The sequence below is a fragment of the Uloborus diversus genome, unplaced genomic scaffold (assembly GCF_026930045.1).
Source record: "Uloborus diversus isolate 005 unplaced genomic scaffold, Udiv.v.3.1 scaffold_801, whole genome shotgun sequence".
NCBI lineage: Eukaryota > Metazoa > Arthropoda > Arachnida > Araneae > Uloboridae > Uloborus > Uloborus diversus.
In genome coordinates, this window is record NW_026559013.1 from 27,442 (window position 1) to 93,726 (window position 66,285).

A 66,285-nucleotide genomic window follows, 5' to 3' on the forward strand; every position below is an offset into this window, starting at 1 on the left:
AATTCAATATGACATTACAAATTATTATCGAAAGAAGATGATACTTCTTTGCCTTGCTTGGCTAGCGCTTATTGTTTTGCATTTGTTGCTGAGTTATTTCTCTCGAATTCCCGAATCGGTTCATTTAAAATTTTTCTGTTTCGATTTTTCTAATTTCTGAGTTACGATATTTAATTATGTCAAGTTATGCAAATCATCTACAGAATTCTTACGGATATATGGTGGTAGTTTTCTTTTCAGTTGATTGACCACTATTTCTTTTTACTTATCGAATTCTGTAACCTTACTACCATTTTATTCCACTCATGATAAAAATTAAAAATAGTTTAACTAAAAACGCGAAATCTTGCCGAGGCTACTTTGCTCGCACAATACTAAAACTATAACCCTAAACAAATTTGGCGAAACCTTTCAACTGAGAATAAAAGGAATAAAGTAAATTCTTTCTCGGTGAAACATTTTTCATTTTGTTCTACGATAATATATTCAAGAAAATATTTTGCATACCGTCCATTCCAACTAAATGCTGCTGTAAAAGATGGTTAGTTAAATTAATTTAAGATTAAAAAAAACTCATATTCTTACAAATTCATACAAAACGATAAAAAATTTTACCTTGTATAACGTTATCCAAGTTTGTTAATCCAGTTTTCGCTTTCACCATTTTCAATCAACTCATATTTTAGAAGGAAATTCGCAACTCCAACGAACTATAGGGGGCACTGCAGTCACTGTCTAATGGCCGACTTAAAAACTAAAACAAACGCATGTGGTAACGAAGAAAATGCTAAAAGTGTTGTGATTTTTGTTCGTATGTATGATTTTTTTCGCTTTATTCATTTGAAAAGATTTTTCAAAGTCTTTTGGTTATTCTGACCCATATAGAAAGAGATTAGAAACCAAAAAGTATTACGAAAGTAAACAATTAATGCAGAACACACAGTAAGTTGTTCTGAAGCAGCCATTTTCACGATGTTGAATTCGGAATTCATAAATTTTTGGTTCGCTTCGAACGGCATTTTCATTTTGCACCGTTTTTTCTATACATTAGTACATATTAAGTTCAGTTTCGTGACATTTCCGGCATTTGTTGTCATTTTTGTCACATAGTGCACATACGTGGCAGACTGTCAAGAGTAACGTTTAACACTAGATAATTTATTTCTATGACTATATAATTGGATATCCAAAGAAATCATGCCTTTAATTCATTCGTCATGGAAATGATTTACCTGATATGCGAAATCTTGTCAAGATACATTATTCTTTCACACAATTTTAAAACCATAACACTATAAACAGATTTTTGGCGAACTTTTATTTTTTATTGTTCAAATTCTTAACGTTCTTTCTGGATTTTTCAATCTGTTCTGCGATAAATATTTTCAAGAAAATTTATTTGCATACTGTCTATTTCAGTAGGATGCTGTAGTAACAAAGGTTATTTAAATCATTATGTGGAATTAGGTTAAGGAAAAGTGTCCAGTCAATGTTGTTAAGTTCGTTTTTTTTTTCATCAAATTGAAAAACTGATATTTATTCAAATTCACTCAGAACAAAATAAATAAAATGTGTACTCACAATTTATATATGGTGGTAGTTTTCTTTTCAGTTGATTGACCATTATTTCTTTCTACTTATCGAATTCTGTAATCTTACTATCATTTTATTCCACTCATGATAAAAATTAAAAATGGTTTAACTAAAAACGCGAAATCTCGCCAAGGCTACTTTGCTCGCACAATACTAAAACTATAACCCTAAACAAATTTGGCGAAACCTTTCAGCTGAGAATAAAAGGAATAAAGTAAATTCTTTCTCGGTTAAACATTTTTCATTTTGTTCTACGATAATAAATTCATGAAAATATTTTGCATACTGTCCATTCCAACTAAATGCTGCTGTAAAATATGATTAGTTAAATTAATTTAAGATTTAAAAAAAACTCATATTCTTACAAATTCATACAAAACAATAAAAAAATTTACCTGGTATAACGTTATCCAATTTTGTTAATCCAGAGTTTTCTTGTTTACGCTTCCACCATTTAATACTTTTTTGAAAGAAATAAAGAAAACTAACATTATTTTGAGAAGCTCGAGAGTACTACTAAGGGACGAATTAATTTCTGTAGCTGAAAGCAAACTAAGACACATCGATTGCGTTAATAAATACTCAGAACAAACTGCCTGTGTTTACGTCAACAGACACACGTGGAACGCAACGTGGCAATGTTTTAGTTTCATTTGCAGTTTTGTAAATCACCGCAAGGTAGCGTATTCGAGCGCTGGAGTTCCGAATAAGGAAAATTATTTATGTTATTCTTTAAGATAAATTCATATGCTTTGCCCATGGGATATTTTCAATGCTGACATCCATTTGAAAATGTACTTTATTGTATTTACTTATTTATTATTTTGCTATCTTTACTCTTAAATGTGCTATAAAACCTTCCGCAATTATTCCTAACTAGGCATTTTATGTCTTTATAGTACAACCCAGAAGCAAAATATCTTGCCTCAGTATTGCATAAAGGTTGACGTGCAAGAAAAATCATCTTGCATTAATGCTGCCTCAATGTTGTTATGTTACTCCATTTATGCTGTCAGCAGGCTGCCACAATATTGACTGACAAGGTGTATGCAGCATAATATCAGGAAAATATCAAGGTATGCTGCTTTTGTAATGTTGCATACGTATTGATATGACATGATAATATCAAGATGTTGTCATGACAGCATGAAAGCAAGGTCTAGGCAAGATGATCTTGCTTTTGTAATCTTGCATACGTATTGATATGACAGGATAATATCAAGATGTTGTCATGACAGCATGAAATCAAGGTCTATGCAAGATGATCTTGCTTTTGTAACATTGCATACGTATTGATATGACAGGAAAATGTCAGGATACATTGTCATGACAGTATGAAATCAGCACGTTTGCAAGGTGTTTTATCTATTTATTTTATTTATTTATTTTATTTTATTTTTTGTATTATTTTCACTTTAAAGTCGGGAATTAAGTTTCATTCTTTAATTATTTCTGTTATTCTTTAATTTAGTTTTCTAGCCTAATATTATTTTCTTAAAGCTGACATCTGATCGGAAATTCATATAAATGTATTAATAGTACTCGCAATTTAATTTAAAAAATGAAAGTTTCTTCGTTTTGCGTAATAATTGACTTATTTTTTAAATTCATGCTTCTAATTGTATTATAAATACATAAAATGCCTAGTTAGGAATAATTGCGGAAGTTTTTATAACACATTTAGGAGTAAAGAAAGCAAAATAATAAATAAGTAAATAAATACAATAAAGTACATTTCCAAATGGATGTCAGCATTGAAAATATCCCATGGACAAAACACATGAATTTATCTTAAAGAATAACATAAATAACCATTGAATAAAATTAATCTTACTCATGAGATTGAAGTGATAATACGAAATTCTGGGCTTCATGTCCTTTGTTTCAAAGTCTAGGGACGAAAAAAGTTATTTTCGGCCATTTTTAACATTGATCGCACATCGTCTGCTATATGATTTGTTTAGTACTATATTAATAAACAAATGCAGTTATCAGTCATTCACAAGTTATTCCTAAAACAATACGATTCCACACTAATAACTAAGCAACCAACTTAACGAAGCCTAAAGAAATGCAATGCCACGTGCAGCTCCTCTGAACCGACTGAATCGATCGAATTAGAAAGATGTGCCAGCAAGCAATGCGAGGGACGCTGGGTAGAAAGAACTGTGCGCATGCGCAAGTATCAACGAAGGTCCACCTGTTCTATTGTGTAATAATTACCTTGACGGCGACAGCATGAAATCAATATCATCTTGACGGCGTTAACATGTATGCAATGTTGTTATTGTAAGGTAATATCAATATTGATATTTTAAGATGAATGCAATGTTGCATACGTGTTGTTATTTTAAGGTAATATCAATATTGATATTTTAAGATGAATGCAATGTTGCATACGTGTTATTATTGTAATATTGCTTTTTAATCTTTATGCAAGCTTTATGCAGTATGAAACATGTCAATATTGACGCCGTCAGTATAATATCAAGATCTGTCAAGGTTGATGCAAGAAATTTTGCTAGTAGGGAACTAGCATTTCCGTACGCGGCATTGCTCGGTAATGGAATTAGCAGGGGTTAACAGTGCTTGGTGCACCTAGTTTCAAAAATCCCCTATAGTAATTACTTATAACCTATAACTTTTTCTAATTTGGGGAGGAACCCGGGGACCCTGGACTCCTTATATATATATATATATGCCCTTGTCCTTAACCGATCTTTAACTGTTATTAACGATCCTTTTAAAGTATTGATTATCTCTGCAAACACAGGTCATCCACATTTTATTGTTATACCTATGTTTAAGCTAGAACTTCGTATACAACATTTTTAGTTTTTTTTCTGGTGCTAAAATTATTAAACTGCTTGTTGAACTGACTTTGGAGCAAGCTACATAACATTGGTCGTGTGAAAAAAAGTCTTCTCTTAAATCGATCCCTTCTACTTTTAATGTCTGTCCTTGTGACTTATTAATGGTTATTGCAAAGCAAACTTTAACAGGAAACTGCACTCTTCTAAATTCAAAAGGATAGTCCGCCTGTGATGATGTTCTTAAAAACTTCGTTTCTAGTTTTGAAAAAGTAAAAGCAAAAGACAGAAACATTATGATTTGACTTGAGAAAAGCCTCGATGAATCATGTGAGAAACATAAACATTATCAAATTTATAATTCGCTATCGACTAAAAGTTGAGATGAAGTACTGAATAATGATTTGAATGGAGGAAAGCCTTCGAAAATAAAGGATTTGAATTTCAATGACAAGTTTTTAATTTCGCAGAAATGAAGGGGTTTTAATAATTATCCCCTGAACTAATTGAGATTTCGAAAAATCCTTTCTTAGTGGTTACTTCCGTAATCATGCGGACATGCCTGCCAAATTTCAAGTCTGAAGCTTCAGCAGTATTGGCTGTGCGTTGATATATATATATATATATATATATATATATATATATATATATATATATATATATATATTATCATTACGCAAAACGAAGAAAGTTTCATTTTTTAAATTAAATTGCGAGTACTATTAATATCTTTATATGAAGCATTAATGCAAGATGATTTTTCTTGCATGTCAACCTTTATGCAATGCTGAGGCAAGATATTTTGCTTACTGGGTGGTTGATGAGCACGGAATTTTAATTCAGGACGATAATGATATTGCTAATGTTCTTAGAACTTTTTTTTTCGAGTGTTTTTAACGATAACTATCGCAACAGTTGACACCAACAAGACACAAGCTATAAAACTGCTTGAGGACTTTGTATTTTCCATGGATGAGGTTTTACTTCATTTGAAAAAAAATAAAGAGACTAAGGATCCGGAACCTGATAATATTTATCCAAAAATTTTAGTTGAATGTGCAAAGGAATTCGCAACTCCAACGAACTATAGGGGGCACTGCAGTCACTGTCTAATGGCGGACGAAAAAACTAAAACAAACGCATGTGGTAACGAAGAAAATGCTAAAAGTGTTGTGATTTTTGATCGTATGTATAATTTTTTCGCTTTATTCTTTTTAAATTAATTTTCAAAATCTTGTGGATATTCTGGCCCACGTAGAAAGAAATGAGAATTCAAGAAGCATTACTAAACGTCAAAGATTAATGCAAACTACGTAGTTCGTAGTTCTAAGCAGCTATTTCCACGATGTTGAATTCGATATTTATCAATTCTTGATAAAATTAAATAATAATTAAATTAAATTGTGGCCTGACAAGAATAACAATTAATGCTAGAAAATTCAATATGACATTACAAATTATTATCGAAAGAAGATGATACTTTTTTGCCTTGCTTGGCTAGCGCTTATTGTTTTGCATTTGTAGCTGAGTTATTTCTCTCGAATTCCCGAATCGGTTAATTTAAAAAATTTGTTTCGATTTTTTTAATTTCTGAGTTACGATTAAATTATGTCATGTTATGCAAATCATCAACAAAATTCTCACGAATATATGGTGATAGTTTTCTTTTCAGTTTGATTGATCATTATTTCTTTTTACTTATCAAATTCTGTATTCTTTCTACCATTTTATTCCACTCATGATAAAAATTAAAAATGGTTTAACTAAAAACGCGAAATCTCTCCAAGACTACTTTGCTCGCACAATACTAAAACTATAACCCTAAACAAATTTGGCGAAACCTTTCAGCTGAGAATAAAAGGAATAAAGTAAATTCTTTCTCGGTTAAACATTTTTCATTTTGTTCTACGATAATATATTCAAGAAAATATTTTGCATCCTGTCCATTCCAGCTAAATGCTCTTGTAAAATATGGTCAGTTTAATTAATTTAAGATTTAAAAAAAAACCCATATTCTTACAAATTCATACAAAACAATAAATTTTTTTACCTTGTATAACGTTATCCAAGTTTATTAATCCAGAATTTTCACTTTCACCATTTCTCAACAACTCATATTTTAGAAGGAAATAATGAAAACTAACATTATTTTGAGAAGCTCGAGAATACTACTAAAAGGGAGGAATTAATTTCCGTAGCTGAAAGCAAACTAAGACACATCGATTGCGTTAATAAATACTCAGAACAAATTGCCTGTGTTTACGTCAGCAGACATACGTGGAACGCAACGTGGCAATGTTTTAGTTTTCCCGGCAGTTTTATAAATCACCGCAAGGTAGCGTATTCGAGCGCTGGAGTTGCGAATTGGCAGATGTAGTTGTAAATATTTTCAATGCTTCTTATAACTCGGGGACAGTGCCAGAGAATTGGATGCTGGCTAACATTAGTGTCCCTATATAGGGACTATAGCTAACATTACACCGCTCTTCAAGAAAGGGTCTAAAGGGAATGCGAGAAATTATAGGCCTGTGAGTCTAAATTCGGTGGTTTGCAAAATTTTTGAAACATTGATAAAAATCAAGATAGTAAATTTTTTAGAGACTAATATGACTAGTTTTCAGTATGGTTTCAGGAAAGGTAAATCTGATGCAACTAATTTATTACATTTCCATGACAAAGTTACCATGGTTTTAGACAATAAAGAAGCCTGTAGATGTTGTTTACATTGATTTTCAAAAAGCTTTCGATAAGGTACCGCATGTTGCTCTACTTAGCAAATTATTAGCTGATATAGGAATAGGAGGGAAAACTTTCGTTTGAGTAAAAAACTGGCTGACCGGAAGGAAACAAAGGGTAGTTGTAAGGGGAAATTATTCTAATTCGAGTGAGGTTTTAAGTGGGGTTCCTCAAGGATCAGTGTTAGGGCCTGTTTTGTTCATTGTTTTTATGAACAATATTTATAAAAATAATAATAATAATTTATAAATGTTGGGAAATGTCAAGTGCTACATTAAGGGCATGGAAATAAGTGTACAAGTTATTATTTACAAGGTTCAGTCATTAGTCAGGCAGAAAAAGTTACTGATCTGGTCGTCTTAATAAGTCAGGATTTAAAGTTTAGCCAACAGTGCAGCATTGCTAGCAACAAAGCCAATAAGATGCTTGGGTTTATCAATAGATCTATTTCAAACAAATCTAAAGAAGTTCTTCTACCCTTACATAGAAGTTTGGTAAGACCTCATTTGGAGTATGCTGTTCAGTTTTGGTCTCCTTATCTTAAGAAAGATATTAATGTATTGGAAAGGGTTCAAAGGCGGGCTACAATGTTAATAAATGGACTCTCTCATTTAGACTATGATTCCAGGCTTAGAAGGCTAAAAATGTACAGTCTTGACAAAGAAGAGATCGAGGGTACATGATTCAGTTGTTTAAATTTATTAAAATGAAAGATGTTACGGGTCAGTGTTTTAAGCTATTTAAATCTCAGGCTAACGTGATATTAGGAAAAATTATTATTTTAGCAGGGTTGTGGAACCTTGGAACAGCTTACCAGAAGAGGTGGTAATGAGCAAGAGAGTATAGATAGTTTTAAGAGGGCCATTGATCTTCACTGGGGATTGTAAATTGACTAGGACCAGTCTAGCTAGGCCCAGAGCCTGTTGCTGGTCGTCACTTTTGTATTTGTATTTAATTTTCCCCAAAGAAAACACGTGGAATGGAATGTTTTACCCTTTTCTTTAGTATTGTTATACACCGCAAGGTAGCGTATTCGAGTCCTGGAGTTGCGAATTGGAGAAGTTTATAAGTTTGAACCATTTAAAAGAAGAAAGAGCATAGTCCAGTCAATGAACACATTGTAGCGTGCATGGAATGTGCGAAAATTTTTGACTTCAGAATATTGTTATAGGAGTAGTTAGTAAGTAAACATATTAAAAGTCCCAGACCCTAGGGGGTGAGCTAAAGGTAGAAGGGAGCCCAGCTAGCACACGAACATTGGTCCAACGTTATCATATTACATTGGACCAGCGTCGGAATCTTACGTCGGAACGTACCTTAAAACGGTACGTCGGAAAACGGTTATCCAACGGTTGGTTATTGGTTAGTTTCCAACGTTATTCTAATGTAAAATACAACTGTAAACTAACCATTTACAAACGTAATTTCGATGTAAAATACAACGTTCAACCAATGTTATTCCAATGTAAAATACAACAGTAAACTAACCATTTAAAAACGTAATTTCGATGTAAAAAGCAACACTTAACCAACATTTTCTAATGTTGTTCCAATGTAAAACACAACAGTAAACTAACACTTTCCAAACGTAATTTCGATGTAAAAAAAACAACGCTTAACCTACATTTTCTAACGTTATTCCACTATGAATTTCAACGCTAAACCAACTATATTCCAATGTTATCTACTTTAACTGTAGCATTTCATTAATAAAATAAGTATTACGAGGTGCTCTTAGAAGAACGAGTGTAAAGAATAATTTTCAGTCATATTAACATAAAATGGTAAAATGGCTGAATTTAATACAATTTATCATTTCCCTATCATTTACAAACGTTTCAATAAAATATGAACAAAAATTAAGATATTGATAATTCTTACCTTTTATTTTTCTGAATAATTACTCCAAAATTATATTCATAAGCATATAGTTTCTTTTTTTCTTTTTCAGGAAATATTAATTACCAGCAAGGTTATTCTTAAGACAGAATAAAATTTTTGACTTTAAAATTCTGCCATGAAAAATAACCTAGCTTGTTTGAAGGTTCAATTTTGCTTTGACCTGAAATAATAATAAAAATTAAAAAAAAAAAAAAACATACGCGTAAACATTTAGTTAGTAAATCTTCATAGCAATCAAACTGACGTGGGTGAAACTTGAATATTATGAAAAGTACTTATTTTATTGTTTTGCCGAACTATTATACTCTCCCATTTCATTCAAAAGTTCATGTTCACTGATTTTTTTATATATTTTTTTATTATTAGGGAAGGAATTTTAATGTATTTTATCCATCAACGAGAAAAGCTCATTCTAAGACACAATTTTATTTCTATGGTAAATTGCACATGTAATTTGTATGATGAGGAAACTATTTTTAAATATTATGCGTTTAAAATTACCGAAGCTAAACAAAGAACAACACGAAATTCTGAAACGAATTCAAAGCATTCACAAAATTCTCCAGAAAACTAGTTATAGCATCTACCAAAAAAAAAATAAAGTTTGAATATGCGCAAAAATTTTAAGAATTTTGATTCATCGGAGACCCCCCCCCCCCCCGAAAAAGAGAAAATACCCCTAGAAACAACCTCCCCCTAAAAACCCCAAACCCCTGCCAAAACGAATTTGTAGAAAAAATTCAAGTAGTTTAAAACGAAAAAATCTGGGCCTGCACAGCCACAATGATTTGTCGTGCTTGGAAAACAAAGAAATGTAGAATGCATTTAATAATCACACACACACACACACACACAAAAAAAAAAAGACAATGTTTTATCTTAGTTTTAAATTTATTGAAAGAAAGAAAAATAGTTGGAAAAATGAATTGATTTACTTTGAAAGACTTGAGTACTTGCGAGGATTCAACACTCGCCGTTAGCAAGTACGACACGTGTGATTGTGTATGAGACCCTGGAATGAAGAAGAAAATGGCTATGCTCCGGCGCACCCCTCCCTCACCCCTTTCAAGTCCTGGGGTCTTAACAAAACTGCAGAAGGGGGGGGGGGGGCTTATGGAACGCATTACGCACGCTTCGCCGAACGTGCAAATCAGCAACGAGCTTGCAATAAATGGGCGTAAATGTGAAACAGGTTTGAAGGTTAGAAATAAGTTGGGAATGCGTTTAGTCGGATATAGGTTGGTTTTAAACCATCCTCCGATGCTTCGAATGATCGGATGAGCGTATGAAAAAAACCAATATCTAACCGAAACATATTTCCAACCATTGCGATGCATTTTCAACCTTTCTCCAACGTAAATCCGATGGTTTGTGCTACCTGGGAGGGGAGAAGAAAATTTGTGGTTTTTCGAGAAATTGCCGGAAACGGTGGAAAAAATGCGTTTAAAATAAAAATTAAAACTAAATAAACTTACTATGAAACTGTTTCTACACATATTTGTTAAATTTCCAATAATTTTCCAGTTATATGTTATAAAAAATCAATGATTTTCGAAAAAATTCTCTTTTTGTCAAACATTTGCTCCCAGTGGCGTAGCTAGTGTTTGCCGCCCGGGGCGGTTCTTCAATTTGCCGCCCTTTCGTTGTAAAATAGCTAATACTTTAAACTGTCAAGAGTGTTGAAATTAAAGCTAGAAATTTAGTTAAAGAAAAAAAAGACGTAATTATTTTCTACATACTTACAGGAGAAAAAAAAAGAAGGAAGGGGGCCACTTGAAGAAAATTGCAAAATTTACGTAAAAAGTTCAAAATTTAGGCAGTTTTTGGTAAAGTGAAGAGAAAGAGCGGGTTGGGTTTGCTTCCGATTTTTTTCAAAACAGAAGTCTCTTTTAGTGTTTCTTTGTTGACGTTAGGGGATCGGTGGGCACAGCAGAGAAATGTTCCGAAATCAACGTTTTAAAATGCAGCTTAGGTTATTTTGTGGAGAGTTTAAGAAAATCGGATGGTTGGATACTCAATTCAAAAACTTTCAGCTCTGAAATATGCAATTTTAGGCTATCTTTGGCAACGCAGTTGCATGTGTATTCCAAGGCGGTTGTAAGCGTTAGGTGAGGAAGGGACGCTGTGGCTCCTTACTTAAATAATTTTTTAATTGAAATCAATTTTAAGGGCATCTTTGGTGATTTACTCGAATAGGGAAGGTTCGGCTTCTTTCCTTAAAATTTGTTCAGCACCAAAGTCTCAAAAACGAAATTCTACGCCATCTTTGGTGACGTTAAAGGGTTCCCTAACACCTAATAGCACCAAAAATGTTGTGAAGCCAGGCGGCTATCTAATGGAAACATTCCGTAATTGACGCCCAACTTTAGGCTTTGTTTGATATTGATAATGTTTGGAGCAAAAGGGGGCAGAGGTAGGTTTCCCTCCCAAAAATCTTTCTTAAAGCTGAAGTTCATTTTTGGTTATCTTTAAGAAAGAAGGATTAGCGAGTTCTCTCACCCACGCAAATTTCTATGAGCGAAATTTTGGGCTATCTTTGGGGACTTTAGGAAAAGGTCTGAGGAGTTCGGCTTTCCTTCCTAGGAAAGTTTTCAAAATCGAAGTTTTCAAAACGCAGTTTTAATCTTTGGTGACTTTAGACGAGGGGGGTGGGTGTAAGATATCTTTCTCGGAAAAATTCCGGAACTGAAGTTCTAAAAACGTATTTTAAGCTATTAGTGATCACGTTAGGAGATAAAGCATAGCCAAGGTTCAAATGCTGTTTTCAAAAATTGAGTAATAAAATTGAGTAATCGAAGTATCAAAGTTTAAAAACGTAATTTTAGGATATATGTTGAGACTTTAGAAGAGAGGGGAGAGTTTTTTCCAGGAAGGTTTTCAGAATTCAAGTCCTAAATATGTAATTTTTAACTGTGTTTGTTACGTTAGAGGAAAAGACAGGGTTCGGGGTTCTACATAGAAATTTTTAAACATTGAGGTCTAAAACTGTAAGTTATCTTTGGTGATATCAGGAATGAGATGAAAAATTCGAGAGCTCTCCCTCATAAAAACATTTTGAAGCTATCTTTCACGCTGTTAAGACTATATAGGGTGGAGTTTGGAGAAGTTCCCAACCGGAATTGTTTGAAACTGAATGCGCTAAAAAACAATTTTAGACTATGCTTGGCCAAGATGAGGGTCCAAACCAAATGTTGGAAAATGAAATTCGCTTTCTTTCCATAAGGAATAGTCTAACATATGATCCAAAGTTGTTGGATAGATTTTCTACGCTCAAAAGCGAGGAAACAGAATTCCTATTTACTTCTTTTGAAATAGAGAAATTTTGTAATAAATGAGAAATCAAAGTAAACCCTGCAACATATAAAGCCACCCCTGTCATAAGCTATATATTGTTCCGTGTGCCATTTTTCACTCCCCCCTCCCTTTCTTACTCATGTCACCATTTTCTTGAAGTTAAAAAAAAAAAAAAAGTTTTATTTCTCTGGGTTTTCAAGAAAGTCTCTTAAAATACAGTGTTAACTCTTTCTTATAACGAAAATGGGAAAACTTGAGTGTTTTCTTCCTCCTGGAGTAAACTTCTACAGTCTAAGAAGACATTGGTCCCATGAATGTCCACTACCGCTCCCTCAGAAATTAAACAAGGAATTGTACTGATATGCTATTAAGAAAGACTTTTGAAAGTTTTTTTAAAAAAATCAAAACAGTTTTGTACATACGTAAGTGATTTTGATCTGGTAGCGACACAAGAGTCTTACAAATCGAAGACTTTCTTTTTGCCTGCAGTAACAGATTTAAACCATAATTTTCTTATTTGAAAAATACGGGTTTTTTTCGCATCAAAAGGGTTAATTTGCCGCCCCTTGAAAAGTGCCGCCCGGGGCGGACCGCTCCTCCCTAGCTACGCCACTGTGCTCCTATAGTGCCTAAGATCAGTATTCATGAAAATTGTCAACGACAAAGTTGTTAGAGCGTTAAATTTCCTTCAATTTGGTATGCTATTTTGTAATATTTCATTCAACCTATCAAAAATTACAGAATTTCAAACATGCACTTTAATGGCAAAAAATACAACACTTTCCATTCACAAATTTCAAACTGACTCGAAAGGATCGCGCACTTCCTCTTTCTTCAATGAATTCGACAATACTAATGAACAATAAAGAAGTGTTCGTGGATTACTACAAAAATGATGTTTACGGGGGGAGGGGGGGAGGGTCTGTGAAATTATGTGACTTTGTGACAAGGGGGAAGGAAAGAGTAATAAGTGTGACATATCAAGCATTTTTTAAAATACGAATATGTTAATGAAAAAGTAGCTTGTAAAACGAACTGGGGGGGGGGGGTAAAAATGTTGAAAAAAGATGTGACATTATTTATGGACAGCCCTTTACCAAGCAATCGGACGAAGACCGAAGACTTGCAAAATTAAGTAAATGCAGTATGAATTGGTAGACTGAGAACGTGCAGAAATACACCTAGTCTTCAAAACTGTTAGGCAAAAAGGGACGACTGTATAAACCATATGGACATCAATGTCAGTTAGAAAATTGAAACAAAAGTCAAACAATAAGATTTTTGTCCAATTTTCATAATAACAGTCAACTGAAAAATCCACTAATGATGAAGCTGTTGAAAAACGAAACAAATACGGTCTGAGCTTTAGGTGATGTTGACGTTGATATTGCGACGACGGCTATCATCAGATGGAAAAATTCTTCGGTCTATCATTTGAGAGAAAGTCTTCCTGGTTGCCTTCTTGATAGCCAATTCCCCAACTAATAAAAAACATTCTGCTGTCAAAATATATCAGAAATCTAAAATCATACAACATTAATATATCTAAAGTATATATCAACAGTTCTTCCCATGAATCCATTGAGGCGGCTGGGGTCATATTATGGATGCCTCACTTGCCATATCGATTAACTCCGTAAAACAAAAAATAGAGAAAAATTATGAAGAAGGTGGTGTTATCCATTGAAGTAAATAGAACCCAGTGGTTGGAAAAACCTACATTTATTTTGTAGCGAACTACAACTACAACTACTTCGTTACAAATGTAGTTAACTACAACGACAACTACTTTCTTTAAAATGTAGCAACTACAAACTACTTTTGAAATGTAGCCGCTACTTTCGCTACTTTTTAAAAAATAAGTAAATAAAAAGCATACAGAATAGGACCCGCCTCACAAAAAATGAAAGTCGATTTTTCTAGTCGCATACCCTCTTATATTTTTCTTCTTAGGTCAAAAAAAATTGTTAAAAAAAATGTTTCATGCAATTTGAACCAACGGCAACCCGTGCCGACCTGCGTCTGAAAGGTTAAGACAACACTTGTAGGTACGATTATGCCAGGACAAATTGAAAAAAAAAAAATCTTTTTTTAGTAACTCGAATTTTTTGTTGATAAAACGTTGCCCCTATATGCCACATTCCACATGCACCATAAAATCAGTTATTCAAATTAAAATAATAATAATAATAATAATAATAATAAACTAGATATCTCACACTTGCCTGAAATTTTTAATTTTCTTCAAAAAACTGACTTTTTTTCTATTTATGTACATATTATTTGAAATAAAATATAAAGTTCAAAAATTATTAGCGAACTCATTTTCAAATCAACATTTGTAAATGAATAATAATATTTAAAAAAAAGAGAAATTTAAAAAGAAAATTTAATTTAAACCTTTAAAAAATCCATATCTTTGAGTACTATGTAGGAGACAAATATTGCAGGAGAGAAAAAAATTTATATTTACCGCTAATAACCTACTTTACTGCTCATATCTTTTAGCTTAATAATTTCGTTAAATTTACCTTGCTTTTTAAAAATTTGTATCAAAAATAAAGTTAAAGAAAATTATAAATTTTAGGCCAAGTGTAGGATGCCTAAGAGTTTTTAATTTGAATAAATATGTTTGTGGTACACATGAGGCTATTCGCAACTCCAACGAACTATAGGGGGCACTGCAGTCACTGTCTATTGGCGGACGAAAAAACTAAAACAAAACGCACGTGGTAACGAAGAAAATGCTAAAAGTGTTGTGATTGTTTGTTCATATGTATGGTTTTTTTTGCTTTATTCTTTTTAAATTAATTTTCAAAGTCTTGTGGATATTCTGGCCCACGTAGAAAGAAATGAGAATTCAAGAAGCATTACTAAACGTGAAAGATTAATGCAAACTAGGTAGTTCGTGGTTCTACGCAGTTATTTCCACGATGTTGAATTCGATATGTTTATCAATTCTTGATAAAACTAAATAATAATTGTGGCCTGACAAGAATAACAATTAATGCTAGAAAATTCAATATGACATTACAAATTATTATCGAAAGAAGATGATACTTTTTTGCCTTGCTTGGCTAGCGCTTATTGTTTTGGCATTTGTAGCTGAGTTATTTCTCTCGAATTCCCGAATCGGTTAATTTAAAATTTTTCTGTTTCGATTTTTCTAATTTCTGAGTTACGATTTAACTGTGTCATGTTATGCAAATCATCAACAAAAATTCTCACGGATATATGGTGGTAGTTTTCTTTTTCAGTTGATTGACCATTATTTCTTTTTACTTATCGAATTCTGTAATCTTACTACCATTTTATTCCACGCATGATAAAAATTAAAAATGGTTTAACTAAAAACGCGAAATCTCGCCAAGGCTACTTTGCTCGCACAATACTAAAACTATAACCCTAAACAAATTTGGCGAAACCTTTCAGCTGAGAATGACGGGAATAAAGTAAATTCTTTCTCGGTTAAACATTTTTCATTTTGTTCTACGATAATATATTCAAGAAAATATTTTGCATACTGTCCATTCCAACTAAATGCTGCTGTAAAATATGGTTAGTTTAATTAATTTAAGTTTAAAAAAAAAAACCATATTCTTACAAATTCATACAAAACAATAAAAATTTTTACCTTGTATAACGTTATCCAAGTTTGTTAATCCAGAATTTTCGCTTTCACCATTTCTCAATCAACTCATATTTTAGAAGAAAATAATGAAAACTAACATTATTTTGAGAAGCTCGATAATACTACTAAGGGACGAATTAATTTCTGTAGCTGAAAGCAAACTAAGACACCTCGATTGCGTTAATAAATACTCAGAACAAACTGCCTGTGTTTACGTAAGCAGACATACGTGGAACGCAACGTGGCAATGTCTTAGTTTTCCCGGCAGTTTTATAAATCACCGCAAGGTAGCGTATTCGAGCGCTGGAGTTGCGAATAGGGCCAACGTTTTCAACTTGAAGCTTCGAAACTCGAAAATATATATATATATATATATTTTATTCGGTCTAATACACAGAACAGTTCGGTCTCAGACAAAAGCCAGCACTGGTTTCCGTTGCTCAAATTATGCGAAACATTTTTTGCAATTGTTTTGATATCAAAAGAAAAACACAGAGGATGGCTACTTGAAAAATCAACTTTTGATTTTTCGGGGGCACCCGAATACACACGCACACCGTACGAAGATTGAATGGAAAAAGGTTTAGATTGATAAATTAGTTCAGCTGAACATGGAATATTACTAAGAATTATCTATTATTTCTTTTTTCTTTGTTTTCCCAAAAAAGGCCGTTATCATACTTTTAAATGGATGCCTCACTTGCCAAATCGATTGAATCCATAAAACAAAAAGTCGAGAAAAGTGATGAAGAAGATAGTGTTATCTATAGGAGTGAATGGGCTTTCCTGTTACATTTTCTGCCAATGTACTGAACCAAATGTTTAATATAAATTCACATTCTAAGCATTGATTAAGCCCTACTAAAGCAGAAATGAGGATTTTTTTCAAAAAGTGGAGTTAATCGATTTGGCAACTGAGCCATCCATAAACACTATAATGTTCGTATTTATTGTAAGCCGGTCAGGTCCAGTGGCGTACTGGCCCGCCGGGATACCGGGAAAATTCCCGGTGCGCCGGTGCCTTAGTGCGCCGATTTCCTTAGACTTTTTTTTTTTTTTTTTTTAGGATTTTGTAACGGACATTGAGGCGCCATGTACCATAAGATTTAATGTATTTAATACAAACAAATAAGACGACTTGACATCATAAAACTGAATAATATCTTTTTAAATCAATGTTACCTCTATTCATCGGTTAATTCGAAATCGTTTGTGCAAAATGCTTTTCTCATTCCCTTCCAAATCTACCCAAAAAACAAAATGGTGTGGAGTTTCTTTCTCCTTTTTCAAAATAAAAGTGACATCATAGAATTTTTTTTTTTAATTTTTAAAATTTGAAGTATAAATTCGCGAATCGTAAAATCAACAATAACTAACCATTCTGCGCTGACTTGAACTCAGTTGAAAAACTTAAACCTCTCCGTTAAAATTTTTGACTAATGCCGTGGTCCTCAGATTTTTTTTAAAACCGAGGCGCCTATTTTGGACATCTAACTTCCGTACGGCACCCATCTTTCTATAACTCAATTACAAGGCCAGTGTTTTAGTCCGATGGGAGGGGGGGGGGGGACGGGCGGGGCTGATGTTCAATTTTTTTTTATATCGTCTTCATGTCTTTTCCGACGAAGCAAAAGAAAAGCAAAAACTTTGGTTTCATTTAATGCGGGCGGGGAGTGAAGCTGCAGCACATACTACATACATACATACACACACACATAGCTCATTCCCAGATTCATCACTGATATGACTAATCATAACTAACAGAAAAAAATGAGTAAAACTGGTATACTTGCATTGTATAGCTATTTATTGTATTTCATGATTCAGGAGCGGTGTGGAATATTTCAACAGTTTCATAATTCTCTAATTAAAGTGTAGCAATTGAAAATTTCGTTGCGCCGACGCCCCGCCATGAAACTTCACAGCGGTCTGATTTATCCCCCCCCCCCCAACCGATTAGGAATTAAAATTATAGGTAGGAGCCACTAATGTTTAATGCGAGATTTATTTTTTGTTAAAAAAAAGTTTTTTTTTTTTTTTTTGAATCATTGTTAAATATGTAAAGCGCATGCTTACACAAAACGGTTGCATGTATTATACTTCTCATTTTCAACTTATCACACATAATAGCGTTAAATTTGAGCTTTTTCATTGGGTCAGATTGTCTTTATTTTTAGTAATTTTATTTGACACTTTTAACACTTCCAAATACCTTCCCCCTTTCAGGCGCTGCTACTTTTTTCCAAAGACGCCAAATATCACTACTACTCAACAAATTTTATTTTAAATTCAAAACTTGACCAGGGGCGTAACTATAGGAGGAGCAGGGAAGGCCCCTCCTCCCCGAGCACAACACCTTTTGGTCGTGAAATAGAAGATATGCTTCTAAATAGTTTTCCCAAACTTAATGAAAAAAGAAAACAAAATCAATCGAAAATCAGCTTTGTCGAATAAAATCAGCGGCAACCACTGTTTGGATACGAGAGACACAACTCGCCCCGTTACCCCAACATTATTAAAGATAGCCAAAATTTTCATTTAAAGTACTTCAATTCCAAAAATTTTCAGGGGATAGCACCTAGACGCCCCACATCATGAAAAATCGTTTAAAATTTAGCATGTTGGACTTCAATTTCGAAAACTTACTCGAAGAGCCCCCCCCCCCTAACTTCAGCACGCCCCCGAAATTATAAAACAAATTGTCTGCAATTTCGGTTTAGCACTTCAATTTTGAAAACTTTCCAGCAGAGTCCACGAGATTACCTCTTCCTCTAAAGTTATCAAAGATAGCATACAATTATGCCATTTAAGACTTCGACTAGGAAAAATTTCCATAGAACAGTTTCGAAACTCATCCCTTCCTCTAGAGTCAGCAAAAATGGCCTACAAATGCCTTCCTCTGAAGTCAAAAAAATGGCCTACAAATGTGATGTCAGAATTTTATATTTCGAAAGCTTTCCATGGACGAACCATCGAACGCCCTGTCTTCACTTTGTTAAAAATGATCTAGTGTTTTGTAAGGACCTCAATTTCGAAGGAGTGCTCAGGGCTGTTGCCAATATCCACCAGTTTTTCAGAAATGGAGCCGCCAATTTCTGAAAGTGTTAAAAAAAAGCAAAAGAAAAAAGAAGAAAACCTTCGCAGTCTTTTTAAGAATTGGAATAGTAACAATCAATGATTTAAAGGAATAAAAGTGGCAAAAAGTATTTTTTCTGCCCTATTTAAACAGATAATGAAATATTTGCATATTACGAGAAACATCCGAAATCCTGCATTATAATTTACCTAACTGAGATTCGCCGTAATGTCGGTTTCAAACATTTTTGAGGTGGGGGGAGGGGAGTACATCGTACAAACTGCAAACCCATTACAAGATTCAGTTTAATTAAAAAGATTTTTGATAAATAAACATGATAGCATTATATAGGCCGCCATAGTATGTTTTAAATAGAAAACACGTTAAAATACTGTAAGCGACATTTAAATAATGTAATGATTTAATAATAATAAGTTCTAAGTGTTTGAATTTTTAAAAGTGAAAGTAAACCGAAACTTTATCCTGAGATTCAGGAGGCATGCTGTTTAAATCAAAATAAAGTGAAAAAAACAAGTTCTAGATATCACATCACTACAAAATATTAAACTTTTTCCTCTTTGGGATCGCAAACTCTTCTATTTCAAATAAATAAAAATAGACTGGAAACTTTAAATTTCATTTTCAAAAAACCAAAGCACTGAAGTAGGTTTCGAAAAAAAAAAAAAAAAAAAACTGGGGAACGTTTTCCACAACATTTGTATTAATAATAAAAACAAATACGCAAAAAAGAGAAGAAAGCGGAAGGGAGGGAAGTCTCTGAACCTTATTTCTTCGGTTTTGGCCACCAAAGGTAATCTAGAAGCGTGTTTTTTTAATTTTGATTTTGAAAGAATTCAGAAGAAGAGTTCCATAACCTCATCTCATCGCCTACCGTCATCAAAGACGGCCTAAAATTACTTACTTAGGACTTCAATTTCGAAATGCTTCCAGGAGAGCAACCCCCCCCCCCCTCAAAAATTCGAGAAACGCCCCCACCCCTTCATTGAATGAAAATTTCGGTTTTAGGACTTCAATATCAAAAAAATCCACAGGTCCCTTAACCTCCCACCCTCCTATTACAGTAAAACCTGTCTACAACGATACTGGTGGGACTTAAAAAAGTATTGTTATAGACAGGTTATCGTTGTAGGCAGTTTGATTATTTATGCTGACATTTTGATGGAACCAAGGATAATATCGTTATAGACAGGCTTATTGTTATAGACAGTATTGTTATGAACAGGTTTCACTGTATCACCAAAAAGATTTCTAAGAGGTGCTACCGAATTGCGTAACACCGTCAAAGATAATCTACAATTCTTTCCTGGAATTACAATTTTGGAAAATTTTCGAAGGAAAGTCTCGAACCTCTCTGCCCACTAACATTGCCAATGATCATCTAAAAACTGCGTTTTAGGAGCTAACTTCGAAAATTTTCTTGGGAAACAATCCTGACATTCGCTCTAAAATTATTAAAGATCGTCTTAAATTTTGTTTTAAGGGTTTGAATTTCGAAAGATTTCGGGAGAGAGCTCCCGGAAACCCTAATATCATCGAAAGTCAACCAAAAATTACGTTTTTAGACCTTCAAATTCAGAAAAAATGCCCGTCCTCTTACGTTTCTAAAGATGGTCTATAATCGTGCTTTTAAGATTTCAATTTCGAAAAATTTCCGGTCCTTTCAGCGTTACCAAAGATAGCCTACATTCGCGTTTTTACGACAAAAAACGCATTACTTTCGAAAAATTTCCTAGAGTGGGCTCTCGAAACCTTCCTTCCCTAACGTCACCGCAAATAGTCGTCTAATTGTGTTTCTACCGCTACAATTTCGGGGGAGAGCCTCCCCCCACCGTTTCTAAAATTACCGGATATAATCCACAATTGCGTTTTTAAAGTTTCAATTTCGAAATAGGTCGGGGAGCATCAACGAACATCTTCAACCCCTAACATTATTAAAGATAATTTAGAATGCATTTTCAAGACTGCAAAATTTTTTCGGGGTGAGCTTTGGAATATCTCCCCCCTATAGTATCATCAAAGATCGTATAAAACTGCGTTTTAGGAGTTAAAATTTCGAAAAATTTCCCGGGGAGAGCCCCAGACCCCCTTTTATTAACATAATTATAGATAACAATTAAATTTTAACATTTTAATTCCAAAATATTGTCTAGGGAGTACCCCCTATCCTCTTCTCCTCTAAACATTATCAAAGATCGTTTAAAGACTGCGAATTCGAAAGAATTCCAGGTTAGAAGCCAGAAGCCCTCGCACCCCTACATCTATTTTTGAGTGAGTATTGTTCTTATGATTAGGTTCACATTGTCAATGCTTAGATCCAGTAATGACTCCCTCTTTAACCAGAGGCTGAAGACATTTTCTTTCTCTGTATTTTAAGATACGTTTGAAACAATACGGGGGCCACCAATTTCATACACCCCTAGTAGCGGATTTTTGGGGAGGCCCAAAGGAACACACACGCACACACAAAACTTAAAATTGTAGGAGCAGAGGGAGGATGCTTTTTACTGTCCATTGCTCCTCCAAAAACTGTCTCTGTATATCCACCCCTGTACTGTGCACTCCCTACTTTTTTGACTTCACGGCAGCCCTGTAGCACTCTCGACTGTAGCAACCCTCCCACCCACATCAATTGTAAACGTCTAAAACTGCGTTTCCAAAAGTCCATCAATTTTAAAAACTTTGTGGAAGAGTTTCTCCTTCCCCCGTCCACGAGAATCCTCTCACAAACTTAATTATTTATAAAAACTCTTCTAAAGTTTAATTTTTAGAAGTTCGAACTTCGAAACATCCCCTTCCAGAACACCCCTCTTTCTAACATCACTGAAGGAAGTACAAAAAGAAAAACTTTCTTTCACTTCAACAAACGGGAAGGGGCGCAACAGCTTCAGTTGTCCCAGAGCGTTAAAATTATCTACTCCTCTCATAGGAAGTCAGGCAAATCTAATTTAGTTCAGCTTGCTGGGGGGGGGGGGGGGAGGATTACGAAAATGGAACAAGGTGCCGGTCAAGTATTTTTCCCGGTTCACATTTTCGACCCAGTACGCCACTGGTCAGGTCAGTTTAGTATCATCTACAGTGGCTCCCAAAAGTCTTCGTACACCTACGACTTTCAACGAAATAGGTCCCAATCCTTTGGTTAGAATTAATATTTCGGAATAGGTATTTAATTATAAGATCCATGATCAATTTTCAACAAAACTACATGAAAAGTTTTTAAAAATTATTAAAACTTGATTTTTTAAAAATCAAAAACCAAAAAGTGCCGGAAATTTTACCTCACACAAGTCTTCGTACACTTTATAAAATGTCTATATATTATTGAATAATCTAACTTTTGATTAAGTTATTAATTAGTAGAATATCATACAGTATTTATAACACCTTTTAAACGTCTGGGAATAGATTTCATTCTTTTTTCTTTTATTTTTGTAAGTGTTCAACCACACTTCGAGTCTTACTTTTTCTAGTCTATTTTCGTTTCAAACCCGTATTTTCGTAATCTAGCCTAAAGATATCACTAAATATGTTACATTAAGTTCAAATCTGGAGATTGAAGGGATATTTTCTAAACTTTAGGACAATTTTCGAGGCACTATACGCAAGCGTTGAAAACAGTGTGCTTCTCACCGTTATCTTGATAAAAAACAAAGTTGTTTCTGATAACCAAATTTTTGGCTAAAAGTTTAAAATTGGTTTTTAAAATATTTAAAGGAACAGCATGATTCATTATTTCATCAAAAAATTACGTACTACCAAGTCCTGATGCTGATATGCACCCACACACTAGAACACCTCTACCGTCCTGATTAACTGATCCAAATAAGTTCTTAAGATTAAGTTCCTAATTTTTTCTTCTACTTAGAGTTACACTACAATTTAACCAAAAATGTTGAATTAATTTTTATCTGTAAGTAAGACGTGATTCTAAAACGTTTTAAGCTTGTTTATCATTGATTTTGCGAGGAAAAGCGTAAGCTTTCTGTTTTTCGCACTACCCAGAAAATTTCTGCGGGAAGAGATCCCATGTAATCCAGCTAATCAGAGAACTTGGCGAACAATTTTAGGTGAAAATTAAATGTAAAATGTTTCATTTATTTCTACAGAAACTTTTACAGCACTCAAATGTGTATTTTTCATAATTTTTTTAACTTAAAAAAAATATCCGATCACGTTTAGTCAACTTTGCCGGTTGACCTTTTCTTACCTTGTTTTTGGTCCGATTCCTTTCTTTAAAACATTTTATCAAGCACTTTACTATACAAACAAATAAATTAACTAATTTAGAGACATTTCAAACCAATTTGCGACAACTGTGGAAAAAAAATTCAAATTTTGAATGGTGTTTGCGGTTTTTTACGAATACTAACCATTTTACAGTAATAAACACAATATTAAGAAATAAATAAACAAAAAATTAAAACCAAATGACTTATAAGGGTCAACATAGTGCAAAAATATTAATAAAACGGCATATGATAATTTTAATCATGAATTTATTCGAAAATATTTGAGTGTACGATGACTTTTGTGGCGTGTTATTTCTCTGTTTCTTCGTTTTCTGACCCATTTCAAAAAGAAGACCCGTCAATATTTTGAAAAAACCAATGGGTTGTATTTAGAATGACATAGGAATGATGTGAAAAAATATTGGACTTCATATTCGAATTCAGTTTTGAGTTATTTTGGTTTTACTAAAAAATTTCAAAGTGTACGAACACTTTTGGGAGCCACTGTATATATATAAAAATGAATGTTTGTCTGTATGTCATCCATGAACTCAAAAACTACCCGGCAGATTTGGCTGAAACTTTCACCGTTTGTTATTTTTGGTACTGGGAATGTTTATAGACCAGTTCGAAAAAAATCCGATCGATAGTTCCTTTTTCATTCCAATTTAAGTCACAATCCATTGGATGAATACGAATAAAATTATCGGCTGCAGAAATCAATTCGCGTGAAAGATCTCATTGATAAGAAGTTAGCTGTTGCCATTTTTCTTGAGTTTGAACAAATAAATTCTTTCCTTATTGTTTTATGGCTTTTCATGCAACGGGGGGATTTAAAACTTTTTCTATTTGATATTTTTAGCGATTGATTGATCTTGCAAACTGCGTGAGTACAAAATTTGAGTATAGTCACGGCTTCACTTGATACCTGGACCGATTATTATGAAAATTGCTATATATATATGTATTTTTCCACGGAGAAGGTGCATAATATGCTCATTGAAGCCACTCGCCACCAGGTGGCACTGCAGAGTAGCAACTTCTGCCCCGTGCAACCGATTGTCATGAAAATCAGTATAATGAATGATGTATTTTTTTGTTGGCGTAGCAACGCGCGTCGGGTACAGCTAGTCTTCTATAACATTTACAGCTTCTTTATTTGGTGAACTCAATACAAGCACTATTTTCCCAAAATTGTAATATTCACGATTTTTCCGGGCCCGTCGTCATCACGAAAATTTAAGCCTCGCGAAATACTTTTGTTTTTCAACTTTCGGTCTGTTCATATAAAATTCACGAAATTTTCAACTCGCGAAATCACAGATATCTTAATTTTCGCGAAAATAAGTGCTTTTACAGTTTTTGAACAATAATTTCTTTGAAATCTAAAATGTTCATTAACGGGACATTCTCGGCAGTCATAAAAAACAAAGGAGTTACAAAATTGGCGGTTATTGCTAATTCATATACTTTCTTTCAAGCTCTTTTCAATATAAATATTGACGAAATATGAAAATACGATGACAAAAAAACTAATGGCGTCAAGCAAATATAACGCATGGCGTCAAAACGATATATCTGAGGTTAGCTCGTATTTTTATGAGCTTTATTTCTCATTGTATCCGCTGATGCATTTGCGTAAAACTTGCACTAGTCAAATTCGTTTGAACCTTGATTCTTTTTTTCTTTTTCTGGAAGTTTATTTAAAAGTAGTTTCCTGAAATCGCTACAAACTACTAATTTTTTGTATCGAACTACTCGCTACACAACTTTTTTTAAAAAGTAGTGCACTACACTACAAACTACTAAAAAATGTAGCTACTACAGTAGCGTCGCTACTTGTAGCGCGCTACTTCCAACCACTGATAGAACCTCGTGTTACGACACGGAATGGGAAGATTGGTCGCCGTCGATTGGGCTCCGGGAACTTAGGGCGCCGGGAACATTGGGTGCAGAGATCTTTAGATGCCGAAAAAATTTGTTTGCTTTCGCGGTATTCGAATCGACAGTGCCCAATTTTCCTAGACCTAGTATGAAGTTCATTACACAGTGGAATAATAGTTGAGGAATGTGGTTTGGACCAGGGTGATCTGGTGAAAAAAGGGGAAGAATTGCCAATTAGTGGTGTTTGGCTATGAAGAAATTGATAAGAATGTTTCTAGGACAAATGTTGAAAAAATCAGGAAATTTTAGAAAAATTTTGATCGTTTCAGCCGGTTCTCTTGCGTTTGGTAATCGTTACAAACTTTTGAAAATACATTAACGGCATAGGCTTTCAGTTGAGGCCATTTATCAGGCCGTAACGATTGAGGGATGGTTACATCCCGAACTCGCTATGAAGGGGGTTGACTACTAGGCTTTTATTGTAAATTTAGATCAGGATCAGTGGCTGTCAATCAGATCCCTCTATTAAAGACTGATTTTGAAGCTTTTATAGGGCGGTGTAAACGGTTTTGTTTAATGCTCTGACACTTTTATATAAACTGAAACCAAATCAGCACTTATTATTTCATTGGTTTAAAAAAAATTCCACGGTTGTAGTCCCATCTAATCCTTGCAAAAAAAAAAAAAAAAAAAAAAAAAAAAAAAAAAAAAAAAATCATTTTTCCTTGAAAATAAGTTTTAATTGTGTGTAAGAACCATTTAACAATATCATTGATCCTATGCATATTTTTTTCATAATAAATGTTTTTAACTTAAAAATATTTCTTATTTGTCTAACATTTAGCCGTATGAATACACACACTAACAAAAAGCTGTTAAAATATATGAATTGCGAATTTTGTGAACATGTATGTGTTCTCTTTTTCAAAAAAATTCTTAAAGAGAAAATGATATAATACTTGTATTTGAGCAACTATTTTTTCCCACAGAATAATGGAATATTCCTTGACTTCTTGTTAAGCATAAGTTACCTGTACTCTTCTGGGACAGATGCTTTTCTTTTGTTCAACATAGCAAATATATCAGTTTAGATCAGTGTGTTACATCTGATGCGGGGGAGGGGAGGAGGGATTGCCTCTCCCCCCTCCTCTGCATTAGATGTAACTATGTATCTCAAATTAAATTCTCAAGCTGCCTCCAAATATTGCTTCAACTTTGAATAAGCCAAATTTTTTAACTATATTTTTCAAAATTTTAATGTGCGTATGCATGTATGCCGCATAACTCAAGATTGGTATGTCCTAGAAAGTTGAAATTTGGTACGTAGACTCCAAGTGGGGTTTAGTTGTGATACTAAACAAATATTTTCCGATTTGGAAAGGAGGGGGGTGGCCATCCTCAACTAATGTTTCTGCTATCTAAGATCTGCAATAAAGATAAGCATAGGCCATCTCAACAAATAAATGGTTCAGATCTATTGTAATAATAAGAGCTAATAGAAGGGTACCTATGTAAGGGTGGGGTGAGTTAGGGCAAGGATTATAGTTTTAAAATTTTTAGAGAATTTCTTGAAAAATACTTTTAGTTAAATTTCTACAGTAGGGGGTCGCGTTTTTTGTTGCGAAGCAGACTAAAATCTGCAATAGAGAGCGACCATGGGATATTTTATCAATTAAATATTCCAGTAATTTCTTCTAAAAATAAAGGCTGAAGCAGGAGTTGCCGGTGGGGCGGGGATGCATGAAAAAGTCTACAATACTGACAGCTTTAGAGAAGGTATTTTAAAGGGATCTCAGTCTCACCACTGAAGGATTGTGTTTAGGGATATACCCAGTAAAATTTTGCCAGGGTGGGGGGCAATCGCACTTGAGGGATGGCACCCCTAGTTATTGCATTCTAAGCTCTGGAACTGGAATACAGACAGACATCGGCCATCGCGATAAATGAGCATTGCAGCAATTTATTTTAATATTTATCCAACCATAATAGCTAAAGTAGGACAAAAAATAATCAAACAGCGTCAAGCAAAAGCAGGCGAGAAAAGCCGAAATCCAATACCGCTGAAGCAAACAATTTTTTTCTACGTCCAAAGATCCCTGCACCAAATGTTCCCGGCGCACAAAATTTGCGATGCCCAAAATGCTCGGCGCCCAAAGTTCCCGGTGTCAAAAATGCTCGGCGTCCAAAGTTCGTGGCGACCAATCTTCCTGGATCGTGTTTTACATTTTCAGCAATCACATGGTCAGAAATGTACTGAACCAAAACTTTAATATAAATTAACATGCTAAGCATTGATTAAGCACTATTAAAGCAGAGATGATGATTTTTGTAAAAAGTGGAGTTAATCGATTTGGCAAGTGAGGCATCCATATGTATCTCTCATGGTATGGTGCTGTCAAAATGTACAAGAAATCTAAAATCATATAATATCTAAAAACATACACAGAAAACTCCCTCTCTGAGTTCCATTACAGATTATTTATCAAAGTAGATGTAAACATCCAGACTGATCTCTAACTCTGCCGTACCACCAGGTACACCTGTAGCAAGGAACTAATTGGTGAAGTACCGAATTGGGGGTAAATGGGGGAAAAGGAGGAATGACCAACTCGTGCTGAAATTCTCGGAATCGGATGTTGCTCCTGACGGACTCTTGAAGATGATTTTGACCGATTGCTTTTAAGGCCACTTGTAGAAAATCATCGTTAAACTACTCTGTTGCAAACTTGCATTGCAAGGACAGTTGCAACAACGGAATCAAACTATTTATCCAGGACAAAGGGGATGATGATGACTTCAATACATTACCAATTTCTTAGAACAACTTTTCCACACTAGTAAAAACATTAAAAATGTCTCTGCAATCAACATGAATTTGATGCCATATATGCTGCACACATGTGGAGAAGAGAAAATATATCAAACCAATAATTTACGCCACCATTCTATAAATTTTTTAAACTTTTTTTTCTTCTTCTGTTCAAAACAAAATATAGTAAAGTTATCCAATGCAAAACAACAAAAAATTCAATAAATTTATACTTCAAATAAAAATCACTTATGGCTGGCTGATTTCTAATACTTGAAAAAGCTTTCAAGTATTAGAAATCAGACATTATCAATGAAAACTTTTTCATTGATAATTGATTTAATTTCACCACAATGCTTACTCTTTTTTTTTCCAGAAAACTTTTCTTAAAAATTACTCTTTTGAAATTTAACTTAAAATCCTTAAGAGGTCTATAAATTGAATTTCAGATTGTTTTCAACTTTAAAATGATTTTCTGCTCAAGAAGACATAACAAAAATTTATCTAAAATATTTTATTAACATAAAAAAGTTAAAGGAAAACAGGACATTAAAGAATTCCTATTTTTTATATTTAGCGAGTGTCTGGATAATTTCCATGTGGCACAAATCTCTTTTTTTAACATCCTTGATTGTCAATAAACTATATGCGATAAAATTGCCAAAATGCATTTCGGCAACCTCTGCAGGGTCATCTTTTTTTTCGTTACTGAGCGTCTGTGGATATTTTGTGACAGTAGCGACTGCTTTATCACTAGTGTTTTTTCTCCTTTCTTCTGTCTCTGGCTGCTCAATGTAGCAATGTTCATGTGGTATGACTATTGCATTTGTAGCAGCTTCAACCTCTTCCCTTTCAGCAATCTCTTCCCTTTCAGCAATCTCTTCCCTTTCCGCAGTGGAAACCTCCAAGTTACTGCACTCAATATTATTTCCCGACACATCAGTAATTATCGGCACAGTGAAACTGTACAAAGTTGCTAAGTTTTGAGATCCCTGCAAAATAAACATACATTCAGTGATGTGCTACGTAAGTAAATTTAAAGAGGGAAACAAAAACTAAAATTGATGATCTACTAATCATGGCCCTCATATTTATGATGTGCCATCTGCTATTTTCGCCATGCCTCCAAAAAATACATAAAAAACATATTCGTGGCAGTCAATTTACCAAATATTTGCTAACAAAATTATAAATTCAAGATTAAAACTATTAATACTGCTAATACCAATATGGGCAAAATTATAAGATAAAACCAAACAAAAAGTTTACTTCACTTACTTGCTATACTCATAAATTAACATATTTCATAATATTAATGGGTCATTTTGGAAAAAAAATTACAAATCCTGTCCAACGTTTTGCTTTTATTCTAAAAATCAATTTTAATAATTATCACCAATTAATCAGATTGTTTTATTGATTTTCCATTTAATTACACACAACCAAGCATCACTTGCTTGTAAAGGGTGTCCCAACATTAACGCAAGATTTGAATTTGCCGCAATTTTTGCTGTGAATTGTTGGCAGCCACGGAAAAAGAACAATTTGACAGCTGGGAGTTTAGGGTTAGTAAAAATGGAGTGTTATGCTATTATACAGCCAGCGAAACAATTCAATCACTGCATGAGTAATTTCCTGTTTGTGTACTCTCTTGTTTCGGTGATATGAATTGCATCCTAGATCGTATGATTTTACATCATTAGACTTCTCCCTATGGGGTTATTTGAAGTCAAACGTCTATGTCAGCAATCCCACAACCACCTGCGCATTACCTAATTGTGATATCGAGCGCCAATAACAGTAAACTGCTTGACCCGCCCAAACTTTCATTATTTTTCAAATAATTGTTCAAAAATGAAAACGCATTATAGAATCGAAAACGCTCCATTTGTAATAACCCTAGACCCTCAGCTGCCAAATTGTTCTTTTTTCAAGATTGCCCACAATTTATTGCAAAAATGGCGGCAAATTCAAATCTTGCGTTAATTTTGGGACACCCTTTACATAACTAATTTAAGATGGGTTCAAAAACACTTTGCTTTGAAACAAGAAGGAGAATATTATGTCACTTCAAATCATTAGGAGGTAAAATATAATTTAAGATCGCAGAAATGAAACACCAATAGAAAATATCAGTTAAATTACATCTTTCACACGAACAGAAATTTTCCAATACAACTTGAGAAAAAGGAATTTCCATGAAGAAAAGATTTTTTACTTATGTCTAAACATTTTCGATGGTTCATGGTTCACGTTGTCCACTCTCTCAAAGCCATTTCAAAAACAAAACAAACATTGACACTGAATCTGATAACATTTTTAAGAAGACTAGGTAATTTTTACTTTTATGCATTTATATTAATATTAATGTATAATAAAAAAGTTTTTTCTCCTGAAATTGTCAATATAATGACAGCAGCAACAGAATAGATCTCATTTTATAGTGTTATAATTATTAAGTTTCAAAACAATTTTTTAAGTCCACTCTATACATTCAATATGTAAGAGTAGTTAAAATATTTTTAAATCCATTATAAATTTTCCACTGATGTTTGATTATACACTAATGAATGGAGATTCAATAAAAAAATAAAAAGATCAAATAGTGGTAATTATTAAAATTAATATTTACCACTAATTTTAATAATTATAAATTATTCAAATTAACTGAAAAAAATTCTAAAGTGTGCAACTTGATTTGCACTATTTTCATGAGAATAACCTAAATCTTAAAACTAAGTTCAAAAATCTTCATTAGAGCTCATATCTTTCATTTATGTTATGAATTTATCTTTCATTACGTTTCATTATCATTATTCATATTATCATTCATTATAACAAATATAAGATGGCAACAGTTAAACATTTTAAATCAGTGAGATAATATTTTTGATTATTTCTCATCAATTAAAATCATGCGAAATACGCAGACAACAGTCTATTACAATTTATCTTTCATGTTGTTGCATTTTAATAAAACTATTTTTATTTGCACAAAAAAAAAGCCCCCATTGGAGAGATTGGCGCCAAAATTGAACCATCGTAAGTTTACATTATAGGTTCACATTTATTCCAACTAGGGATTGCAATACCAAACCAAAAATTCAATACCGGTATTCGGCATTTTTAAAACGTGATACCAGAATACTGGTACTTGAAATTTCTTAAAACATGCTTGAAAACATATTGTTTTGTTGCCACATTTGATAATTTTGTACAACAATTGTAATATTTATGAAAACTATTGTGAACAAATATAAAATGAAGGAACAAATGTCATAATAAAAAATTAATACTACTAAAAAACATAATGCATCTATTGAATGGTCTTGTTTCTAAGCCTGGAACTCATTTAGTGCTTAACTTTCCTACAGTTGAAAATACTCTTTCTGAACTCACGCAGGTCAGTGGTATGGCTAAAAATGCGCGATACACCTTCTCTAATTGTCTAGAAAACCTTAATCTTCAAATAATTCGGTCTCTTGCGTGTTATTTTTGGAAAAATCAAATCTTTCTGTATGTGTGTGTTTCTTTTGTATTGTGCGTATTAATATTATATATATTTTAGATTTATAGCTAGTTGTAATTTCTTTCCGAGAGATGATACTTTTACGATATTAACATCATTTCCTCTTGAGCTGGAAAGGTTTGTGTTTGATTTTTATTATTAGCCTTTGGTTTGAAATGTACGATGACTAAATTGGATCTTGTTAGTTTCTCTTATTCGTTTTAACATTCTTTTCAAAATTCTTTACAGTTATAATTATGTAAATATCTGAAATATGATTTTGCTTAACTTCTATGCAAATTTTTAAGGCGCTATATGATTTCTAAATATTATTTTCCCTAGCATAAAGCAAGACATGACACCAAACGAATACCGGTGACAACATATTACCATTTTTTTTTACTAACAAGCAAAAGTTTTTTTTTTTTTTTTCAAAATTCAGTAATTAAGTACAGTTGAGAAAAATATTTAAAGAAAATAACAAAGTATTACTACAATTGACGGTTGGAATAAATTATTCTTAAAACAGATACATTTGAAATTACATTCAAAATTAACTATCTCAAAAAGGAAAGGAGGTGATCAGGGAAATAGAAAAAGTTAAAGCATGATGCACAACCACACACAAAACTGCTTTATCTCAGCATCTTGTAATGAAAAACTTATTCTGCAATCTTTCCACCACTTTTATTTTATGATATTATATTAGTTCCTGCTTTTGAAGCAAAATTTTTACATCGATTGATAGATGTTGGTTCTGTATCATGGGAAAGACATGTACATTTAGAATTCGATATTGAATATGTTAAATTGAAAATTTTTTAATTATTTTATTATTTTCAGCTAATACCGAAAATTCCGGTATTTTACCTCAGCAAATACTGGTATTACAAAATTGCTCCAAATATCGGAATTCGGTATACCGGTATTGCAATCCCTAATTCCAACTTTCTGTCAGAACGAAGCATTACTTTTGGAGATATAGCACTCACAAGGAAAACGAGAGAAGGTTCGATTGTACCTGCCCTTTTTCAGTTATTGACGTGAAAATAGAATCGGCTCTTGTACCCTCTAAAGGATACTTGTAGATAAATTTTTTTTTGATTCGGTTCATTATTTCTTGAGATATAGCAGTCACAAGTGACGACAAAAAACATTCTATAGTTCATCCCCCCTTTGAGTTTTTGACACCAACATTGAATCAGCACCTGTACATATTAGGGGCAAGATATGAACCAAATGTTGTGTTTCCCCCCAGTTACTTTCAGGGGAATAGCAGACACGCATAACTCAAGAAACGTCCCATTGCTCCACCAGCCTTGGAGGAATTTGCGCATAAAACCAATGAGCACAAGCTCACATAGTGGTACATATGTGTATCAAATTTCGTTCGATTTCATGCAGTAGCTTTTGCTGTAGAGCGGCCGCAAAAACCAGTCACACATATACACACAGACATTTTCCAAAAATGGTTAAATTGGACTCAGCACGCCTCAAAAATTTCGAATCCGTCAAAATTCGAAAATACTTTCCAATACTTTCTTATATATATTAGATATAGAAGAAAGTAAAAAGGATTAAATAAAATATGGCAGACAAGGATTAAATGAAAGAAGAGGTGCACACCAGTTTGATTTTTTCACCTTTAAAATGTGGACATTTTGTACTAAAATCAATAATAAAATATTCAAATGTTTCTTTAAAAATTCCAATTCTTTTTCAAAAACTTCGTTATGGGGGTAAGCAGAGCAAAAAGTGGAAATGTAAGTGAAATGTAGTTTTCAGGTTTTTCCTTATTTAAAGAGAAAAAGGGAACATGACATTTCAAATCAATAGTAGGGAACATGGGACTAAGTAAAATAGAAAGGCAAAACGAAATGTGATGCATTTACTCTGTTTTTATTGTCCCCTATCTATAATATTTTAAATATGTAGTAACACATATAGTCTATTCCATTCAAGAAAAAGTTACCCCTGAAGATGAAAGAATACAATAATACAAGCATTTTGCAAAAATTGGTATTCATATTGTAATATTTTATTGTTTCAAAATTATTTTTGTACTTATATAATATGATTAAGATCTTGTTATTAACATTTCAAATGGTAATCCACACCTATTTAAGAGCCCCAAATTTATGTAATAGAGCGTCATTAGTACCTTTGAAGGGTGCATAAGTGGCTCTATTTCCCCCTCCCACAGTGAACCCAGTACTTTTAGGTCAATATGTTAGTGTGGTTTCTAGTCCCTGCTATCTCACAGACACAGAATGTGTAATTTAAAAAAGATATATTTCAATGGTTATATTACTTTAGAAAAGAATTTTTCAAGAAAAAACAACAAAAGAATTTTGAAACGTAAAAGTTGGCAGCATCATAGTTGTCAATCTAAGTGTGTAAGAAATTTTATGCTGTTTTGAAAATACATACATAAATCAAGAGTCAAGCATTTTAAATTAACTGTTTGTAACATACTTGCATGTTCAATTATCAAAAACCCTTTTCTCTTCACAAGTTTTAACACTAGAAAGACGGAAGCGGTCATTTTGACTGCAAACGATTTTCAAATGCTCATATTTGCTGCGTTTAATTTTCAAACTCTTTTTCCTTCATTGACTTTTCCTAACTATTTATTAAGATTTTACAACAGTAATTTTTTTCCTTTTAGGATTATCATTATAGTCGCTATAAATGTTTATACCTAGAAAGACTGACTACGGTCATTTTGACCGCTAAGTGAACCTTTCTTTATGCATCCGTTTTCTTCTTTTTTCGCTTATCAGTTGTGTGTACTATGGACTATTGTTAGTTGTCAGGGTGAGTAATGTTCTTTTGAACTTGAGTAGTACCTGTTGGTCAGGTTTAATTCTTTGAACTGTTAGGAAAATGCGAAACACCTGCTGGTTGCATGGTTTCAGTTTTCTGCTATCTGCACAGGGGGCAAAGTTGGGAAAGGTAAATTTGAAAAGCATGTGACTGGACACGTGCAATTACTTTGGGTCTAAAAAGAAGTAAATATAAACAGGTAAATTACAAAAATGTTTGATGGAATTGTTTTGTGCACCAAAACATGTGCTTTGCTTGAAGCATTGACGTTTATTTTCTTCGGTGATAATGAAGTGCTCAGTCACATAATTATCTTCATGACGTCGAGATGAACCGTTGACAAGCAAAACTTATAGGAACATTAACTCCTGAAACTGTTGCAGATTTATATCTAAAACAGATTATGGTTTGAATGAACAGTCTGACTTATCCGAAGAGAAATATATTTCTAGCGATGAGAATAGTTTGCTTTCGATTATTGCGAATATTTTTCGGAGCCTAGATTTGCAGAAAAGGATTGTTCTTCTGAGTTAGAATGAGAAGAAACCTTGCTAATAAAAACTGATGCTCAAAATTTAAAAAGTAGTGAAAGAAAGGGTGAAAAGGGTCCGACGCCGAAAAAAAGGAGAAAATTTCAAAAACAGAACTCCTATTTCTTCAATTTCCTCCAAGTCATCCCCACTGATCAATTTTGCTGCATATAAATAAGTAAGTACCTCAGGAAAAAGATTAAAATAGTGTGAAATTAAATTATGCGGAACTAAAACTACGAGCATTTGTTCTAACTTCCACACAAAAAACTGTTAATGACTAATACACAGGTGACGTGATAACATAAGTATTTCGAAATACTGTAAAAGATAGTAATGTACGGTATCTTGCGTTATTAAGATATTTTTTAAATAACACATGCATGGTTGATTATAGTACTTGTTAGTTATTACATGCTAAGAAAATTTCCTCTTTCTCAATGCCAATTGTGTAAAGCATGTGTATTTCACTTGATCGAACGTAAAATAAAAAAAAGCTATCTGAGACTTATTTGCAGACTATATTAGGATTAAATTGTTAAATTAAACTTCGATATTATAAAACAAATCTTTTATATGGCTGAAAATCCCGAAAGGAGGAAATTTCTATTATTTTAAGTATGGCGGTCAAAGTGACCGCTGCTCGTCTTTCTAGGTATACGCAAAACGCCGTCTTTCTAGTGTTAATGCACTATTTGTTCAATTCTATCTATTTTTTGCCAGGAAACATCCTCTTTGCAAACACACAAAAAATATTATTTGTGCAAAATATTTTTAGAGCTGCTTTTATTAATAGCATTACATATTTCATAAATAAGACAGAAGTGATTGTCAAGATTATTCTTACGATCTTCAAGAAAGGGTGAAAGTAATTCCTGGATTCAAGAGAAGCTCTACATTAGCAACTGCCAGTTGCCAATGGGTGACCATTTCATTGAAAATGGCAAACAAAAAATCAAGTCTTATTCACCCAAAGTTGTGACCATGTGCTTTTTTATCTCTCAAAAATCAAATCATATATTGTGCTATTGCGACGCGCTTCCAATTCTGAGACATTTGAGGCATTAGTCCGCCCCTTGGCAACGTATTTCAGAGTAAGCTCTTTTAAGTTTAAATATATTTCTTGCGGCATGTACTTTTTAAAAAATGGCTACAAAAGTTTAAAAACGTTACCATTTTTTGGGACTTTGGTAGCCAGTGGCTACTATTCAGAATTCCTAGTCTACGGCTTTAGAGCAGCGGTTCCCAACCCCAGGGGCCCACTTGTGGGACAGCGTGCTACTGGGCCGTGGACACTGGTCAAGAATCTGAACCAAAATAAATCTTGGAGCATGAATTTCAGTTTTTTTTTTTTTGCAAAAATTCACTTATTAGATATACCGTCACTCAGAAACTCTCCCTAACTCATTGCAAATAAGGAACTTCAGGATTGAGATTTTTCATATTTCTTAGGAACTTTCCCCTACAATTAAAGATGGAATCTAATGAAACAGAAACTTCTTTAATGAAAATTGCCAAAGAAACTAGTACTAGCTTCAAGTTTCAAGTTAAAAATGCTCCTTCTTTGCTGAACTGGCATGAATAACTAGTGAATTGAGGCATTGAGGTTTTTTTTTGACAATTTACTTATTTAAATGAGACTTTTCCTTGCAGTATGCAGTTAAAAAAAATATACATAAAAATGCATTGAATGTTGTGAATTTACTGAGACCAGAACTATTCAGATATCAACTCTCTCATAGAAGAAAAACAACTCCAAAAATCCAATGGAGCTTTAACTTTGATGACTTGATTTTGAATTACCTTACAGCTGTGCCAGATAAGTGAATGCAATAAAGTTATTTTCTTCCTTAAAAATTATTTTTAAAATTGTTTTTGTACAGTATATTTATATCTGTGGTGCAACATAAGGGGAGAAGGGGATTGACAGCTCCAGAACCCTTGTTTCTAACGCACTTTCAGTCCTAATTAGGGCCGGCTCTAGTAGTTTTGCCGCTATAGGCGATACTGAAAAGTGCCACTCCCCCATTGATAAAATAATAATATATTAATAAAATAAAAATAATAGTAAATTGCTTAAAATTGAAGTGAGTTTCTAGTTAAATTCCATACTGGATTTTGCATATCTAAGCGCTGGTACACACTTTAAATTCTATTTTTAACATTAAAGCAGTGCATCTTATGGCACTGAAACAGATATTAATATTTTGAAAAGTCTTTTAAATTATGCAATTTGCTGCCTTTAAAATTAAACAGAATTTCTTGTTAAATTCCGAACTACGTTTTACATATCCAAGCACTGGTACACTCTAAATCTAAATTAATAATATTATTTTTATTTATTTATTTATTTTTGCATTGAAGCAGTGAATCTCAGGGCCGGATTTGGAAGTGTGGAGGCCCCTAAGCAGGGTTTGAAAAGATCATCATATTTTCGAAAATATCCGATACTTTGATATATATCCGAATATTTTATACAAATACAAAAGTGACGACCAGCAACAGGCTCTGGGCCCAGCTAGACTGGTCCTAGTCAATTAACAATCCCCAGTGAAGATCAATGGCCCTCTTAAAACTGTCTACTCCTTTGCTCATTACCACCTCTTCCGGTAAGCTGTTCCAAGGTTCCACTACCCTGCTAAAATAATAATTTTTCCTGATAGCCATGTTAGCCTGAGATTTAAATAGCTTAAAACAATGACCCCCTGTCCTGTTTTCAGTGCTAAACTTTAGCCCCGTAACATCTTCCGTTTTAATAAATTTAAACAACTGAATCATGTCCCCTTGGTCTCTTCTTTGTTCAAAACTGTACATTTTTAGCCTTCTAAGCCTAGAATCATAATCTAAATGGGAAAGTCCACTTATTAGCCTTGTAGCCCGCCTTTGAACCCTTTCCAATACATTAATGTCTTTCTTAAGATAAGGAGACCAAAACTGAACAGCATACTCCAAATGGGGCCTTACCAAACTTCTATATAAGGGCAGAAGAACTTCTTTAGATTTGTTTGAAATAGATCTATTGATAAACCCAAGCATCTTATTGGCTTTGTTGCTAGCAATGCTGCACTGTTGGCTAAACTTTAAATCCTGACTTATTAAGACCCCCAGATCAGTAACTTTGTCTGCCTGACTAATGACTGAACCTTGCAAATAATAACTTGTACACTTATTTCCATGCTCTTAATGTAGCACTTGACATTTCCCAACATTAACAGCCATACCCCATTTATCAGCCCACTCCGAAATATGATCTAGATCCTCTTGAAGCTGATTTGCTTGTTCTTCATTTTCTACAGTCCCCATAACTTTGACATCATCAGCAAAACAATTCATGTTCCCAGAAATATTTTTGTGAATATCGTTCATAAAGACAATGAACAAAACAGGCCCTAACACTGATCCTTGAGGAACCCCGCTAAAGACCTCACTCTAATTAGAATAATTTCCCCTTACAACTACTCTTTGTTTCCTTTCGGTCAGCCAGTTTTTTACCCAAATGAAAGTTTTCCCTCCTATTCCTATATCAGCTAATTTGCTAAGTAGAGCAACATGCGGTACCTTATCGAAAGCTTTTTGAAAATCAATGTAAACAACATCTACAGGCTTCTTATTGTCCAAAGCCATGGTAACTTTGTCATAGAAATGTAATAAATTAGTTGCACAAGATTTACTTTTCCTGAAACCGTACTGAAAACTAGTCAATAGATTATTAGTCTCTAGAAAATTTACTATCTTAATTTTCATCAATGTTTCAAAAATTTTGCAAACCACCGAAGTTAGGCTCACAGGTCTATAATTTCCCGCACTCCCTTTAGACCCTTTCTTGAAGAGCGGTGTAATGTTAGCCAGCTTCCAGTCCTCTGGCACTGTCCCCGAATTATAAGAAGCATTGAAAATGTTTGCGATTACATCTGCTAATTCCTCTGCACATTCAAATAAAATTTTCGGATAAATATTATCTGGCCCCGGAGCCTTAGTCTCTTTAATTTTTTTCAAATGAAGTAAAACGTCATCCCTGGAAAATACAAAGTCCTCAAGCTGTACTATAGCTTGTATCTTGTTGGTGTCAACTGTTGAGATACAGTTATTATTAAAAACACTCGAAAAAAAGTTATTAAGAACATTAGCAATATCACTATCGTCCTGAATCAAAATTCCGTGCTCATCAACCAGTGGCCCAATATGACTATTTTGAACTTTCCCCGAATTAGCGTATGCAAAAAACCTCTTCAGATTCCTGTTTATGTTATCTGCCAGTCTTTGCTCCAACTCTCTTTTCTGAATCCGTACCAAATACTTAAATTTACACCTTGCCTTACAATATTGGAGCCTATCTGCACTGTGACCTGTTTCTCTAAACCTATGAAAAGCAGCTTGCTTGTAATTTAGAGCGTCTTTAGTTTCCGTGGAGAACCACATTGGCCAAATTTTAGTGTTGACACCCTTTCTCCTAAAAGGAACATGATCCCTAACCGTATTCGCTAGATTTTCCTTAAACTCTGCCCACTGAAGATTCACATCGCTATTGTCCAATCCAGAAGAAAAAACTGCTTTCAAACTCTGCCGAAGTGCCACAAAGTCAGTATTTCTGAAATTGGGCACAAACCTAAAATTCTCTACTTTGTGCATATCAAATTTAATCCCAAACCTAATACTGTTGTGGTCACTATCTCCAATGTGTTCCCCTACACATAACCCCTGAACAGAGCCTTCCATGTCGCATAAAACTAGATCCAAAATCGCGTCCTGTCGAGTACCCTGAGTTACAATTTGATCAAAGAAACAGTCACCAATTACTTTCAAAAATTCCTCTTCTCTGCTATTACTATGGTAAAAATTATTCCAATCAATTCCTGGAAAATTAAAATCTCCCATTATGATGACTGACCCCTTGCTACAAATGTGACTAATAATACTAAACATCTGTTCGTCTTGACCCTGGCTTAACTTGGGTGGCCTATAAATATTCCCTAAATGTAGTTTTTTGCCCTTATTACTAATCAATTCCAGCCAAATCATATCAATCTCATTAGGTTTATCATTAATTACCAATTCATTGCAAATTAAAATAATAAATTATTTTAATATATATATGTATATATCCGATATTTATGACTCATGAAAGTTAGGATATTTTGTAAAAATTTTATTCTGGGGACCCTGGGATAGTAGCCCCGCCAGCCCTCCCCTAAATCCGGCTCTGGTGAATCTTTTGGCACTGAAACAGATATTCATACTTTAAAAAAAGTTTCAATTTCGAAATTTGCCGCCCCAGGCGGCCGTCTAGGTTGCCAACCCCACAAGCCAGGCCTATTCTTCCTAATGCGTATATTACTTTCACTTAAGGACAGTTATGAGCAAGTACCTTCCTCTCCCCCCTTCCCAGAAAGAAAATTTCGGCTGTGAAAGTAATGTATAGTAGTTAGTGGGCCTCAATCATGTTTTCTACAAAGCTGGTGGGCCGCACAATCAAAAAGGTTGGGAACCGCTGCTTTAGAGTAATCCCACAAAATTTTCAGTCTTCTGCATAACTTTTTTCTTTTAGAGAAAGTCCCTTGAAAGTAAAACTTTTTTTTTTTAAAAATGTGTTTCTTACTTATAGCATGTGTAAAAGTTTATATAACAACACAATTACACAGCATATATGCATTATGAAAACCAACTCTAACCTAAAACCTGGGTACCTAAAACTTGCATTCTACGGATATATTGTTGCCACTCATATTGTAACAATACTGTAGCTACATAGATAGTTAAATGCAATAAAAAGAAATGCAGTCTCAAATAAATAAAAATTACAGACAAGCATAATAGTCTCAAACATTTCACTTTATGCCAACTCCATGCTCACGTTGCATAAGCTATTTAACTGAAATTAGTGATTAAAACTCAAGCAATGTCCATAAATTAAAGTCAGTAACTTACACTGGGATCTGCTTCAGATGTGGAGCTGTTGTTCTGGTTCGAGGAGCTTGCCGAAGGGGTCACGTTGTCTTGCAGAAACAACATCCGCTCAAAGTGTGCCCACTTTGGCTTGACAATTTCCACCCCACTTTCGTTTTTCTGTTTATTTAAACATCGAAGTTGAGTCTGGAAATATGTTCTCAAGTTTTGGAATTTTTTGTTCACATTTTCTGAAATAGGAGGCAAAAGATTTAATTGAACAGGTTAGAATGAGTCAATATTTTAAAATTAAGCATGGAATTGGGTTCTTCCAGGGGTGAGTGCAAATTTAAGTTCCAGTACTTAATATCTTTACCTACAGCTTTTGGACCATGTAGAAACTACAATATTCAATTGCACATGATACTTGTATATTTAACAGGGTTGTCAGTTCCAATTTCCCAATATTGCTGAACATTCTGAACGCAAAAATTTTACGTTTTGTAATCAATGCAAAATTATTACACATTTCTCCACATACAGTTCCATCACTTTCAGTTGGTTAATTTTTGATTGATTGAACGACAAACTATGGAAAGTGTCACACAGGCCCCTCCTTTATTCTAATGTTAAGGGGGTCGACAAATTAAATTTCAGATTGATATTAAATTTAAAATGATTATATGTTTAAGGACTCATACAGGAATTTAAAAAACACAAAACAAAATTTTATCTAAAATATTTTATTAACATAAAAAAGTTCAAAGAAAAAAAATCATACATTTAAGAAAACGAATGAAATCTTATTTTTGATATTTAGCCAATGCCTGGATAATTTCCATGTGGCACAAATCTCTTTTTTTACTGTCCTTGATTGTCGATAAACTATATCCAACAAAATTGCCAAAATGCAGTTCGGCAGCCAATACAGGATCATCCCTTTTGTCATTATTGAGCATCTGTGGATATGTTGTAACAGTAGGATCTGCTTCATCACGGTCATTTCGCTTTTTTTCCGTCCTTGGCAGCTCACCATCGCAATGTTCATAAGGAGTGATTATTGCATCTGCAGCAACTTCAATCTCTTCACTTTCCACAGTGGTAACATCCAAATCACTGCACTCGTCACCATTTCCCGACACATCAGTAATCATTGGAACACCCAAAATGTATGAGTTTTCAAATCTCTGATTTTTCTGTAAAGTAAACATACATTTAGTAATGTGCTATGTAAGTAAAATTTTATTAGTTTGGAAACAAAAATGAACTTTTATGATCTATAAATCATGGCCCCTATATTTATGGTGGGCCCTTCTGCTATTTTTGTCCAGCCAATAAAAAACACATGACATCCCAGAAAGAAAAATGACACAACACAAAAAAGCAGTATTAGTCAAAATCATAAAAGCAGTTAAAATGTGTACGTTTTGAGCCAAATGAATAACAATTGGCAGGTACGCAGTATGCAAATACCATTGCAGCAGCCACAAAAAAAAAAAAGTTTCAGGGTTATAACTACTTTTTCTATGTACTTGTTGCTGAATTAAGCAGAAAACAATACTGTCAAACCAGAACTTTCTAAAGCAGAACTTTTCAAAAAATTTGTTTGTTACTATAGCCTTTGTTATAACTTATATTACAAAATGAATACACAGCATCTAAGACTATGAAATGCAACTCTAAAACTATTTATTACCTTAAACTTGAATTTTGCAGATTTACTGTTACCACTTATATTGTAACAAGACTACAGTTACCTAGGTAGTTAAATGCAAAAAAATGTATTCTCAAACAAATAAAAAAATACAGACAAACATGATAGTCTCAAACCTTTCACTTTAATGCAAAATAATTTGACATTTTCACTTTCTTAACCAACTATAAAGAGGAGGGTGACCCAAAGCGGGTAGGTTTTTAAAGAAAGCTCGAAAATTGTAGTTTTTGGATTTTTATCGCAACAATTTCGGTTTTATTTCCTAACAGGGTTCAACTCCAAAATAAAAAGGGATTTTTGTATTATTTCAAACCCAATATTTATTTATTAACAGTTATTAAAAACACTTGAAAAACCCGCTATGCTCTACCAGGGAGCCCCAAGTGGGTAAGCTTAACTAATTGTGGTTTGGTATATTTGCCAATCAAATATGAAGTTACAAATGATTAAAATAGTTGAATAGCTACCTGCCATTATATAAAAAAATATAAAACAGTTGTACTTATCCAATTTGAAGTCAGGGCATTCGTTTATAAAACATAAAGAAATAACTGATTAAATTAATAGACTAATTAATTGATAGACTAAAAAATAACTTTTTTAAGGTATACTTATCCTATTGAAATCGAAAATCTAACTCAGCACACGAATCATCAAGATATTATAAGTAAATACATGATTAAATCCTATATCTGCTTTGCCCAACCCACTTTGCCCAAAATGGCACGTTTTTTATTTCAATAATTTTAACCTTAAATTTAAAAAAAGAAACAAACAAAATGACTATTGTAATTTATAGGTGGATGGTGTCAGAATAACGTAATGTTATTGACAATCAAAAAAAAAAAAAAAAGCTGGTCTTCAACTAATCATAAGTTACAAAACTTTATTTTTTAAAAGAAATGTATCTTTTTTTAAATTTTAAGCCTGGTTGCGCCATGCCACTTCACTGATATTTCGCTGGGACTGATAAAAACTCAGAGATGTTCATGTAAACATGACATATGTATGCATCGCCGATTACACACCATGGGGGGGGGGCATACGAATGCCTACCCGCTTAGAGCCACCCTCCCCTACTCACATTATGCAAAGCTATATAACCCCAGTTAGTGATTCAAACTCAAGCAATGACTGTAAAATTAAAGTCAGTAACCTACACTGGGATCTGCTTCAGATGTGGAGCTGTAATTCAGGTTCGAGTAGCTTGCTGAAGAGGTCTCTATGTCTTGCAGAAACAACATCCGCTCAAAGTGTGCCCACTTTGACCCGACAACTTTGACCCCACTTTCATTTTCCTGTTTATTTAAACATCGAAGTTCCTTCAAGAAGTATGTTCTCAAGTTTCTATATTTTTTCTGCACTTGTTCTGAAAGAGGTGGCAAGATTTAATCAGACAGGAATGAGTCAAAAATCTTACAAATTGAGCTAAGCATGGATCTGGGTTCATCTTTAGTTCCTCTGTGAAGTGTATTAACTGAGCAAAAAAAAAAAGATAATTTAAATTTTTGACATCTTGAATTCAAATTATGCCTTTTGCAGTCACAGGTGTGTGTGTGTGTGTGTGTAGGCATGTATGTGGAAGTGCGTGTATGTTGGCATGAGTGTATGTGTGTATAAGAGATGGATGCCACCACTCAGTAGCTTGCTGGAGGATCAGCATCAGGTAGCCGGTCGACGGTGGTTTTGTTACAAAAACGGTCAAGTGAGAACAATAGGCACTTTGTGATTGTTCAAAAAAAAAAAAAAAAAAAAAGCCCACAAATAGCAAATGAAGTGTCTATTAATTGAAATTAATTGAAACTGCTCAGTAAGAGAGAATGACAGTTGTGTCAGTTTCCATGGTGCTGGTTCGACCAACAGCCATAACTTTCTGCTAAGAGGAGTATCATTCACTCATAGCAGTCAATGCATAACTTGTTTTGAGTAAACCCATCTTAACTACTGAGTGACAGTGATGTAAGTCATTTCAAGTTGCTTTAAAACGAGTTACAAATAACTTTTCATAAAAGTTGATGAAGAGAGAGAGAGAGAGATAGTTGATGATTGAAGGATAAATAAAAAAGAGTACCTGTGTCTAAATACAAATTCTTCTCTTAAAATTTTCAACACTTCATTTAAACTGAAATTTATCTGCAGATGTTTTTAGAAAACTTTCCACTGCTTGAAACCAGGACTGCAAAGTCAGGGTTAGAGTCTCATTCTAAGGGAAGGGTAAACGAGTCAGAGTCAGGAGTCGAGGGTATAAAATTTCAAGAGTCAGAGTCGCTCATTTTTTCCCAAAAACTACAACTCTGCCAGTGCTTGCAAAGTCAGAGTCTGAAGGATTTTGGGGTAACAGTTTTTCCTCAGAATCCGCAGCCCTGCTTGAAACTATGTTAGGATGCCTAATGCTATTCTAAAGATGAAAGTTGCAAAAATTATCAAGACAGAAATGCCTTTAAAAAAAAGGAGGTGTATTGCAAATTTAGCGTTTAAGAAAACAAAAGTATTGAATACAGAATTCTATATTTCAAAAATAAAAACCTATTTTTGATGTAAAGATTAAAATTATAAAATAGAAAATAACACAACGAAGAATTATAAGGACTGTTTGAGAATTGAAACTATACGAAAATTTTATTCAAGAATGAATTATTTTTCATGCTTTAGGTAATGAGTAGTTCCTTTTTCCTTGAATATGATCCTATAATTCAGGGGTTCTCAAACTGTCTGTCAGCAGCATTTGGGGTGCCGTAAAGAGTCCATGGTATCAATAATATGTATATAATAGAACTAATCTAGGGTGCCATGAGAAAATTCTAATTCTCGAAAAAGCTTGAGAACCCCAGCTATTATTCAAATAAAAAAGCTAAATTGTCTGAATTTTTCCCACACAACTGATACACTGATTGTTTAATTTGTTCGGTTTCAAACATTTTTTAAAAGATGGAAATCAATCAAAAGACTGAAACTTTAGCCCCTGGATTATAACAATTGCAGAAATTGTCTGTAATGAAAGAAAAAAAAAATATGAAGAATTAATGAAATATATAATAAGAACCAAGAAATATTTAAACCAAAAAATGAGTAGGATAAAACTCTCTCTATACATGCACAAACAATTGCAATCAATTACTTATAGTTATACATTTAGACAAAGCAGCCATTAACACTCAACAGTCAAAATCAATAATGTTGAATATTTGTACAAAATAAACATAAAGCAAGAAAAAATAATTTTCACTAAATATATATTGCTGTCTACAGTTAAGATGTAAATTTGGTCTCTAGGTGATGGTTCATGGGGAAGATAGCCAGCCACATTGTGCACATTGGGTAATGGCACCCACCAGTAACAGAAAAAGGTTAAGTAACAGACGCAGTCATAAGATTGGATTTAAATAATAAGAATTTAAGGCGAGTAAGACTGATGTTTCTGCAGCCCATGAGTACAGTGCAACCATATAGTGTTATCAGAGTGAATTTTCTGAGCCAATTGGTATTTACAAGGGCAGTGGTAGAAAGTTATGAACAGCCACCACAAGGTCTGTCTGTGTTTTATGTTCATTTGAATTTAATAAGGTTTTAGGTCTAAAAATAAAGAACTTTTACACATTGTGAAGAGAAAAGGGGAAGTCTGTCTATTACTCATCCTTTCCTCATCCTAGCTGTTTCTGGGTGTCATCAGAATTTTCGGTGTCTGTTACTGGGGTCAGACTATTTTTTCGAAATCGAGCAATTAAGAGTAGAATTAACTAATTGAAATGATCCAGAAGCGGCCAAATGTTAGATGATATGTAGTTGCATATTTTAGGTATGGGACCCCTTTTGTAGTCCAGACAACTTTTCTGTCAGTGGCAAAAGAGGCCAATTTTATATTTTTTAAAAAATTTGTTTACTATGTGTAGTTTTTTTTTCTTTCTGTGGTACATAAAGCCATGATTACTATTATTATTATTATTTTTTTTTTTTGTGGTGCTTTTTTTCATGTTTTCCTTTTTTTGATTGCTCTTAAGAGCGGGAATGGTATCAGGTGAGCAAGGATGTATACAAAAGAGGGCGATTGCCTCTCCCTTGGGGGATCCTACATCGGCAATTTTTCAAAATTAAGGTTCTAAAGTGCAAGTGCAGGCCATTTTAGATGACCTTTATCAAAGGAATGGGGTTTGAATCTCTCTTCCAGAAGCTTTTTAGAATTGAATTTTTAAGTGGGCTATTTCCAGACGATCTTTGTTTATGATATAATGACGAGTTTGAAGGACTTCTCCCGGGTATTTTGCAAAACTTAGCGACAACTTAATTATTTACAACTTTTACTTAATGGAAGAAATAGGTTCCGTGACTTTCCATCAGAATTTTTTTTAAACTGAAGTTCCAAAAAAGAGCAGTTTTAGATGACCGTCGATCATGTTAGAGGGAGGGGGTTTTGAAACAGATGCCCCAGAATTATTACAAAATTTAAGTTCTAAAGCTCAATTTTGAAATAACTCTTTCAACGGAAAAACAATGGAATAGGTTCGGGGACTTCCTTGAATAAATCTAAACAATTGAGTCATGTCAGATAAAAATGTTCTGCCCCCCTCCCCCCAAAAAAGAATATATAAATTAGATATGAAGTAGAGGTAAGTTAAAAAATCAACCGCCCATCCTTGAACAATTTCTGGATCCGTCCTTGCAGGTGAGTGATGCAGGGTTTCCTTTTTTAAGATGGATATATGTAATATTTCTAAATTTTAGGGGTCTGCAGGGCAGGAAATTTTGAAAAAAAAAAAAAAAAAAAAAGATATACAATTTTGCATTTTGAAGCCTTATAAGGGTAATTGGAACTACAAAAATATCGTCATTAAAAGAAAAAGGGGGGGGGGGAGAGATATAACTTTTTAAGGTAACAAAAAAAAATATTTTTTTTTTGCAAGGGATAAAAAAAAAGCATAGGGGCATATCGGCCATGTGGCCGGTTGCCTGGTGGGCCAGTCTGGGCCAGGTGTATCCTCATATCATGTTCATCAGACCTGTCAATTTGAATTTATCCAAGGATAAAGGGTATGTACTCAATACCAATTAAACAGTAGACCCTCGCTATATCGCCCCTCGATATATCACCCATTCGGATACATCGCTCCTTTCTTCTGTCTCCCAAAGTATTAAAACCTAAAAAAAACTCGCTTTAAGCTTGAAACCATTCATGAAAACATATGGTATTACTCAGAAAAGGTCTGTATCTTCTTTATTTTGTCAATGAACAAAACGAAGATGCTCGTATTCTTCTGAATTCGCTGGAAAAGCAGCGGCAACCCCTGTCCATCTAAATGTACATACATGATTTACATGATTTACAAATGTACATACATGACTAACATTACATGACAGTATTTTTAAGTTTAAGACATTGTTTGGAAAGGAAGTTTTCTTTTGTATTGATACTAAGACCTTTACAATGAATGAGAGACAGCAGGCAGAAGTCATACTGGTCCATGTAGAAGAGAACATACGCTCCTATCTGACTCTCCCTCTCTGACTACCTGTTAGCACAGAAAATATTTGTGCTTGGTTGCACAAATCAGGATTTGCATCAAAGAACCGAAGAATGCTCTGGATGGGCAAAAGAGTTTTCTCTGAACAATCTGGTTACTTTTTCTTTTCACATCCTTTCCTACAGCAAATCGAAGGGATTAGAAAGTCTACCCGGAATGAGAGGGTATTGGAATGCTCACTCTTATCACGCTGTAGCTAATGAAGATCATCTTTACTCACCATATCATATTGATGCTGAAAATTTACTTAAATCTTGTATAAGTTTCAATACGTGTGATAGTAAATTTGTGAACTATATCGAAACCATTTGGAAATCATGTCAAAAAAAGTGAATGCTAATTTCCTTGTATGTGTTGGATGGATAACTATTTTTAATGACCTCGGTTACATCACGCTTTCGGATATATAGCGCTTTTTCTTTGTCCCCCGAAAAGCATGATATAACGAGGGGTCACCGTACCAAAAAAAAAACAGCAATAACTATGCCCTCTTCTATGTAAATACATTAATTTGCCAAAGGCAGGCGTGAGGAGGGGGTGAATCGACACCCCTAAATAACAGGTCTGTTATTAATTTTAGTATCTGAACTTTCCATATACCCTTTTATAATGGCTGACATATTCTGCACGGGGGTGGATAAAGACTTTCTGGGCTCCTTTTTAACATAAAGAACCCCTCCCCCAGGTTAACTTTAATAATAATCCAATTTAAGAAGTGCCTGCCTGAAGCTACAATTTATTTAGCAGGATTGAAAAGCAAAACCATATTTTATAGTTTTTATGCACCAAACCAAAGCATATTTCTTAATTGGTACATTGTAATACAATTTCTGTTAATATTACTGGATTTAACAACTCACAAACTTTTTTATGGAAAAATAGATATTTAAAATACCACACAAGTGAAGCATTAGTGCAATGTGCAGATTGGCTTAAAACTATTCTATGCCTTCCTATGAAGGCGTGCCCCCCATCTTGGATACTAGTTTTACAGCTTCATTCAAGGCAAAAGTAAAACCAGTTTAGGAGAACGATACAGTTATCTACTTAATTGTAACAAAATGCTGAACTGTATTGATGCAAATGAACAAATAAATGGCTACTTGTATAATGATTATATGTAAAACAATAACCGAAAACTTCATATACTTATTTAATCTACAACAACCTCAAAAGATAAAAATCAATTTTATAGACAACATATAAAAATTACATTTAAAAAGAAAAAATATGATTTGGTGTCATTTTACTTTGCAATCATTAAGTTTAACAAAGCCTGATTTTGGCACAATGCTTTAATTAAGGCCATTAACAAACTTAATGACAGATTAAAGTGGTTAATACGTTGATTGGCGAAGCAATTTTTAGAAATCTGGCCTAAAATGACAATTTGATTTAATCACATTATATTATTAAAAACGCTAAATCTAGTGCAAAGTTTTCATCTAAAAGCATAAAAAATGAAACCACCTACAGAAAAAAAAACAGCATCTGACAAAGCCATGTTGAATAAGCAAAAAAATGGCGGGAAAGGCGTTATCTCTGTCCAGCTTGTAAAGAAAAGTCAGATCTATGTGCGTAAGATTGTTTTAAGAAGTTCCACAAACAACAATATATTACTTTATCTCTTGAATTTGAAGCCACTCCCTGGCCCAGCACCCCCAGAGGTATTGTTCCATACTTTGTGACCCCGACATATTTTAAGTGTATCAGTAACCATTCACAAACAGAGGATCTTTGACCAGCCGGCATTGAGCCCATGCCCCCTCCGCTATGAGTCTGACAGTTTACCCATCCGGCCACTATGGTCCACTTAAATTTGATAGAGATTAAATTAGTACATCAATGTCCGATATGAAATGACAAAAAAAAAAAAAAAAACTTACCGTATGTAAAGAGCAATGCAGCATCAGGATATCGATCACTCAACATTTTACATATTCCTCTCATCAGGCGATTTCGATGTGATTTTTTCATGTACAGTGTGTGTTTCGTGTCCCACAAGCATTTTTGGGGACGAATAAGATCAATTAAATATTCTTCATGTTCCAACAACCATTTCATGTTCCTACTTGAACAACCTGGGACAAACAAAATATGTAAAATTATACACAGGTGACACAATGAAATATCTAAAGCAACATAATATGCTTTACTAACCATTTACTTAGTATAAAAAAGCACCAATAGTACTAACATAAATGTCATAAGTATTAACACAATAATGACATTTAAACTATATTTTTAATGAATGTGAACAAGTCCTAAAAATATCTTTCACAAATTATAAAGAAATTGAGTCTAGCAAACTATTTCCACTAAAAATATTGTTACGGATTCGGTGCGACTTCCACTTTCTTGAAATGAAGACACAGTTCTTGATAAAAACACAGGAAATTTATTTACACTATGTACAGGAAAGATCTTCAACAACTGCCAAATTATTCATCAGCAATTAAGCAATTATCACACAACACCGTAAACTCAACGTTTACACACGTATTTACTTCCAAATACGAAAACAACACAGCGAAATGCCTCGCTATAAACAGAGCAAAAATCTTCTCAGTTCGAAATCCTCAAACGAAACTAAACTGTTTATCCATCGCCAACGGCTTAAATACACCGAAAAGAAATCTCTCAAATATTCCAGAAAATGCTACGCGGTTGTACAACTACACTTCCATTGATAAAATCAGTGAATGAAATACGAAAAAAAAGAATAGGGGGTTGTATATTTGAGCCATATGTTAAGGGGTTGTATATTCATTACGGGAAACTATTTACAGGTTACGTTCCTACAATAATTACTATTTACAGAATTTGTAACATTGCCCCCTTCCTAAGGACTGCACGTCCCGGGCAGTACAATCCCCAGAAAGGGTGCCAAACTTCTATCACAAGTTTACAAATATACACATTAATTAATAACTAACAGATACAGAAAACACAATAATAACAAGAAATATTACTAAACATTAAAAGCAAAAATTATCTACAACTTTTATGTTATCAACCATGGTTGTTTACGTAATACTCATGAACTATGGCCATAGTATGGTGCTAAACGATCATAATGTACAACCCTAGGTTTTGCATTAGGTGATTTTTGGATCCTCACTACGACGTCATTTAGTCGGTTAACGACTTTGTAGGGTCCATCCCAATGCGACTGCAATTTGGGTGAAAGACCTTTCCGTCGGATGGGATTCCATAACCAAACCTTGTCGCCTTCGTTGAATTCATGTCCAGTAGACCTTGTGTCGTATCGGGTCTTCATCTTCTCCGCCGCGATGTTGATTCGCTCTCGTGCGAAGTTATGAACGTCTTCCAACCGGGCCTGGAGATCCTGGATGTACTCCTCAGGCGATGCAGGCGCATCCGGAGGACGACCGAAGACGAGATCACAAGGTAGCCGAAGCTCTCGTCCGAAGAGCATCTGAGATGGGGCATATCCGGTAGTCTCGTGGACAGCACTGCGGTAGGCCAGCAGGAACAAAGGTAGCTTCTTGTCCCAATCCTGTTGATTTCTGGAGACCATAAGTGAGAGATTATTCAGGATTGTGCGGTTAAATCTCTCCACCATGCCGTCCGATTGTGGGTGTAGTGGTGTTGTCCTAGTTTTCTCAATTCCGAAAATTTGACATAGGCCCTTAAACACAGCAGAGATGAAATTCCTCCCTTGATCGGAATGAATCTGCAAAGGTGTTCCGTATCTCGAGATCCAATGTTGGACTAGAGTCTCTGCTACGGTAGTAGCCTCTTGATCTGGAATGGGATATGCTTCCGGCCATTTGGTGAAGTAGTCGATGGAAACAAGAATGTATTTGTTCCCATCAGCAGTTCTTGGTAGAGGACCCAGGATATCGATCCCAATTCGTTCGAAAGGAGCTCCAACGTTGTACAGATGTAGCTTCCCTCTGCTTCTCTTCTTCGGTCCTTTACGAGCAGCACAGGCGTCACAAGAATGGCACCACTTCTCCACGTCATCCTTCGCCTTGCTCCAGAAGAAGCGCTCCCGAACTTTATTGAGAGTTTTCAAGACACCAAAATGTCCTCCAGTCGCACTACTATGTATTTCTTTCAGAACATCTGAAATCCTGGATCGAGGAAGTAGTAACTGCCACCTAGATGTCTTGCCGTCGTCAGATTCCCATTTCCGGTGTAGCACGCCGTTCCGTAAATGGAGTGAGTTCCATAAAGCCCAGTATCTTTTTGTTGCAGGACTGAAGATGGAAACGTCCTGCCAGCTAGGGCGTCGACTGTCACTTTCCATGAACTCTAAAATTGGTTTTATGTCGGGGTCTTCAAGTTGATCTTTTCGAACTTGGTCATCACTCCATGGATCAGGTTCTGATGATGTTGGAGTCACTGTCACCTGATAGGCGGTAGGGCTAGTCGTTCCATACTGTTTCTCGATTCGGGAACAATAGTGGCAGTTCTCAGGACAGGGTCTCCTTGATAAAGCGTCAGCATTACCGTGAGATAACCCTTTTCGGTGCTTGATCTCCATGTCATATTCCTGGAGCCGCTGTATCCATCTGGCTATCTGGCCTTCTGGATTCTTGAAGTTCAAAAGCCAAGTTAACGAGGCATGATCTGTCCGAAGCAGAAATTTTCGGCCGTAGAGGTAATGATGGAAGTGTTCTACAGCTTTCACTATGGCCAGTAACTCCTTTCTGGTGACACAGTAATTTCGCTCCGACTTTGATAAGCATTTGCTCCAGTAAGCGATGACATGTTCATTTCCGTCAATTTCTTGGGATAAAACAGCTCCAATTCCCTCGTTGCTCGCATCAGTGTCCAGGATGAAGGATTTTTCAGGCTGAGGATAGGCGAGGATAGGCGTTGATGTTAAAGCCTCCTTCAGTCGTAGAAATGCATCTTCGCATTCGTTGGACCATTCAAACTTTTGCTTGCTCTCCGTCAGCTTATGCAAAGGTCGTGCAATGTTGGAAAAACCCTTCACAAACTTCCTGTAGTACGTGCAGAGCCCCAGGAAACTTCGCAACTGATGGATGTTTTCGGGACGACTCCAACTCCTGACCGCAGATACCTTCTCTGGATCAGTTTGCACACCTTCAGAAGAGATGATGTGACCAAGGTAGTTCACTTCCCGGCGGAACAAATTACATTTGGACGGGCTTAACTTCAGATTGGCTTCCTTAAGCTTTTGCAGCACCTTCCTAAGATTTGCCAGATGTTCTTCGAAGCTGCGTCCCACGATGACGATATCGTGTAAGTAGACCAGACAGGATTCGTAAGAGAGTCCTCTTAACACTGTCTCCATAAGACGCTCGAACGTAGCTGGTGCATTGCAGAGGCCGAAGGGCATCACTTTAAACTGCCATAAGCCTTGTCCAGTTGTAAACGCTGTCTTCTCTCGATCCTCAGGGTGTATCTCAACCTGCCAGTAGCCGCTCTTCAAGTCCAGGGTCGAAAACCACTTATGTCCGGAAAGAGTGTCCAAGGTATCGTCTATCCGTGGAAGAGGGTAACTGTCTTTCTTGGTGATTTCATTCAGTCGTCGGTAATCGACACAAAATCTGGTGGAGCCATCTTTCTTTCGGACCAAGACGATGGGAGAGGCCCAAGGACTGGATGACGGTTCGATTACATCATTCTCCTTCATCTCTTTCAGGAGGGTTTCAACCTCTTCCTTCTTAGCGAACGGTAGTCGTCTTGGCTGCTGTTTAATAGGGGGGTGTTCTCCAGTGTAGATCCGATGCTGCGTTAAATTCGTACGGCCAACATCCTCCGATGTAGATGAAAACAGATGCTTGAAGTCGTCCACCAATTGTTCCGCAGCAGTTCTTTGATCTTTCGATAATGGCGCACTCCCAATTAACTTCGATGTCAAGGACTCAGAAGACACAGTTTCGGGGGAATTGATTCTTCTAATGATGCAGTTTACTGGAGTACAAGTTGCTAACACTTCACCTTTCCGGATATTCCTTGGCCTTTCACTCACGTTGGCGACTCTCACAGGAATTACATCCTTGGAAAGGTCCACAAGCGTAGATGCTACCAGCACTCCTTTTAGGTTATTGCTTAGGTTAGGGTATTCAATGAGTCCAAATCGAAAACTATTGCTTTCTTCAATGGAGCCGGGTATTAATGATTCTGACCTTGAGGGAATTGATAAATCTGTTTGGGCTATTATTTGATGAGCGGATTTTACATCACTTGCTGCAGGGAAAACGGCTATGTCTTCTCTCATCGAGTGCAGCTCATTAGTCTTGAAGTCGAGAGTGAAGTCATATTTCTTCAAAAAGTCCAATCCGAGAATGAAGGGGTCCGTGATATTAGCGACGAATGCCGTATGATGGTAGGTGGCATTCCCAAACACTATTTCCAAGTCCACTTTACCGTCAATCTCGATCTTGTCACCTGTCACAGTCTGGAGACTTACGCGTGGCGATGTCCACAGCAGTTTCAATCCAAATTCACGAGCCACATCTGTCCTAATGATTGTCACATTGGCTCCAGTGTCGACAATCAGTCTGCAGGGGTTCCCATTTACATGTGCGTAAATGAAAAATCCATCACTGCCACTACTAGAAGAGGAAATCTGCAGAGCTCTGGTTGTGGTGTTTTCCTTCCCTCGCGTAGCTTGGCGAGCCGGACAACTCCTTCGCAGGTGTCCTTCGCTACCGCATTTCCAGCACTTCTGCTCTTGCTTCTTTTGGGCTGTTATGCTGCTCAGATGTCTTGTCAAGTCACCGAGTTGTCTCTCAAGTTCAGCGAGATGGGACAACCTGGAATCGGACTCATCAGCTTCCTGAGTCCGGATTAGATGGCGATCCACACGGGTTGCTTCTTGGGCGGCCTCGTATCTCATTGCATACACAACAGCAGAATTCAGGTCTTTGACATCCGCCATCCGTAGAGCTTTCTGGATTTCCGGATCTCGAACCCCGTCGATGTAGTAGTTGAGTGCCAGGTTGTCTCGAACATCCGCAGGGCAGTCGTAAAAAGCAAGATGAGACAGTCTCTCGATGTCCGCCGCAAGCTCTTGCAGGGTTTCCCCAGTTTTCTGGAAACGGGACTTCAACTGGAGTCGGCTGAAATCTTTCTGGCACTTCTCACCGAAGCGAAGTTCCAACGCAGATGTGAGGGCGGCGAAATCCAGGCGCTGGCTGTCCGGAAGGGTCTGAAGAATGTCCGCTGCGTCACCTCTCAGGGATGCTGCAAGATGGCAGGCCTTGGTAGCAGAGTCCCATCCGTTCGCTTCCGCCACTATCATGAATTGGGTCTTGTATACCTGCCACGAACTTTTCCCATCAAATGTGGCCAGTTTAATGGACGGTCGAGCAACAGATGTGGGAGCGCCAAACTGTACAGAGCTGCTTTCTGCGGTCGCCAATCTCCGTTCCATGTCTTTAATTATTTCTTCCTTAAATGAAGTAAATTTCTTGTCTTCTTCTTCCAACTTATTTTCCACACTGGCGATACGCTCTTCCACAGTATCAAATTTTTCTTCCAGAGCATCAACTTTATCTCCCATGGCGGTTAGTTGATTCTCCATCATGGTTTTCATCGACGTTAGGTCACTTTTTATTTCATTTTGACTTGTAGTAATTTTAGCAGTTAAATCACTATTTAACTGTTCCTGGTTAGTCGCCAATTCATTTTTTAATTGTTCTTGATTAGCCGCCATGTCATTTTTTAATTGTTCTTGATTTGCAGTAAAACTTGCAGTCAAATCACTTTTTAATTGTTCTTGATTAGCCGCCATATTTTCAGTCAGGTCGCTTTTCACAGCATTAATTGCTTCCAGAAGTTGTTTTAATTGGTCATCCATTGCGCGAGTAATCACCATAAAAACAAAGTCTATAAATTCAAACAGTCTTTATGAAAAAATGTCCAAAGTCACACTTACTCCAAGAAAGTCCAGAAGAAGCCCCACGTTGGGCGCCAAATTGTTACGGATTCGGTGCGACTTCCACTTTCTTGAAATGAAGACACAGTTCTTGATAAAAACACAGGAAATTTATTTACACTATGTACAGGAAAGATCTTCAACAACTGCCAAATTATTCATCAGCAATTAAGCAATTATCACACAACACCGTAAACTCAACGTTTACACACGTATTTACTTCCAAATACGAAAACAACACAGCAAAATGCCTCGCTATAAACAGAGCAAAAATCTTCTCAGTTCGAAATCCTCAAACGAAACTAAACTGTTTATCCATCGCCAACGGCTTAAATACACCGAAAAGAAATCTCTCAAATATTCCAGAAAATGCTACGCGGTTGTACAACTACACTTCCATTGATAAAATCAGTGAATGAAATAAGAAAAAAAAGAATAGGGGGTTGTATATTTGAGCCATATGTTAAGGGGTTGTATATTCATTACGGGAAACTATTTACAGGTTACGTTCCTACAATAATTACTATTTACAGAATTTGTAACAATATGTAAGAAACTTTAGATAAAATTCACAAAATTACTTATATCTTCACTTTTGCAAAAATTAAGGCTTGCAAAAATAAGTGCTTTTCAAGTACTAAATTGCTGTATGCTAAGAATGTTAAAACACTCCAGGTTTTACCTACTCCTTTTCAGAAAATCTGCTTAATATGTTTATATTCAAACAGTTAACATTTTTTAATTACAAACTATTTCAACTTAATACATTTAAGAAACTTCAGAAAATTCAAAAACCACCAATAACTTCATTTTTGTAAAATTATGGAAAGCAAACTTATGAAAGCATCCTTTTTAACCCTATATAGTTAAAATATGATACTGTAGTACAATATTACACGATAAATACATATTTTAAATCATTTATAACAATAGAACCCTAATTTCACGTCATCTGTTTCATATGTTATCCAATCCTGCTTACAATGTCATTTTCTGCTGGTTCCATAAAATGTGTACACATTGATAATGTTAAAATATTTTGGGTTCTATGTTACCCTTTATCAGAAAATCTGTTAAATATGTTTTTGCACAAGCGGATCAAAATGATTAACAAATATTTTGTTACAACAAACTTTTTTCTGGTCCCTTGGAAATCAAAACAATGGGATGAACTGTAGGTAATAGTTTTGAAAATAATAAGCAAATTAAAAGACCATATTTAAAATAGGAAAATCACGATACTTCATTTATAAACGAGCTGATGTGTGCATCACATGACTTGCTTTTATGCTAATTTAATGATAATAGTGTCTTGGATTTGGAGTAAGTAAAGAAACACTTCAAATATTTTCACCCCAAGTTTGTTGCGAAACAAAGCAAAAAAAAAAATGTTTTATACAGATTAATTTTTACAATATTGGCAATTTTAATGTGATTCAATGGTTAACTCTATAAATATCGCCAATAGTGGCCAAATAGAAACCAGATTAAAATAAAAAAAGCTAAATTTGTTGCCAAGTTGGGTTAAAATGCAACAGTTGAGCTCTCTACCCACCGAATCGAACAAAATTTCAGTGGAAAAACTTTTCTTTGGTGACATTTTTACAGTTGGTTTAACTCTGATTCAACAGGAATTGTTTCAGCAATTAAACACAAATTAACAAACACATCTCTGCAGAGATAAAGAACTACACAAACACCTAAGTAATACTGAAATGAAATAATCTTTACTAATAATAAAGCGGAAAGTCTCCCTGTCTGGATCTCTGTGACGCGCATAGCCACTAGACCATTCAGCCGATTTTCATGAAATTTGGCACAAAGTTTGTTTGTAGCATGGGGTTTGCACCTCAAAGTGATTTTTCTAAACTTCGATTTTGTTCTTTTTCTACTCCAATTTTAAGAACATTTTCCAGAGCAAAATTATCATAAGATGGATGAGTAAATTATGAAATTATCATGACGTGGAATGGGAGAGCGAATGAACATAGCCAATTGGCGAGAAATTCATCATCCATTATTTGCAAATATACAAGCAAACCGAATGATCTTTTAATTTTCAACTACAGGCAAAGCTGTACAGATTCCACTAGTAATCCATAAACTAGTTTACCCTTACATGCAATATACCAGTCAGGAATAGTGAATAACAAAGCTGGAGGCTGGTGTCATCTCATCAAAGCAATGGCCAACATTAAAGGTCTTCCTCTACGCTTAGGGGCGGTAACATACGGATAAATAGTTTACCCTTTTTTTTGCAGAGCTTTATAACTGGTAAGTGAAAAAGTAATAGTTTTTCATTGGTAGCTGCAGAAGCAACCTAACTACCATTGTTAGTAGGTCTAAACTTCTCAGCCCCCAAGAAATCGAAATGTGCATAATGGGGATGTTTCCTTCAGTCAAAAATACTACTTTTAGTCACTGAAATTGATAGAATAAGCAAAAAAAAAACATAGAATCAGAAAATATTTTTATTTTCCCCAACAGTTGTTTTTTAATTAATTTTTTTAAATGTCCGATTTTTCAAACAAGGGGTGGTTGGTCTTGATGACGTCACAAATGATGCATTTTGGTGCATCTTTCTACCACGGTTCCATGTTATGATAATCAACAAGCAAATTAAAATTGCACTCTATGCTTGCTATCAACCATATCGTTGCCAATACACATGAGTAAAGATGCAAATTAAATATTTTGGTCTGTGAATGGCAACACTGAATAGCATTTCATCATTTGTGATGTCATCGGGCAGAAACATAAACAATGAAAGCGCATAAATTTAAGTAATTTTTAAAAAATATTAAACTTAAACAAATTATTTTAAAGAGCATGCTTAAAAACATGGGATATGACCATTTTTAAAAATGGTCATATCCCATGTTTTTAAGCATGCTCTTTCAGAAAAAAATACTTTTAAAATTTCGGAAACGACCCCATTACAGAACAAAAGGTGAGTTGGAGAAATGGTTTGAGGAAAGAAAGTTATTGTCTGAGGTTGGACTCAGCCTCAGAGGAGATTATGTGGAGTGAGAGAACTACAAGATAACAAAAGGTGGGGTCGAAGAACTGGTTTAAGGAAAGAAATATTCTTTTAGTAATTTCAAGCTGCATGAATTTCTGACCAAATTTATTTTACTAAACTGCAAAAAAAAAAAAAAAAAAAAATTGAAACTGGTAATATTGTTAAAAATGTTCTAGCTTTTCTGCATACAAAAGTAAATTTCCCTGACTTTCCCTTACATTTCCAGTAGAAAAAATTTCGCTGACATTTCCAGGTTTTACAGGTGGGTAGACACCCTATATTGTTTTTAGTACCATATTTTCAAAAAAATAAAACCCCTATAAGTTTAGAGTAGTGGTGCCAACCTATGGCCTGCAAAGCTGATTCATGTGGCCCATTGTTATTTTCAGTAGTACGAATCGAAAAATATATTTTAGAGCCTTATAAAACAACTCATCATCTTCATTTCCGGTATTAAGAACGGTTATTGCAAATTTAGAGCCAAATAGTATGAAATGTGTTTCTAAAAAATAAATGGTAAGCTTCTAATAAATGCAGCAAAGAAAATAATATTTTTAAGTTTGTAAATTCCTTTATTTCTACACGTCTGCCAATGTCATTAAAATATTACCTAATAATATGTTTTTAGAAAAAATATAAATAACAATTTAAGTTTATATGTGTACTAGCCCGCGCAAGATTTATCTCACAATGAGGGGCAGCAGCAGGAGGGGGAAGGGTTGAGCTAATTAAAAATTCTAAGCATTAGGACTGCTGATTTAAAGTGTCGCAATACTTAGAATTTTTTTTGGTTTCACACCAATTTTTATCTTTTTGGCTTCAAATTTGCAACAATAATTCAAATACTGAATTAGGATGATCGTTTATTTTGGAAGGCTCTGAAATATTTTTTTTGAATATCTAATAATCAATACTACAATGGGGTACTTAGAAATAGCTTTGCTGGCTACACATGGTATGCAGGCATTAGGTTGACCATTACTGTAATAAGATGAATTCTAAGCAGGCATGTAAATAGCAGTGATATCAATGGGGAGTGTCGGACTTGTAAAAGTATTTTAAATATTCATTCATTAGTTTTGACTAATATATCTGAAGCAGTTTTGTTCACTTTTTTCTTTTGCTTAGTAGCGGTTGAATAGAAATAGTTTTTCAACTTTAAGTTTTATCTATTTACTGTCCACACAGAAAATTGCAACTTCAATGACAGCACAGAAACTCATTTGCAATGCAATCTATACAAATAACTCAAGATCAGGAGCGTACACAGGAGGGAAGGGGGGGGGGGAGACACCTGTTGGCCAGAGCCTTAGCCTGAAGGGGGCCAATATTTATAAATTTGGACGGAAATATAGGGCTAAACAATATGAAGAGTTTCCCGGAAAAGTCATTTGTGACGGGCCCTAAAATTTCTGCGCACGTCCCTACTCAAGATGTGCTTCCATTTATACTGCATGCTTATAACATAATCAGGAGATTATTCTTAGCTCAATAGACCAATCGGAACGAAAATTCTATGAATAACAGTCAAATCTAATGTAACTTATGCTAGTAAAAATATATTTACTCACGATTCTCTATTCGTCCAATAAAAAAAAATAAGATAGAAGGAAGTTAGGAGCTTTTGGAATATTTCGTGTGGCTACTTCAAGTAATTGCTTTAAGACTTAGATCTCATACAAAAGAATCGCAAAAAATGCAAGTAACAAAAGAAAGATAATACAAAAATTAAAACAGAAACGAAAATACGGCAGTTAGCTCAGTAACAAGCTCATATTAACTAACCAACAGAAACAAAAATTCCTTAAGCACACTGTCGCTCTGTTTGTAAACACTAAACACGGTTAAAGTTAAATGTTTCTCTTCTCCCCCCCCCCCCCATTTTAAATTGGTGGCAGATGCAGTTAAGCGTTATTTCTCTCCCATTTGTTTTTCTTTAATTTGCGTTCACAATATAACCAAAGAGTTCTATAATAGGATATATTATATTTGAATACTATATTTGAATATAATCGTTGCAACTAAGATCTGCCGGATCGTTAGAAATGTAGATGCACGGATACGGATCCGCAGACCCGGATCTGCGTACCCTCAGGCCCCGCAGGGCGGAGGAGGGGGGAGGGCACGTCCTTAAAAAGGCCCAGTAGCCTAAGAAATTAAAGAAACAAGGTGAAAAAAACTACCACTACGACTTATTAACATTACCTGCTGCCTATAGGGAGAGGCCCTACAGATTTTGTTGTAGGGGGCCCTATGAATCCGGGCCTGCGGTTCCGGATCATTAGTGTCTGGATTCGCGGATATGGATACGGACTTCAATTGTTTTCTTACCCAGTTCAGTTACCCAAAGGTAAAATTTGTCACGAACGGTATTCCTTTCAGGTTAAAGGCACTATTTCTTTGAAAATTTCATCTACTACGAAAACAAAGATTGGAGAAGAGTTGGGAGGAATGGGACAGAGCTGCATTCATGCTTAAAATAAAATTTGAAAATTTAGTTATAACTTGCTCTGTGTAGATGTAGGATGTAGGAACAAGAGTCTATATTATCAAGTTGCTACTGGATCGGCAAGAAAAGGTGAATTCCAGGAAAAAGGAGGCATGACACTTGAATCTTAAAAATTAAAATTCTGTCATTTGCCATATACCATTCTCTTTAGAAATAATTGAATTTCTTTAATCTTAACCTGCTTTTTCCATATAGTTTGATGACTTTCAGAAAATCAAGGGCAAAATCAAGTTTTCTCTTTGTGTGTTTACAGAACAAAAAAAATCTCTTTTGTTACATATGCTGTAATTTCAATAAACGTAATCAGAACATAATATTTTTAGGTTAACTTTTATCTTTTGAAAGTCTGGTTAAACTTTTTGTTAAGTAATTTAAAATTTCATTTTTATTTTCAACTAACTTATTGGGCGTAGTGTTGAAAACAAAAGTTTTTTTTTATGCAAAGCAGAATTTAGACCCTTGTTAATGAGGCATTTTTACAATTTGAATAGATATTTAATTTATATGGTTTTGAATGGTATCGGAAGGACATTTATCTATAAGCTGATACAGGGTAAAATTTTAGAATATTAATGGAAATTGTTTAAAGTTAGTAGTCACATTTAAAACATTTGTTCAAAAATTATGTGTGCTTTCATTAAAAAAAAAAAAAAAAAAACACACACACACACACACTTTTATTTATTTTTTAGATTAAATGTTTCGTGATTTCATTTCTTCTATTATAAGTGATAAAAATCATGAAAACTGCACTGAAAAATTCCCAAGCAAGTGAAAATCATTTTGCTATGAAATGTTTGTAATGTGACAAGCCAATTTAAGCAGAAACAGTTGCTTACAAACTTGATACTTATATTGGAACAATACAATATTGAAACTTTTTTCAGATTTGTTGCCACAAGTTACAAGAAGGGATTGTTGAGAGCATTAGTTTAACCGTTAAACGTATTGCGATGAGATCAGTAAATTCAAAGATCAACTTTTAAAAAGATAAAATAATATCCATTCTCATCTTGGCACTCAAAATATGCACTATTTGAACCCTGTAACAAAGTTAATATAGTGAGTACTTCAGCAAATCGAAGGAGATTTCACTTCAAAGTCAACGGACTGACAGTTATAAATAATGTTAAAATGAAGATACAGCTGAATCCAAAACAACAAGTCATGAGTATGCCAAAAGATTCATTAACGTTTGGGTAAGTTTTTATTAGTTGAATGGATGGGAAAGAAATTAGCAAAGAGCAATGTTGGACAGGTACTTCATAAAGAAGATGAAGGCATAGAAATATCTTATTTGAGAATGCATAATAATGTCGGAATGATCTTTGTATTCTCTGAGAAAGGAGATATTGGTCTATGTATTTTAATAAAATTATTAAGTAGATAATGATCCGGTTAAGATCGGTCAAAAACGTAACGGACACGAATACAATCTTCATTTTCCCTCGGATATCCGCAGACACGGATACGGCTATCCGGCACATGATTAGTTGCAACGAGCAACCATTAAAAAAAGTTGTATTAATAATCAAAGCCCGACTAACTAAAAGCGAGGCGCAAAAGGCCCACAATAATTTTGAGGCCCCCTAAAGGCTATTATTTTAAAAATGTGTGTAGTTTTTGCATAGTTGTAATAATGCTATGCATAATTCTTTAAGATTTCAGAATTACAACAGATGACTCAGGCATTAGATATCATTGTTTCAGACTGATGTATTAGCTGAATAAATGTTTGTAAGTTGAAATTTACCAAGCTAAATTGCTTTGGATTTCTTTTCCTTCCGATACTGTCCTTTCGTTATCATTAACAAATACATAATTTATATGTTTAAAATAATTATTTCTTTAAACTAGAGCTGGAATTGTAACGATTGAACACTCCTGTTTGTGCCCTACTTTTTATAGAATTTTCCCTTTCATAGTTTGGCTGAACTTTTGGGGCGAACATGATAGCTTGAAAATCATGTCCCAATAATGCCATTCCGTTACCGTTTTTTAAATTTGATTAAAAAAAAAGTTACTAACAAAAAATTCCTAGCTTTGACTTTTTTAGCAGCTTACTATGATGTGTATAAAAGTCTATGCATCAGTTTTTGAACAAATATGTATTTTAATAGGCTCATAGACAGAAATACATCAATTTTTTTGTACAAACTGTCCTTACGTTACCGCTGGAATTCACCAAATATTTTCCCGCATTTTTTTCAGCATATATACTTCACTGACCCATTCCACCAAAATCGCTCCATGGAGAGTAATACAAACCCCGAATCAATCACAAAAATTAATATCAAATTAAAATTTTTTAAAAACCCTGACCCAGAGGGCCGACCGGATATCATATCTTATGGATCAGAACACACTTGGGTAACAGAAACTGAAAGCAGATTACAGGGCCCGATCAAGACAAACTGGTGCCCAGGTCCTGAGTAAAAATTGGTGCCCCCCCCCACCCCCCATGAGAAAATCAGCACCATTTCAAAGTCGATGTTTTATACTAGAAACCTAATGCACTAGAAACCTATACATTACTACAGAAACCTGGGATTTGAATACCAAACACTTGATAGTCCCCTTACTAATCATAGTTAAAATTGCCTTACCTTAAGGTGAAAATGAATTAAAAAACAATTTAAAAGTGCAAAAATAGCAAAAAAAAAAAAAAAAAAAACTAACTAATTCTGACATCAAGCTTTAAAAAGGCTTCTTTCTGACTTTAACAGAGACAAATGTGTCGATCACATCATCGAAATCTAATTTTGATGTCACAGTATTTTCAATGGTCAATAAGAAAAACGCCTGTAAATTATCCTGAGAAATGCAGCTTCTCAAATGAATATTGATTCTTTTCAAAGCTGAAAAGGAACATTCACTGGAACAGAAAAAAAAGGAAGGAATTAAGTTAATTTAGGCTATTTTAGTGCCCCTAAATTTGTGGTGCCCAGGTCCGCGGACCCGCCGGACCGTGCGTTAATCAGGCCCTGAGCAGATAGGAATTTTAAATCATTAATCTTTTTCTCCTTTATCTTGGAACAAAGAAATCGTTACTAATTTCGTGCAGTATAAATTTTAAGAATTGTATTTAAAATTTACTTAATAAGATTATAACTCCTGCTGAATTTAACTTATAAATTCCAGACAAATATTAAGCGCACTAAAATTCAAAAGACGAGACCATCAAGCTTAGAACACTTTCGATCAAGTCTACCTTTTGAACGAAAAAAGAACTAACGAAATCGGATCATCTGTCTAGGCGCTACGACTTTTTAAATTCAGAAATGATACATTATAATTTAAATAAATAAAACTGTTTTTTTTTTAAATCAAAATGAAATTTAATAATGCTTTATACTTATCTATATTTAGAATTCAAACACGTGTTGAAATTTAAAAACATAAATGATCCGTTTAAGATCGGTCAGAAACGTAACTGACACGAATACAATCTTCATTTTCCCTCGAATATCCGCGGACACGGATACGGTTATACGGTACATGATTAGTTGCAACGATCAAACAAAGTTAGATTAATAATTTCGTGACGCCCTCATAGGCGCCCATAAAGGGAAACAGAAGGGGGTTCGAGTCCCATTCTAGCTAATACTGACCAGCTGCTTGATTTGTAGGTTTGGGGGTCCGTCGGCATAATTTTTTTTGGCGGTTCTTTGTCCAGGGGGGAACAGACTGGCTTTTTTTTTTTCTGGGGAGGGAGGGGGCGGGGGTCATGCTGAAAAATATAGAGTTTTGGGCACAAAAAATATCTGTTATTATATGGATGTGAAAAACCTTATTTTTTATTTGTATTAACTACAAATCATGCAGATGCTGAAACAAGCGATGGTAATGAGTGATAGTCAAAATAGGTAAATTCTTCTATAGGATATGGCTCTACACTTTGTACCCAATCAAAGTTCAATATGGTCAAAAATTAGTGATGGTTTACGTTTCATTTTTTTCATTATTCAAACAGTTTTCTGTTTTTAAATATCTTTAAAAAAATGTTAGCAAAGGTTAAAAAATTTAGTTATTTTATTTCATCTTATTTAGTGTTATTGAAAAACATGAAAGTATTTTTGTTGCGTTGATAACGTTATAAGAGAAGAAAATTCTCACTCTTCTATTTAATTGCCTTCCTTACATAATTTTCACATGTGTTGCAATGTATTTGAACGGGTTATTTATGTGTCACAATGTGCCCCAAGCATGTCACTACAAGTTTCTCTACGAGGCAAGTTGTGATAAATTTCAATAGCTTACGCAAAATGCATTAGTAATGTTAATAGAAGTTATAAAAATACATTTCTTAAGATTTATTCTGAAGATATGATAAACCATGGCCCCACTGAATACTTAAAGGCCGTGGCAATCGCTGAAACTCATGGCAACAAAGAGGGCGCCACTGGCTACCCCTGTTTTTGTTTCCACTTGGCGTGATTGCGAGCGTTGGCGCTTTGGCATCTGTGAATACATGATTTCTCGACTTATTATCGGGCGTACGTCATTTGAGGAAAATTTTAATTTTAAAAGAAGGAATGAAGAGATAAAGTGCTGAATAAACATTGTATTACAAAGGTGAAGAGCATTTCTTATTGTTATTTTAATATCATATCAAAAATTACGCGTAATAAAAAATTTAAACTAAATAAAGAAAACATATGATTTTTTTGTAACATTAATGCGTAATTCTTAATGTATTTTTTCAAACGCTTTTTTTTTTTTTTGAAAGCTTTGTAAATAATTTTCAAATTTTTTATTGAAAATCCCCTGAGGTTTCCTTTTTGGATACAACAGTTCTAAGATTGATGATATATGGCAGGCAGCCCTCATTTCTAATTTTACATGCTCATTTACATGCGAATTTTTTCTGCTCAATAAATTACGCCGAAAAAAAAAAACACGCTCCGCAATCT

General features: G+C 34.5%; 1 protein-coding gene across 1 annotated transcript; it reads right to left on the reverse strand.

The window, feature by feature from the left end:
- Nucleotides 1-28,481: 28,481 nt before the first annotated feature.
- LOC129233913 (uncharacterized) lies at nucleotides 28,482-60,677 on the reverse strand. Its single transcript, XM_054867837.1, has 4 exons — nucleotides 60,435-60,677; nucleotides 49,846-50,040; nucleotides 40,772-40,980; nucleotides 28,482-28,974 (listed from the first exon to the last, which is right to left on the reverse strand). Exons 2-4 carry the CDS (start codon nucleotides 50,021-50,023, stop codon nucleotides 28,543-28,545), a joined length of 819 nt encoding a protein of 272 aa, XP_054723812.1. The 5' UTR covers nucleotides 50,024-50,040; nucleotides 60,435-60,677; the 3' UTR covers nucleotides 28,482-28,542.
- Nucleotides 60,678-66,285: the final 5,608 nt, after the last annotated feature.

What these genes read in the sequence shown, in the direction of transcription:
- LOC129233913 (XM_054867837.1), bottom strand. Translation starts at nt 50,023, where the DNA reads ATGAAATGGTTGTTGGAACATGAAGAATATTTAATTGATCTTATTCGT. An exon ending in TGCATTGCTCTTTACATACG is followed by an intron (nt 40,981 to 49,845) that starts GTAAGTTTTTTT and finishes CTCCTATTTCAG; the next exon opens with AAAATGTGAACAAAAAATTC. An exon ending in CATCTGAAGCAGATCCCAGT is followed by an intron (nt 28,975 to 40,771) that starts GTAAGTTACTGA and finishes TTTATTTTGCAG; the next exon opens with GGATCTCAAAACTTAGCAAC.